Source organism: Camellia sinensis, chromosome 2 (assembly GCF_055761805.1).
Source record: "Camellia sinensis isolate YWXY chromosome 2, ASM5576180v1, whole genome shotgun sequence".
NCBI classification, from domain to species: Eukaryota; Viridiplantae; Streptophyta; class Magnoliopsida; order Ericales; family Theaceae; genus Camellia; species Camellia sinensis.
The window spans coordinates 226,045,856-226,098,842 of NC_138962.1; the positions used below are offsets into that span (position 1 = coordinate 226,045,856).

The 52,987-nt window shown below is 35.3% G+C and overlaps 2 protein-coding genes and 2 long non-coding RNA genes across 5 annotated transcripts in view; 3 read left to right on the forward strand and 1 right to left on the reverse strand.

Moving 5' to 3' along the window:
- LOC114278245 (putative alkaline/neutral invertase F) overlaps positions 1-1,230 on the forward strand; it is a 5,746-nt gene extending 4,516 nt beyond the window's left edge. For both annotated transcript variants that reach the window (XM_028220254.2, XM_082917195.1), the window contains 2 exons: positions 1-503; positions 818-1,230. The exon at positions 1-503 is cut by the window's left edge and continues 56 nt beyond it. In XM_028220254.2, the coding sequence (XP_028076055.1) occupies positions 1-503; positions 818-1,116 (802 nt within the window). In that variant the 3' untranslated portion in view covers positions 1,117-1,230. The remainder of the gene's footprint in view (positions 504-817) is intronic.
- Positions 1,231-32,656: 31,426 nt separating this feature from the next.
- LAC6 (laccase 6) lies at positions 32,657-37,068 on the forward strand. The gene is made up of 6 exons (XM_028220303.2): positions 32,657-32,993; positions 33,416-33,567; positions 33,770-34,014; positions 34,539-34,667; positions 35,345-36,286; positions 36,756-37,068. The coding sequence occupies exons 1-6, from the start codon at positions 32,877-32,879 to the stop codon at positions 36,884-36,886; spliced, it is 1,716 nt and encodes a 571-aa protein (XP_028076104.1). The 5' UTR covers positions 32,657-32,876; the 3' UTR covers positions 36,887-37,068.
- A 1,862-nt stretch (positions 37,069-38,930) lies between these two features.
- On the reverse strand, positions 38,931-44,079 carry LOC114278277 (uncharacterized). The gene is made up of 3 exons (XR_003634853.2): positions 43,888-44,079; positions 43,640-43,683; positions 38,931-39,286 (listed from the first exon to the last, which is right to left on the reverse strand). It is a non-coding gene; the product is annotated as an uncharacterized LOC114278277 (long non-coding RNA).
- Positions 40,636-43,563, forward strand: LOC114278279 (uncharacterized). Its single transcript, XR_003634854.2, has 2 exons — positions 40,636-40,831; positions 41,003-43,563. It is a non-coding gene; the product is annotated as an uncharacterized LOC114278279 (long non-coding RNA).
- Positions 44,080-52,987: the final 8,908 nt, after the last annotated feature.

A 52,987-nucleotide genomic window follows, 5' to 3' on the forward strand; every position in this document is an offset into this window, starting at 1 on the left:
TGCACAACAAATGTTAAAACCAGAGGGTGGTGGCAAGGAATTGATTGAGCGGATTGACAAGAGGATTACAGCCCTGAGCTTCCACATACAAAATTACTACTGGCTCGATTTCACTCAACTGAATAACATCTACCGCTACCGTACTGAGGAGTACTCCCACACTGCTGTCAATAAATTCAATGTCATTCCTGAATCTATACCAGATTGGGTGTTTGATTTCATGCCCTTGCGAGGAGGGTATTTCATTGGCAATGTCAGCCCAGCTCGCATGGACTTCCGTTGGTTCTTAGTTGGGAACTGCATCGCCATCTTGAGCTCTCTAGCCACACCTGCTCAAGCTACAGCTATCATGGATCTAATTGAGGAGCGCTGGGAGGACTTGATTGGGGAAATGCCTCTGAAAATCACTTACCCGGCACTGGAAGGACACCAGTGGAGGATTGTCACTGGTTGTGATCCAAAGAATACTCGCTGGAGTTACCATAATGGTGGAACTTGGCCAGGTGAGAATAAAGTTTGTGCACAATGCTAGATATGTTAAAAACACTTGTATGTCTCATTCATGCTATGGAAGCACATACTTTACTGTTAGCATAAGATGACTCCACTAATTAGCATCTTAGGAATCAGGTCTCAACAGAAACACAGATTAGTTTATAGTTGAAATGGGTTATCTTATAATGTAGAGCTGATATGAGTTCATAGTCAACAAAGAGAAACATAAATGTATTTTTTTGCCTTATCACTGAGAACAAATAAACATTAAGGGTTGTATAGTATCTAATGTTTTGTTGCTGTGGTGCGTTTGTTCTTGTAGTTCTGCTATGGTTGCTGACAGCAGCATGCATCAAGACCGGTAGGCCTCAAATTGCAAAGAGAGCAATAGAGCTGGTGGAGCAGCGGATTTCGAAAGATGGGTGGCCCGAGTATTATGATGGTAAGACAGGTCGTTACGTGGGAAAGCAAGCGAGGAGGTACCAGACATGGAGCATTGCTGGCTATCTGGTTGCAAAAACCATGATAGAGAACCCATCCAATCTTCTCATGATCTCTCTCGAAGAGGACAAAAAGATAGCCAAGCCAAGGCTCACTCGATCTGCGTCGTGGACTTGTTAGATTGTTTACATTCAACTGTGAAAAAAGGCCTGGTATAAACACTTTGCACGCATTGCAATCATTGTAATCATCTGTGAGTATTTTCTTTACATTCATATACTTGGTTTTTGGCTATTGGTTGCTAGAAGAAGCCATTGATATACTTTTGAAAATTACTAGTCATCCTTGAAATTCAGTGAAATTGTCTGTGTGTGGATTCTTCAAGTTTCAGAGTGTTGCTTCAAGTTTTGGCACCATTCAATCCTTCATAAGGTTTGGGCTTAAACATTTATATATATATTTGGCGGCCTAACATGAGCTATCTTCGGCTTGGTTAAGTTTAATCCCAACCTAAACTTAATAATTGAGTTAGTTTAGGCTATTTGAGATAAGAATTTGGGTTGAGCTAAAACTTATTAGGATAGGGAGTTAGAGTTGGGCGTAGAACACTGGGTTTAATATTGACTCTTTTTTGGAACAAATTCAACATTAATAAACATTTTATTTAATAAAAATATATGAAAAAATACATTTTGTGTTTTGTCTAATTATTTTATGTAACATTTATTGAGCTAATTTAGTTCGTTTTGAGATAAGAGTTTGGGTTGACCTAAAACTTATTAGGACAGGGAATTAGAGTTGGGTGTAGATCATTGGGTTTAATGATGATTCTTTCTTGGAACAAATTCAACATTAATAGACATTTTATTTAATAAAAATATGTGAAAAAATAAATGTGTTTTGTCTAATTATTTTATGTAATGTATATTCCAATCTTGCTTCTTATTCTTTGAAATGAGTTTGGCATAACTTTCAATAGACTCCAAATATAATTAGTCAAAAATGATTGATATAAAATTGTTTGAGTTTGGGATTATTGCGCGGTGTAGCTGTAATTGTTGCACACCTTATTATCTTATCGACAATGCTACGTAGTTCAAATTTTGTGGCTCAAAAGTGGCTCAAATGGTCAAAACGACGTCGTTTTGAGTACAGAACAATATAAAAATGGCCAAAACGATGTCGTTTTGGCCATTTGAGCCACTTTTGAGCCACAAAATTTGAGCTACGAGACATTTTCCTTATCTTATTAAGATAATTTTGTAATAAGAAGCACTTGGCTACTTAGCCTCAGCTCCTAAGATTTGGTCATAACACTACAGCAACATGCTTTGAAAAATAAAGAATTTGTTTCTTTCCCCTTATAAATTGAGGGGGCTCTAAATAAGTTATGTTTTTTTTTTTTTGGAAATTTTTTAAATATATTTTTAAAAATTATATTAAATTTTTTATTTTTTTGATTTGCCTTTAAAAGTTATAAAAAAAATTAAAAAATAACAAAAAGGCAAAAAAAGTTAATAATTTTAAACTTACTTTTATTGTTTTAAAAAATTAATTCTTCAATTCATTTAGTTAAGTAGAATTTAAAAACATAAAACTCTTTTAATTTTTTTTTTAAAAAAAACAACACTCAAATAAAAAAAAAAACAGTTTCGGAATAATTCCCAACCGATTATTGTATGTATAATCTTAGCTTACCCTCCTTCGATCCAAAACCGTCCCTACCGAATCTCTCTCTCTCTCTCTCTCGTAATTTCCTCCGAAACCAAAATCACCATCTTCAAACCCATCAACGAAGAAGAAGAAGAAGAAGAAGAAGAAGAAGAAGATGTCTGCGAATCAGTCCGTGGAGAACAATTGCGGATTCATGTCGTGCGAGAAGCTTGATCGGATGGCGAACTGGGTGGGCACGAGCGTGGCTTCAGCGTTCTTCGCCTCTCTCGAGCGATGCGCCTGCATCAACCTCAGCACCTCTCACGACGACGCCGAAGACGACGAAGAGGCCAAGGATCGCCCTCTCATGCTCACCAAGCTCGCCTCTTACGACTCCTCCTCCACCTCCTCTCACCTTCCTCATCCCCACACCGGATAAGCTTCCTCTCTCACTCCTCCTCATTCACACACACATTATCAATCATACTATGATCTACATCAATCTAATAACAACTTTTCGATTGTTATATGCTGAATAAGAGGTGGAAATTGGGTTTTTCTGCTTTGGTTTTTTTTTTTTTTTTGTTTGGTTTGGTTTGGTTTGGATTGGAAGATCTGTATGGTTTTTGTAAAAATTTTGGTGTTCGAATCGGGAATTTAGATATTCTGTGTGTCTTCTGATCTCTCTTGCTCTCTGTGAGGTTTGTTTTTTGGAATTGAGCTTTTTTGTTTTGTTGTTTCATTGTGAGGTTTGTTTTTTTTTTGTTTTTTGTTTTTTTTTGTTTTTGTAATTTGGTTTGGTTTGGTTTTTATTAGAAATTTATGATTAAACTCATCAATGAGACTCCATTTGATTGAATTTTGAAATTTTAGGTGGCGTTTGGTAAGTTTTTACATATTCTGAATTGTGTTTGTTGAAGACTGCGTATTTGATTGGGTTTTTAGAGAAAAGGCAGAAAAGAATTATAGGATTATAGTTTAGGAGAATGCTATCATACACATTTTAATTTTAATTATGATATTATTTTGAGATTTTAGTTATATATTTTTTTTTGTATTTAGTTATAATTTTTTTTTATTTTTTTAATTATAATTTAAAAAATATGAAGTTATAGTTATAAGATCAAAAGTGCTTTAGACCACTAATTAGTGGTGGCTCTAATGATGTGGCAGTGGGTCCCATCCACTGCCACATGTGTTTTGTGCCTTGTTTTTTCCTTTTTTTCTTTTTTTTTCAATTGCCACCTCACTAGTGGTAGGATTAGTGATGATAAATTAGTGGTCTATAGCATTACTCATAAAAAAGAAAAGCGAATAATGTGATAATTTATAATAATTTTTTAACTTTTTAATTAAAATATGTAGTTGTCAAACAAGATCTTAGATGATAAACAAAAGAGAAAGATTATAGTACACATCTTTTATAAAGTATCTACCATATATATCTTATAAGAGTAATGCTATAGACCACTAAATTATCACATTATTCGCTTTTCTTTTTTATATATCTTTTTATAAAAAATTAAAAAATTACTAAAATAATTTATTGTCAAATGATGTCTAAGTAAAAGAAGAAAAAAAAATGATTTTATTATTTATTTGAATGAACCAGAATCAAAAGTCATTTGGCCTATTTTGAAAATAAGATTAAAAGTTAATTTATTCACTTTTTAATTTTTTTTACGTCATATTATTATTATTATTATTATTATTATTATTATTTTCACATTTTTTAAAAACGAAAACAAACCAAAAAAAATTAAAAAATATAACTTTTAATTTACTTCTCAAAATGAAATTTTATTTTATTTACTTTATATTTTAAGATTTTTGTTAATATGTGCTCTAAGATCATATGTTAAGAAAATATTAAATGAGTATATTTATCCCTATTTATATAAAAAATAACACAATATTAAAAGTTAGGGTGCTGTTATGGTGTGCAACCCCTTAAGGTTGCACACCATATGCAACCAACACAAAAGGTGTAAGTGGAAGGTGTAAACATAAAACAGGACAGTAAACAGAAAGGCGTAAGTGTAAGGGGTAAGTTGCACACTTAAGAAAAGTCCTAAAAGTTATCTTAATTAAAGATTTTTTTAAATCTATAATGAGATCAAAATACTCTTTTTGCTTTTCACCATTCTCTTTATTTTTGATCGAATTTGTTAGAGTTATTTATGTTGATAATTTATTTAATTATGTTTTAATTTATTTGAAAGAGAAAAATAGAATTCAAAATTTATTTTGATGATTTATTTAATTATATTTTAATCAAAATTTATTTTGATGATTTATTTGATAGAGTAAAATATAATTAAAATTTATTTTGTCCCATTATTTTCCACCTAAACCTTTATCCTAAATATTGTTAGAATGTATTTAATATTTGATTAAATCGGGAGTTCAAACAGTCCAAAACAAATGTTCAAACAGCCTAGCACAACAGCAGTTCAAAAGGTTCAAGTAGAAGATATTCAAATTAGTAAGGATGGAGTACAACAGATATAAACAAATATAAGGGTTCAAAAGGTCAAAATGTTCAAAATATTCAAGTGGAAGATATTCAAATTAGTAATGATGGAATACAACGGTTATAAACGGCTATAAATTCAAATGACTACAACGGTTATAAACGGATATAAATTCAAATGAATACAACGGCTATAAACGGTTATAATTTTCATTATATATACCAAAATTTCTAATGTAAATAAGTTACAAAAAACCTGAAAATATTCTTTAATCTATAATTACTCACATCTATTCTAAAAAATTATACACTGAGCCTTATAGCATTAAGCCCATCTTTCCTATGTGAGATTTACAGAAAAATCAAAATTTCATTTTATATATCTATCTTTAAGAGATATTTATTATAAGTTTTCTTTGAAAGCAAAAATACCATTTCATCTTGTAAAAGTGTTCTAAACACTGTGTTCTTGAAATCTTGAGAGTGATTGTGAATCACCTAAGATTTGCAAATCTTTAAGAGATATTTATTATAAGTTTTTTTTGAAAGCAAAAATACCATTTCATCTTGTAAAAGTGTTCCAAACACTGTGTTCTTGAAATCTTGAGAGTGATTGTGAATCACCTAAGATTTGCAAGGGTTTGAACTTGTGAAGTCTGTGTAAAATTCGTGGAGGATTGTTCCATTTGTAAAGAGGTTGTTAGCACTCCTATGAAGATAGAAGATAGTGGAAAATTTCAAGTGAAGTTTGAGGAGTGGACGTAGGCCGAGTTGAAACCGAACTACTATAATTTTGTTTGCCTCTCTCTCCCTTATCTCTTTATTTTATTTTAAATTGCCATAATTATATTTCACATTTTTACTGTGCTAAAATCATTAACTAACATAATTGTTAAGACACTTGTTTTAATTATTTTTATTTCATTAATTATATTTATCTATTGTGCTAGTCATAATTTTTATTAGGATATTATTAATTTTAATTATAAAAACTTAATTCACCCCCCTCTTAGGTTGTCTTTTGGGTAACAATTGGTATCAAAGTCTAGACTCTTGTTTTAGATTTAACCATCTAGGAGTTTCGATCCATGGTAACCCAGCTGAAGGACAATCCACAAATAGGCCACCATTATTTGACGGAAATAACTATAGTCATTGGAAAGATAAGATGACCTTATACTTACAAGTCACTGATTATGCTATGTGGATTATTGCCACCAAAGGTGCAAAAATTCTTACCAAATTAGTAGACAATATTAGTGTACCTAAAACTGAAGATGAATGTGATGAGAGGGATCACAAATTATTGCAAGCCAATACTAAAGCCAAACTCACATTTGTTTGTGGATTAGACTCTAAAGAGTATAATAGAATTTCAAGTTGTTATTCGGCAAAAGAAATTTGGGACAAATTTGAAGTAACTTATGAAGGTACAAACCAAGTAAAGGAATCTCGCATTGATATGTTTGCTCATAGTTATGAATTGTTTAAAATGAATTCTGATAAATCTATTTCAAGTATGTTTATTAGATTTACTGAAATTGTAAACTCTTTGAAATCTCTTGGCAAAATTTATACTAACGGTGAGTTGGTAAGAAAAATTTTTAGGTGTCTACCAAAGAATTGGGACGCAAAGGTCACCGTCATTATAGAAGCCAAAGATCTCTCCACACTTGGATTGGATGAGCTTATGGATTCCCTTATGACTCATGAGATCACCATGAAAGGACACGAGGATGTTGAAAACAAAAAGAAAAGTGGAATTGCATTCAAAGTCTCATCAAATGAAGAAGAACATAAAAACTCCAGTGAGGATGAAAGCTATGCCATGTTTAGTAGAAATCTCAAAAAGCACTTCAAGAACGGCTATAAACTATTTAGTAGAAGATATTCAAATTTGTAATGATGGAGTGGAAGTTATTCAAATTAGTAATGATGAAGTACAACGGTTATAAACGGCTATAAATTCAAATGACTACAACAGTTATGAATGGCTATAAATTCAAATTTTTACAACGGCTATAAACGGCTATAATTTCATTATATATACCAAAGCTTCTAATGGAAATAAGTTACAAAAAATCTGAAAATATTCTTTAATCTATAATCACTCACATCTATTCTAAAAAATTATACACTGAACCTTATAGCATTAAGCTTATCTTTCCTGTGTGAGATTTACAGAAAAATCAAAATTTCATTTTATATATCTATCTTTAAGAGATATTCATTGTAAGCTTTCTTTGAAAGCAAAAATACCATTTCATCTTGTAAAAGTGTTGTAAATATTGTGTTCTTGAAATCTTGAGAGTGATTGTGAATCACTTAAGATTTGCAAGGGTTTGAACTTGTGAAGTCTGTGTAAAATCCGTGGAGGATTGCTCCATTTGTAAAGAGGTTGTTAGTACCCTTGTGAAGCTAGAAGATAGTGAAAAATCTCAAGTGAAGTTTGAAGAGTAGACGTAGGCCGAGTTCAAGCCGAACCACTATAAATTTGTTTGCCTCTCTCTGCCTTATCTCTTTATTTTATTTTAAATTGCCATAACTATATTTCACATTTTTACTGTGTTAAAATCATTAACTAACATAGTTGTTAAGACACTTGTTTTAATTATTTTTATTTCATTAATTATATTTATCTATTGTGCTAGCCATAATTTTTATTAGGGTATTATTAATTTTAATTATAAAAACCTAATTCACCCCCCTCTTAAGTTGTCTTTTAAGTAACAGAATTTTTTTAATATGTTTTTTTATAAAAATTTTAAAATTTAGTTTGGTGAAAATAAAACTTTTAAAAATCAAACACTTATTTTCATATGATTTTTTTTGGAACATAAAATAATATTTAAAAATTCAAATATATATATATATTTATATTTATTTTTTTCAAAAAAATTTATAATTTTCTAAAACTAACTTTTAAATTCAAATTTTAAAAATTCAATCAAATAAAAATATTTTACAACTAAAATTTTTTTAACAGTACATTCATAAATGTTGCCTGAGTTCTGACCATATTAGAACTATTCAATTTTTTTTTAAAAAAAATATAGAATATTTTTTTTTTAATTACATGTACATAGTAGTTAAAGAATTTTTGTCTTACAAAAACAAAGGGTAGTTATGTCCATATGAATAGAAAATTAACTCTTCAAGAACATCATAATTAATTTTTATTGTATCTTTATATTTCTTATGCAAGTGCAAGAAGTTGAAATTCATTTATTGCGTTTTAACATGTGTGTTTAGGATACATGTTAACAAGACCTTTTAAATAAATAGTTTTGATATTATGAAAATTTTATATTTAAGAATAAGTGATTGTCGGATAATAAGCAAGGGGTATTTGTCTTTATGATAATACTTGAGTTTTCTCAATAACTATACAGTGTAAGATGTCTGAATTTAGTTGCACAATTTTCATATTCTCAACCCTTTACACAGTAAGTTCTCATCAAATAAAAATGGGTTATCAATCACTAAAGAAAAGGGCTGTTAATGGATTATCAATCACCAGTCATCAAATTAAACCAAGAACTCTTCATTTCATTTAGAGATTATTTATGAGATCATATACGTGGATTAGATAGCTTATGTCATAGGAAAGTGATTTGTAAATAAAAAATTCATAAAAAATTTTATAAGAATAATACAATAACATTTTAAAAATTAAAAATCACTTTAATGAGTTTTTTGATTTGAAATGAATAGAAACAAATCTATCATGCCATTCTAATTGATTTTTTTGTTTGTATAACATCTATGCGATATTGGAGGTTATATATATATATATATATTTTTTTTTTCTTTAGATATTGAGAAGTTCTATTATGCACACTTAAAAAAAGTGGACATAACCCAAGGGGTTGTAGTATTGTGGTAAGGCTTTGGGGTTTAAGCCCCAAGGTTACAAGTTCAATTCTCCCCTTGGGCCAATCTCCTGGGCGAAACACTGTTGTGGTTAGGAGGTTGGAGCTCAAGTTGTCTAGTCAGCATTTGGTGTGGGTTCAATGCTCCCCCGTTGTGCGAGTCCTGACTTAAGCGGAGCTTGTCTTAGGAGGTCGGGGCAAGTTCCCAGGTTATAGTCTCCTCGCTCGGAACGGCTAACAGGACACCTAGCGGAGCTTGTCTTGGGAGGTCGGGGCAAGTTCCCAGGTTATAGTCTCATCGCTCGGAACGGCTAATAGGACACCTTGGTGATCTCTGTAAGGGGCGCTGCCTTGGCCCTGCGGAAGGGTAGGGAGGATTTTCTTGTAACCAAAAAAAAAAAAAGAAAAAAAAGTGGGCATTGTATCTTTACTTTTAGTGGTTCAATTTAAAAAAAAAAAAATCAAATATGAGTTGATAATAGTTACATTGAGATGTAATTAACATAATTTTAAAATGAAAAATATTAGGTTTTCTTGGAATAATGTTTAACTCAATTTATTAATTGATATTTTTATATTAAATTCTAAAGGATAAATTACACATGAGTTTAGAAAAAAATACATTAAACTCGAAGTTTGACAAAATTACAATAACTTTTCTTTTGTAAAATAAAGCAAATGGAACTATGCAAATTTGTGTACATATAGGGATAAACAATGTAAAATTTACATTTTAGTGTAAAAGAGATGAAAATATCATTTTTCTAGCTAAACAACTAATAAATTATTGATAAAAGTAGCAAAGAAAGAAGAGCAAGGTGTAATGTAATTATGTTAAATTTGTGTGGAGGTATTTTTTTTACATGTCACGTGATCAATAATATTTGGAGTATCACGTAAACTTTTTATTATTGAAATTGAAAATCACTTTGACTATAACTAGAATTACTACAATGAATTATAATACTATTTTGACATAACCAACAATTAATTTTGATTTGATAATTTATAACCCCACCACCAAAATGATCAATAACTCACACCACAGTAATTCAAAATTAACACTAGCTTAAATTATAACTTACATATAGTATATAGTATGCACCCAAAATGGGGTGGACCTCGGCCTCACATGGTATGGCCCCTCGTGCTCAAATGAAAGATATGAGGTATGACCCATTATTATCAACCTCAAGCATCTTTTTCTTCCCTTCTTCTTATTGTGGGTTGGGTGGCTTGTTGAAGAGAGACAAGTGAACTTTATTTGTTTGGACCCTAATATGGGCCAGCCCAAGCAATTCTTTCTGTAGACTGTTAACCAACTTGCGGGCCTAAGAGAAGCCCATGTAACTCCCCCACACTATCGAAATTCTCTCCTTTAATGGGCATTATGCATTAAAATGATAAGTCCTAATACAACCATAACATTCTACATAAATTAATTAGGCCTAATTTATTTAGCCATCATAATTCTTCCAAGGCTTAATCTCAAGAGGGAAGCACTTGGTGCTTAGCAAATATGGGGAGACTAACTCTCATAAGTGTTAATCTAACAAGTAACAATTGATTTTCGTTGATAAAAAGAAAAAAAGAGAAAAAAAAAACATTCTACATAGAAATTATATATATATATATATATATATATTCGGTATTGTTAATGCTAAGAACTACTAAAACACAAAATGGGTTACAAAGAGTGTAATGATAAGTTAAGATTTATTTTGAAAGTGGATATCTCTGTAATTGAAATTTAATCCTAGCCTGCCATTACATTTTCTGGGATCCATTATGTGTTCCTAGCATTGTTTTTGTTTAATTATTATTGGCATGTTAGATTAAATGGTAAGGTACCTAAGAGGATAATTTGCACCATGCAAATGGGTCGAGCTAAGCTAGCATGGGTCATGGATTTGGGCTGTGCAATCGAGCCGGACTAAGGTTGCGTGCAAAGAAGCCGAGCAAAATCTACATGGGCTTTTTGTTGAGCTGTGCAGCGGGCTGAGCTTTGCTAGTAAGGACGTGGCGTTAGGGTCGAGCTAAGCTAGAATTACTTAGGGACCAGACAACGGTTGGCAACCGTGCTGGGTCTTGTGTCAGGGTTGTATGAGGTAACTTGTTGCTCGCAGTCTTCCATTATGGTTGCTCGGTTCTTGATCAGCCAGAATGGCTTCCTTAGCTTGTTGACCGAGCTAGGAGTTGTGTTATTTCTCCTACACTCTAGAGATAATGGTGTTAAAAGATAGGCACTATCCTTTAAGAGATGATCTCCTAATAGAACTCTACGAAGAGAAATTAGAGTCCCATTAGGAGTCTACCTTGCAGAATACATAAAAGTTCAAAAATAGACTTGGGAAAGTGTAATGCATTTTTACTCACTAGAACTCTTGAGAGTTTTCCCATATTGATCTTAAGAATTGACTTAAGTATCGGAAGGTTTTCCGGCACACACCCACCGGGTTGTTCACTTGAGTTGTTTTGCAGATTACAAGACACCGTTCAAGGAGATATAAGCTTGATTACGAGGAGTACATGTGTGACTAATATTTCGTGCCCGCACAATACCTTTTTTGGACTTGGTAGATATATGATTACTTAGGCAATCAAAATTAATTAAACATATATAAGAGCACTCCCAAACACACACCTAACTCTCAAGGCTATACATTGAGGAGAACAAGTCAAAAATGATATAAATTCTTAATCATATGAGATATTATATAAATTTTAAGTTAGCCGGCTGGGCAAGACCTTCCCCAATTATCTAAAGGGCAAATTACATATACCTCCCTCGAGGTTTAGCTAAATTACAGATACCCCCCTGAGGTTTCAAAAATTACATCCCGCCCCTTGAGGTTTGTATTTTCATAACAATTTGCCCCCTGAGGTTTATATTTCATAACAAATTACCCCATAATTTCTTATGCAAATATAGCATTCAGGGGGGAATTCGTAATTTCTCAAACCTCAGGGGGGTATCTGTAATTTAGCCAAACCTCGAGGGGGTATATGTAATTTGCCCTTATCTAAATGATCATATAATTGTGATTTCCTCTCCTAATATAGAATCAAACTTTTACCATTAAAAGTGGATATTAAGAAATATCATTAAAAAGTGGATATTTTTTAATGATATCCTCTCCTAATATATAATTTATAATTTATGGGTTTTGTTACTTCATTTAATTTAATTTATTTTTTAGGTAGAAGTGGTACTAAGAAATATCATTAAAAAGTGGATATTTCACCCCTTTGAGTATATGGTCCTAATCACTATTTAAAATAGTATTTTACCGTCGCAAAAAAATTAGGACAAATTATACAAATAGTCCCTATAGTTTGGGAATTGTGTCACTTTGGTTCCTGACTTTTCAATTGTGACACATTTGACCTTGAATTTTGAATTTTGTTCCAAATAAAAACAATTGAATATATAATTAGATTTTTCAAGGGTAAAATTGTCAATTTAATAAAATATAAACTAATTTGACAAAAATAAATTTCAAACAAATATTTTTGAATTTTTAAAAATTATTTCTATCTACTAAAAATAAAATTATGTAAAATTGATAAATCTTTTAGATATTTTTTTTTACCAAATTAATTTTTATTATGTGTTGGGATGACGATCATGTAAAATTAATTTTAAAAAATTAATCATGTAATTTTTATTAATTTTACATAATTTTATCATTGGTGGATAAAAATAATTTTAAAAAAATTAAAAATATTTTTTTGACATTTATTTTTGTCAAATTAGTTTATATTTTATCAAATTGACGATTTTACCCTTGAAAAATTTAATGATATTTTCAATTGTCCTTATTTGGAATAAGATTCAAAATTCAGGATCAAATGTATCACAATTAAAAAGTCAAAGACTAAAGTGACACAAGTCTCAAACTATAAAAACTATTAGTGTGATTAACCAAAAAAATTATTATTAATGACAATGTGAGTAATGCTAGAACACGTTTTAGCAATAGCCGTTACCACTATTTGCAATGACATTTCTTATTAATAGTACGTATGTCGGTCATGGCTAAACCAATTGCCAACTTTCTTTTGATTATGGGTTTGAATTTAAAGATAATCACTATGTGCAACATAATGCCAAATGTTAAATTTGTACTTAATTTACTATTCTGGCCACCATCTAATGAGAACTAAATTTATTACTTGTTCATCAATTCTTCCTGGTCCAATGTTTGTTATATTCACTATGTGGAACATTATTGAATTCCATCCATTGGGACCTATACTCCTCCCTTTCGAATTATTTTTCTTCTACCGAACAGTCAAAAATAATCCATCAAATCTTATTTATCCAACATTAATAAAATAATCCCATAATATATACTTCTATCCAACAATCCCATGATACTAAAAACAAACAAAAACTTGTAAGATCCGTGATATTACTTATCCCTGGCCTCTCCCAACTAACACAGTTCTTAAAGGTAGGCTAATCTTTTAGATGTGTGTTAGGGGCCATTTACAAAAAATTCAAAAGTTAATTTTTAACCTAATTTGAATTACATAATCTCTCACATAAAAAGTGAAAAAAGCTAAAAAATCAACTTAACTATCTTTTCAAAATACCCCTTAATAAATTTTCTCCTACTGATATAATTATAATATTTTAATTTATTTGTACTTGTACTTTTAATTTTAATTTTTTGTGCTTGAATTTTTAATTTCAAGCATGAGAAATATATTGGCCTTGTTTGGAAAGTTAGAGCATCTCCAATGAGAGTTGAGTTGTTATTGCCATAATTTGGCAGCAGATGCTATAAACCTTGTTCCAATGGCAAGTTTATGGCAGCTGTCAAATTTGACAAATGCAAAAGGTTTTGTCAAATTTGACACAAGTTTTGGCAGTTGTCATATGTGGTAGATCATCAAGAAAAACCTCCCTCTTTCCCTCTTTCCCTCCCGCCCCCCCTCCGCCCGCTCGCCTGCTATTTTTGCAGAAAAACACAGAAATTGGTCTTTTTGGACGACAGGTTGGTCATTCGAAAACACAAGTTTTTTTGCCAAAATGGCAAAAATAGTAGCTGAACCATTGGATCACCATTTCTATTTTTATCAATTTTCTACTATTCATTGCCATAAGTTGGCAATAGCAATGCTATTAGTCCGAAAATACAAGTTTTTGTGCCAACATGGCAAAAATAGCAGCTGAACCATTGGAGCACCATTGCTATTTTTCATCCATTTTCTACTATTCATTGCCATAATTTGGCAATAGCAATGCCATTAGTCTGAAAACACCAATTTTTGTGTCAAAATGACAAAATTAGCAGCTGAACCATTGGAGCACCATTGCTATTTTTCATCTATTTTCTATTATTCGTTGTCATAATTTGGCAATGGCAATGCTATTATAGCATTTACATTGGAGAAGCTCTTAACTATTTTAGTTGGTTATTTGATTTTTTGATTATTTTAATCTGACTAAAATAATTGTGTTTAGGAAGTTGGTTGCCTTTTTTTTTTGTAATTGATTAAATGATTGTGAGAGAAAAAATAAAATGACGTTTTCGTAAACTATTTTAGCTTAATCCTCTTTCCAAAAGCAAGACTAAATTTTTACACAAAAATCAAATCAGTATCTATTGATGTTATTTTTTATATCTCAAATTTGTTATGCTGTGGCACTCAAAATTAATTTAAATATATATATAATGGTCAACACTTTGGAACTAAACGTTTGTCTGGATTTGTAGGCAAGTATAACAAGCCTCCTTCAATTATCACTTTGAAAATTATAAACAATATGGTACAACTTTCACATATTTCATGCAACTATATACTAATATATATAGGGTAAATTACACTAACATCCCCTGATGTTTGTAAAAAACACATTGAACCTCACAAGTTTGACACAATTACAATGAACTTCTTTAAAATTTTAATTTATATAACATTTTCTCTCATTTTCATAAATAATTAGTAATTATATGGATGAAAAAAACTATATTATTTTTATATTTTTAAAATTGAAATATATATTTTATGTTGTTTATTCATGTTTCTTCTAGCCATACATTAGTTCTCGCCACTTTAGGAAAATCAATGTAATTATGTCGAAATTATGGGATTGATTGTAATTTCATGAACCTCAGGGATGGTTAGTGAATTCAGCAGCTAGCTAGCTAGCGCATGCATGTTGTTGTGGAATCTAAGATTTTTGATTAAGATAAATATAACTACTCTCTGGACAAATAAACAAAAAGGTCATAGGTACAGTTAGAATCTTAAGTTTTTTTAATTGATTATTTGGTATTTTGAGAAATAAAATAACTAAAATTAGTTATGGATGTCTAATTTTTTGATCAGTAAAGAAGAAAGTATTATTAGTGAAAAGAGAAGAAATGATACAAATGACTGAGTAAAAAGCTGTATCATTGTCAATATACGACATCTTAACAATGTTGGTACCTGAAGCAAAACTAATTATATGCAAATCCAAGCCAAACAAGAGTTGGAGAGTGAGAGGGTGATTTATGATCTGGAATTGGGCCGAGGCAACGGCCGAGCAGGAAGAGAGCCCAACCGTGCATGGGGCCGAGATGATCGACTATCCGCCCGGAGTTGGGTTGCTAGAACTTGGCCCGGGTGGGAATTGGGCCAAGTGTGAGCCGCCTCGGACCGAAAAGAAGCTCGGCAAGGCAGTGCTCGGTTGGACCGAGCTGCTTGATCAGGGGATGGTTGAAGCCAGACAAGCTGAGTGACCGGCGCCCGGAAAGGCGTGGTCAACCGAGAAGACCGTTTGATCGGCAGGGAGGCCGACCACAGGAGGTGCCCGGGCTAGGCTCTGCCGAGATGCCGCCTAGCCCGGTCCTCCTTGGGTTTATCCAGTGAGGTGCTTGGGTATGAAGCATAGCACGGCCGTGGATAGAGCAGCCCGGCTGCCGAGCTCCTGCTGAGTAGGCAGGCAGTTGAGATTAGGTGATGATCGACAAGGTTTATGCTGGTAGATGGGATAGCGGAGCCACGTGTCAAGAGATGACTGGGAGTGGATATGGGGCGCAGAGGGTATATAAGCATGTCTGCGCCCCCCATACGCGACAGATGGACACTTGGTAAGGAATTTCTTACATTCAAACACCTCTCTCTCTCTCTCTCTATCCTAAGGTGTGTGCTAACTTGATCGTCGGAGGGTTTTTCCGGCCACACACCGCCGGGTAGCTCACCATTGTTTGCGCGCAGGTGGTCGGACATAAACGGAGCTCGGAAGAAAGGAGTACGGGCTTGCCGGAATATTTGCTCCCCGTACAATTGGCGCCGTCTGTGGGAATCTTGACAGACAAAACCTTATCTTCCAAGTTCATCTGATCGCCGTCTATGGCGAACAATGATGAGTTTCCGTTGTCCGCCATAGATGGAGCTACCCCGGAGTTCACCCGAAGGAGAGAGGGCCCTCCCGCAATCCATCCAATGGCGGACTTGGGGACGCCCACCGGAGGCCAGTCAGGAGACGCGCGGGATAAGCGTGGAAGAAGTCATGGACATTCGCGGAGTCCAGACGGTCACCGGCAGAGGAGAGACTCACACGCCAGGCGTCTGGAAAATAAGTTGAGGGATCAAGACGCTGTCATCCGGCGAATGGCGACGGAGATGGAGGATCTGAAGCGGCATGTCAAAGGAAAGGGAGTAGCTGGAGTGGGAGACTACAGTGAGCGCACCCCATCCCGTCGTTCAGGCGGCCAGAGTCAGCGACGTACTCAGTCCATATCTATTACCAGAAGTTACCAGGTTGGTGATTCCGACGCGCATGCAGAAAAGTCTAGCGCCCAAGACAGCACCTACAAACCTTCTCGTCCGGCGACGACGTCAAGGTACTCTTACTTCGCTCAGTCAGAGGATCTACGGGCGGTCTTAAAGGAGCGGGCTCGTCGGCGTGAAGCCCAGAGAATACCTGCTTTCCAGCGGCTATCCTACGGGGTTCGCACCAGCGAGGAGGTCGGAATGCCTCCACCCCGCCAAGTAGTGCCACTTTTTGAAGATACGGACTTGGCTAGGCTGAGTGCCACCCCTTTTTTCCTGGAAATAGAAACAACACCACTTCCGACAGGCTTCCACCAGCCTAAGTTCACACTTTACGACGGGAAAACCGATCCATATATGCATGTGAGCCATTTCCGATAGGTTATGGCCGGACATAGGCGCAATGACGGACTTATGTGCCTAATCTTCCCGTCAAGTTTGGGCGAGCTGGGCTTAAAGTGGTTCGAGAGGTTGCCGGAAGGAAGCATACAAAGGTGGCATCAGCTAGCCGAGGCGTTTGTTACACGCTTCAAAACCAACACAAAGACACCAAAGGAAGTTGATCATTTGTTGAGTGTCAAGATGGAACCGAACGACACACTGAAGGTATACAACTCAAGGTACTGGGAAACCTTCAACGAGATCTTGGACTGCTCGGTCAACCTTGCAATCACGCAATACAAGCGTGGTCTCCCGGTCGGACATAAACTGCGGGACTCGCTTACCATACACCAACCGACCTCCATGGGCCAGCTTATGCAGCGCATCAATGAGCACATCCGAGTTGAGGATGACGCGTCAGCTTCTACCGTGAAGGCCACTCCGGTAGCAATAGACAAGAAGACAGCAGGCAAAGTGCACGCAGTTGGGCAAGAGTCCAGCCGCACAAGTGACCGAGCAGAGGAATCGGACCGTGGTTCGACTCGTAAAAATCGGGGAAGGGGACGTCGGAATGACCGGGATGACTACCCCCGAGATGACGTAGCAGACGCAAACAGAAGGATGAAGGCCAGGACTGGCATAACCACGGTCTTCAAGATTCCAATCTATCGCATACTTAGTGAAATCCGAGACGAGGAGTATGTCCGGTTTCCTGCTAAGTTGGGCGATGGACAAAAGGGCTACAATCCGCAGTATCGTTGCACATTCCACCGGGAGAGAGGCCACCGAACTGAGGATTGTCTGCCTTTGAGGCAACACTTAGAAGAGCTGGTTGCGGCCGGGCATCTAGATCTTTACATTGATGGCGGCGTGAAGCCGAATCAGGCTCCGGTTGATCCCAGGGGACAGGATAACCGAGACGCACCACCACAGGGAGTTATTAATGTCATCCACAACATCGTGGAACCGGAGCGTGTTTGTGAACTCCGGGGCATGATAAAAAAGGCAGAGCATATGAGGGAAGTTTTGTCGGTACAACCTGCCATCAAAAGGGGCAAGACTGAAGAAAAAGACGTGATTAGTTTCACCTCAAGGGATCTAGAGCGTATCCAAACGCCGCACAACGATGCCCTAGTAGTAACACTACGCGTCAAAGAATTCGATGTTAGATGGATCTTGATCGATCTGGGAAGCTCGGTCGAAATCATGTATTATGATGCGTTCAAGCAGCTCAAACTCCGGGAAACAGACTTGGCTCCGGCGACTTCGCCCCTGGTTGGATTTAACTCACAACCAGAGTGGCCCTTGGGAAAGATTATCCTGCCGGTCAAAGCGGGATCCGTGGTCAAGCAAGTGGAGTTTTGGGTGCTACAAGTGCCTTCGACGTACAACCTGATCCTTGGAAGAGGATGGCTTCGCGCTATGCAAGCCGTAGCGTCGACCTACCACCAGGTGATGAGATTCCCCTCGGCTATGGGGGCAATCGAGGAGATTTGGGGCGATCAGGTCATGTCCAAGCAGTGCTTCGTGGCGGTCAACGGGAGCCGGGCTGCCAAAGGATTCGTTCAAATGATTGAGGGACCGGAGGGCCAGGGTGTCTTGGACGACGTGGGTACCAAGGTCGAAGACAAGGCAGTTGAGGAATTGGTTGAGGTGCGAATTGATACAGAACAGCCGGACAAGTTCTTCTTGCTCGGTTCAAGTCTCACGGCCGTAGAGAGGACCGAGATGGTTGAGTTTCTGATGGCCAACATCGAGGTCTTCGCGTGGTCGCCTTACGACATGCTCGGCCTCGACCCAAGTTTTATGTGCCATCACCTCAATGTCTTCCCTGGAGCAAAGCCAGTCATCCAGCGAACAAGGAGATTGGCACTGCACCACGCCGAGGTAGTTGCAGAGGAGATGAAAAACCTGCTTGAGGCACGAGCAATTCAGGAGGTGCACTACTCTCGGTGGATTTCCAACACGGTAGTGGTGTTGAAGAAGAATGGAAAGTGGCGAGTTTGTGTCGACTATAAGACAGTCAACCGAGCTTGTCCCAAAGACAGCTTCCCTTTGCCGCGCATTGACCAGCTAGTGGACTTGACGGCTGGACACAATAGGCTCAGTTTCTTGGATGCCTACCGCGGCTACCATCAGATTGCCATGCACGGGCCTGACCGGGAGATCACCTCTTTCACGACTCCAAGGGGACTCTTCTGCTACCGAGTCATGCCTTTTGGTTTGAAGAACGCCGGGGCAACCTTTCAGAGGATGGTAACCAAAATGTTTGCTCCTCTGCTCGGCCGGACAATGGAGGCTTACATCGATGATATGGTGGTAAAGAGCCGGCATGAAGCAAACCATTTGTCTGACTTAGCCAAGATGTTTGCCATTCTAAAGAAGCACAAGCTGCGCTTGAATGCGTCCAAGTGTGCCTTTGGCGTGGGATCCGGAAAATTTTTGGGATTCTTAGTCACGAACCGAGGCATCGAAGCAGACCCTACTCAGATCAGAGCCGTGCAAGAATTGAAGCAGCCCAGCTCGGCTAAGGACGTGCAGCATCTGGCCGGGATGGCCGCCGCGCTTAATTGGTTTATAAGCCGATCATCAGATCGCTGCCGCCCTTTCTTTTAAGCATTGAAGTTAAAGTTCTCGTGGGACGCAGAGTGTGACCGAGCTTTGGCCGAGCTTAAGGAATATCTGTCTACTCCGCCACTGTTGGTTACACCAAAGCCGGGAGAGGAACTTTACCTTTACCTTGCCGTCTCCCAGCACGCGGTCAGTGCGGTGCTAGTCCGCGCTGAAGGAATCAAGCACTTCCCAATTTTTTATGTCAGCAAGACCTTGCTGCTGGCTGAGACGAGATATTTGTCACTGGAAAAGCTTGCGTTGGCATTGATGATGGCTTCAAGGAAGTTGGCGCATTATTTTCACGCCCATACCGTCATCGTCTTGACCGAGTTCCCCCTCAAAGCTTTATTCGAACGGGCAGACTTCTCCGGTCGGATTCTTAAGTGGGCGGTCGAGTTGGGCCAGTTTGATGTAAAGTTCCAGCCGCGCATTGCAATCAAAGCTCAGACTTTGGCCGACTTCGTCGCCGAGTTCTCACATGGCACTCATCCGGTGTGCCCAGTCGATATTACCGTGGCAGATGATGAGGTGCACGCAAGACCATCCGAGATACAACGAGTTGGTGGGAGTAACGACGCGGAGTTTGCGCGCACCAGTGAAGCACCCTCAGTTTGCACGGTTATACCACCCGGTGATGCGATGACGGAGTTGAGTATCACCGACCCATCCACTCTGTCCGGTCCCGCATCATCAAGGGGGGAAGAAATTGAACCACACAGTTCAGAACCTGCGGCCGGCTTAACACCGCCACCTGATGATTCGCCCACGGACTTTAGCATTATAGAACTTGCTGAGTCCGCTGCCGAATCACCAAGGGGGACTGAATTGGAACCGGTCAACACAGACCTTGAAACCGCACAGCCGAGCAGTGGTGATCCCACTGCCCTTCGCAACTCTCAGGACCCATCAGACTGCTGGAAGCTTTTTGTGGGGGAAATGTGGAAGCTTTTTGTTGATGGGGCGTCCAACCGTCATGGTGCCAGCCTAGGTATCGTTCTTATCTCCCCGGATGGCCTAACCATTGAACACTCTATCACGCTTGGCTTCCCAGCATCTAACAACGAGGCTGAGTACGAGGCACTTCTCGCCGGGCTCACGAGCGCAATTCAAATGAAGGCTGCCGAGCTCCTGGTGTACAGTGATTCCCAGCTTGTGGTTAACCAAGTCTCTAGGATTTATGAAGCAAAGGACGACAGGATAGCGAAGTACCAAGCTCTGGTCAGGGAACATATCAAGCAGTTTGAGGCGATCAGAGTCCAACAGATTGACCGGGAAGAAAACAGCCGCACTGATGAACTGGCCGGTCTCACTTCCATGGTAGATAGTACGTCTCCAAACCCCCTGTTAATTGACTTTCTTCCGCGGCCAAGCATAGAAGACACCGGACAGACGGATGTACTCTGCGTCGCGCTCGGTCCTTTCTGGATGGACCCCTTGATCTTGTTCCTCAGAGACCGGACTCTTCCAACTGACAAGAAAGAAGCACACAAAATCCGGGTCAAGTCAGAGCGGTTTTGGCTCTCTCCATCTGGCGCGTTGTATAAGAAGTCCTTCACTGGTCCTTATCTTAAGTGCGTGCACCCGAATAGTGTGGAGGCCTTCTTGTATGAAATTCACAAAGGCATTTGTGGCAGTCACATAGGGGGCAGGTCCTTGGCTTATCGAGCTATCTCGCAGGGATACTGGTGGCCATGCATGTAGGCAGACGCACAAAAGTACGTCCGCAGGTGCGAAAAATGCCAGAAATTCGCCCATCAGATCCATCAGCCCGCTAGGGAACTTCTTCCCCTCACCAGTCCTTGGCCCTTCGCCATGTGGGGGCTAGATATAGTGGGACCACTGCCAACAGCACCGGGCAACCGGAAATTCTTCATCGCGGCCACAGATTACTTCACAAAATGGGTTGAAGCTGAGCCCTTGGCAACCATCAAAGAGAAAGACGTGAAGCAATTTGTCTGGCAGAACGTGGTCACGCGGTTTGGCATCCCCAAGATCTTGATCTCTGACAACAGCACCCAGTTTGACGGTCGCCTATTCAGAGGATTTTGCGAAGATTTGAAGATAGAATTCCACAACTCCACCCCGGCTTACCCGCAGTCCAATGGTCAAGCCGAGGCATCAAACAAGACTATACTAGATGGGTTGAAGAAACGACTGGAGAAGGCAAAGGGAAAATGGGCTGAGGAATTACCCAGCGTCCTTTGGGCATACCGAACAACCCCGCGACGATCTACCGGGGAAACTCCATATGCTTTGGCTTATGGCATGGAGGCGGTCATACCCCTGGAAGTTGGCATGCCCACCCTAAGAAGCGAGAGTTTCGAGCCCGAACTGAATGCCGAGGCTATTGCCTTGGAGTTGGACCTAGTGGACGAGCGTCGGGAGAAGGCCCTCATCCATGTGGCCGCCTACCAGCAAGAGCTCTCCAAGAAATACAACAAGACGGTGCACCCCAGACCATTCAAGGTTGGTTATTGGGTTTTGAGGAAGATTATGGGCAACACCCTGGTGCCAGGAGAAGGCAAACTAGGGGCAAATTAGGAAGGACCCTACAAGATCACCGGTCTGGCGGGCAAGGGGGCTTACCACTTGGAGGATTTAGAGGGAAGAACAATACCCCGGCCATGGAATGCGGCCAACTTAAAACTGTATTATTTTTAAGCTTTTGCTTTCTTTTCTTGTGCAAAGAAATTTTTTGGCTTGCACTACAGCATGTAATTCTTTTTGTCAATTTATAGAAGTAATTTTGCTTGCACTACAGCATGTAATTCTTTTTTGGCTTGGACTGTTGTTTTAATGTTAAGGACCGAGATGATTTACTCCGGTTGGAAGAGTTGGTGTTTTGTCCAACTTCGGATTCCCAACCGAGATGATGTACTCCGGTTGGAAGAGTTGGTGTTTTGTCCAACTTCGGATTCCCAACCGAGATGATGTACTCCGGTTGGAAGAGTTGGTGTTTTGTCCAACTTCGGATTCCCAACCGAGATGTTGTACTCCGGTTGGAAGAGTTGGTGTTTTGTCCAACTTCAGATTCCCAACCGAGATGATGTGTTCCGGTTGGAAGAGTTGGTGTTTCGACCAACTCCGGATTCCCAACCGAGATGATCTAATCCGGTTGGAAGTGTTGATGATTTGTTCAACCTTGTTATTACCAACCGAGATGGTTATTTCGGTTTATAAATTTGTTGTTTTGTTCTGCTTAAGTACTTCAACCGAGTTATGAATTCCGGTTGACGAGGTGTTTTGTTCAAACAATGATTTATACCGAGATATTTTGCTGAAGATGGAATTGATGACTACCGTGCAAACACTATTCAAAATTTGAATTTTTCATTGACAAGAAAATCAATACAAAAGGTGGGGACAGAGCCCGGTTACATCAGAAGCGTTGAAAGCAAAAACACAAAAAAGAAAAGAAAACTAAACTAAGGGGGAGAGATTGGTAAACTCGTCCTCGCCGACATCAAGATTGACGGTTGGACTAATGTCTTGGGCACCGGGCTCGCCATTGCCGGGCTGCTCTTGCACCTCGGCCTCTTCTGCCTCAGAATCTGTCTCACCGCCTCCCTCTTCAAGTCCTTCCTCGGCCTCAGCTTGCAAAGCTCTGAAGACGTCGTTTGCATAAGGCACGAGGTAGACCGGTAGCAAAGCTGGAGGAGGGTTGGCAAATACGTCGGTGTCAGAGCCCTGGCCGAGGTGTTCGCAGGCAGACTTCCAGTCATCCTTGAAGTAGATGTCTTGTGTTGCAAAGACTTGCTTCTTATAGCTCTGCTCGGCTTCGTTAAAGCCGGCGTTATTAGCAGCCCGGCAAGCTTTCTTCTTCGACTTTTTGAGCTCGTCTACCTCGGTCTGGAGCTCATCCCGTTTTTTCTCAGCCGCATCCAGCTGACCGAGCAGTCTGTTGTTATCGGAATTGGCCATCTCAAGCGAAGCCTTAGCCCGGCCGAGCTCGGCTTGGAGGCTCTCGACCTGGCTGGCTGTGTCATTGGCCTTTTGCCGAAGTCTGTGGATGCGCTCCAAAACCAGGTGCTATTTTTGAATGGCCTGCAAAAAGCAAAGTTGATCAGAAAAGGAACCGGGCAAACACTTGTGAAATTTTCAGAGGAACATTGACTTACCCTAGCCATAGACTTCACTGATGATTTGACCAATCGAGTGTCAGGGACGTGGTCGCTGCCGACCACGTCGCTCGGTAGTAGAAGAGCTTTGGACAGATCGAAGGCGAGCAGATGCTCTTTGTCAGCCTTGATCGAAGCCGTTGCCAGGATGTCTTGACCCCGGTGCTTCAACTGTGGACGCCAGGCCGGCACTGGGACAGGGGCGTCAGATGGATGCTCGGTAGTGAGCTCGGCGACTAGCTCGGCGGATGGGTCTGCCCGAGCTCTCTTACTGGCACGTCGTGCAGAGGGTTCTCGGCTGGATTGCCCGGTCGCTTGAGAGGCAAGGGCGACCACAGCGCCACTGGATTGACCGGCGGCTGGCGAGCGAGTTACAACGCTCGGCAGCTCGGCGGATGTGGCGGTGAGCAGGTTCTTAATTCTGCTGCGCTTGGCCATTTCTTGTTCTTCTGTCAGGCGAATGAGGGGAACGTCTGGCAGAGTTGGATTTGGTGGAGGCGTTGGAGCTCGGAGGAAATCAGTAACTTTACTCCGGCGGGGAGCGGAGTATCTGTATGTGGGACTGTAGCCGAGTAATTGGTTGCAATCTCGGTCGCGGTAGCGAAGCGCGGTCCTGATTGCCTCTACGTTGGGGAAGTTATAGTTGGCTTGCAAGGCTTGGATGGCTGCAAAAGAAACAAGGAAGAGAATGATCAAGGTACAGAAACATTAAGAAAGTGTATTAACCGAGGTAATTTGCGCGACTTACATGTGCTGCCAAAGTTTTTGCTAATCATCCAGCCCGGTACCTCGGCTGTCTCATAATTGCCAGACACCCAGAAGAAATCATCGTCGTGAAGATCCTTGTCTAGTGTGCCGGTCACGATTTTCTCTCTGCCCGGTCTAATCTTGAGATAATAGGCAAGACCGTCGCCGGTGTGGCCTAGAGTGTACTGGCGCAGGATCTCGGCTAAACCTAGGCTAATGCCTAACCGGTTGTTTAGCTCGTGCACGCCATTTATTATCCGGTAAGTGTTGGTAGACACTTGGGTGGGTGCTAGCCCGGTTCGGCGTAGGAATTCGGTGATGAGTGGGTTCAGAGGAAAGCGGAGCCCTCCTTCGACGACCGACAGCACGGTGAAAGGGCATTGTTCTGTTCTACCCCAAGGTGTGGTCTCTTCTTCTGCGAGCTCCAGGTGGACATCGGCCGGGACGCCGTACTCCTCCCTGAACGCAGCCAGCGCGGCCGGAGTATCCACTAGGAAGCGGAATTTCCCCATTTGTGGCCGGCTTGGTACAGCCCGGCTGAGGGGTTTGGCACTGTGGTAATTGGTTGCTGCTCGGTCCTGAGAGCCTCAGGAATGACAGTGGTCCCCTTAGACTCTGCAGGAAAAGGATGGCAAGTGTAAGTGTGAGCGCGGTCGCGCAAAAGGAGCTGGACTTTAGCTCGGTCATTAAGAGTGCCAAACCACCTCGGTTGTCTATTCTAACTAAGGAGCCCGGTCGCCCAAGCAGACCAAATGTTAGCCCGGTTGAGCGACCAAGCCCCTTTTATTATCTCGGTTTTTGCTGGGGTTGAGACGAACTTGTTATTTGCTCGGTTAGACTGGTTTTTTGGATCAAAAGAGGACCAGGAGCCCAGTTCGCCCCAGTTCTTCAGTGTTCTTCATGAAGATGAAGAACACCAAGAATAGTGGAAGGTTTGGGACGGATTCTATGGCCTATGCCCTAAGAGCTACGTTTTTGTGCCCTAATGTGTGTAATATAAAAGAGAATAGCAACAAAATAGGGGTAGAAGAACTCACCAGTGAAGGGCAGGATCTATTCCCTCGAACACGAAGAATGCCAGACGAGGCCAAGGCAAGGATGCAAGAGCTCTGAGGTCGTATAACAGAATAGCAGTAGGGGGAGGTGAAGTTTGGGAGGTCCTGTATGTATAGACGAGAGAGGCCGCCCAAATTCAAAATTCTGGCAAAAACGGCAGGTTGGCTGCTCGATGACCAATGGCAGCCCGCCATGTGTCCCCATTTATGGTGATGTCAGGACTGAAGCGACGGGTTGAAGAGTCGAAGAGCCAACCGAGCTACTTTCGAGGAAAATGATGTTAGCCGAGGAATATAACCGGGCAAGTTTGTAGACAGTTATGTTAACTAGCCTGGTCGAGCTTTGGCATCTTGAAGACCGGAGAAATGTTATCTCAGTCGAAGTGAGTAATCCCAGTCACGCTTTCGCGGAGGGAATTAAGGGGCAATTGAGAGGGTGATTTATGATCTGGAATTGAGCCGAGGCAACGGCCGAGCAGGAAGAGAGCCCAACCGTGCATGGGGCCGAGATGATCGACTATCCGCCCAGAGTTGGGCTGCCAGAACTTGGCCCGGGTGGGAATTGGGCCAAGTGTGAGCCGCCCCGGACCGAAAAGAAACTCGGCAAGGCAGTGCTCGGTTGGACCGAGCTGCTTGATCAGGGGATGGCTGAAGCCAGACAAGCTGAGTGACCGGCGCCCGGAAAGGCGTGGTCAACCGAGAAGACTGTTTGATCGGCAGGGAGGCCGACCACAGGAGGTGCCCGGGCTAGGCTCTGCCGAGATGCCGCCTAGCCCGGTCCTCCTTGGGTTTATCCAGTGAGGTGCTTGGGTATGAAGCATAGCATGGCCGTGGATAGAGCAGCCCGGCTGCCGAGCTCCTGCTGAGTAGGCAGGCAGTTGAGATTAGGTGATGATCGGCAAGGTTTATGCTGGCAGATGGGATAGCGGAGCCACGTGTCAGGAGATGACTGGGAGTGGATATGGGGCGCAGAGGGTATATAAGCATGTCTGCGCCCCCCATACGCGACAGATGAACACTTAGTAAGGAATTTCTTACATTCAAACACCTCTCTCTCTCTCTCTATCCTAAGGTGTGTGCTAACTTGATCGTCGGAGGGTTTTTCCGGCCACACACCGCCAGGTAGCTCACCATTGTTTGCGCGCAGGTGGTCGGACATAAACAGAGCTTGGAAGAAAGGAGTACGGGCTTGCCGGAATATTTGCTCCCCGTACAGAGAGGATTCAACTCAAAAAGCAACAGTCAAATGAAGTTACAAAACAAACACTCTATCTCACATTGAGATGATTCCCTAAGGCAAGAGCAGACATGCCTAAAATTGAACATGCACTGAATAAGGGATATCATTGGAAGAGTTATTCACCCAAAGGGCAATCCTGGTCTTGATGATATCACACAAGTCTTCAACTCTTGGTTGAGCACCATTAAAGATACAGTTGTTCCTCAAATTCCCAATGGACCATAGGACCACGAATGGTGTGGCATTCCAGATTTTTAATAACCTTTTGTTGCATGTGTAGCCAGCCCACCAGTGCATGTGTAGACATCCACAGAGTTGGATGTCTAATATTAATTATTTCCATTTTCGTGGAATTTTTTTTGTAGGCCAACTGCTCCAATGAAATAACCTTTTTTTTTTTTTTTTTGAAACTATGTATATTGTAATGTCCATTGTTTGAAGAGAACATTCAAAAGGGAAAAAAAAGAAGAAAATTTAGGTATATGATCAACAAGGAGAATACTATGCTTGATTATGTGCTCACTTAATAACGGAGAGCATGTGACCATTTTAAGAAAAATTAAGAACATCGTGACCTCATTTATGTCTATTATGGAATAGGCACACGATTATACTGAAATTTCAAACTTTCCTGATAATTTATTTGTGATCAACAAAAAAGGGCAAGTGACCTTGTCTTTTTGTGTATGTCATTGTGGTGAATTTCTGAAACACTATGCGTGACTATGTGCTTATCTAATAATAGAGAGTATATGGCTATTTTAAGAAAAATTAAGAACATTTTGCTTGCTACATAACACGGACACGATCATGCTGAAATTCCCTACTTCCTTGATAATTTTTGGTGATCAACAAAAAAAGGTAGATGTTCTTGTATATCTGTGTGTGTATATATACATGGTGGGTTCTAAGAACTCTATACGTAACTATGTACACACCTAATAATAGAAGGCATGTGACAGAAAAATTAAGAACAAATCATGTGCTATAGAACAGACACACAATCATGCTGAAATTTCCAACCTATTTGATAATTTTTATGATCAACAAAAAAGGGTAATTGTCCTTGTGTTTTTATGTATATACATGTTATGGGTTCTTAGAACAACACACCTCATAACAAACAAAGTATGTGACAAATAAAAAAAAAGAAAAAAGAAGACCTTGTGACTGCATTCTATGAAACAAACACACGATTATACTGAAATTCCCCGAGTTTCATAAGTTTGAAGTGTCTAGTTTTTATTCCTTTTTTAAAATTTAAAATTTTTATTTTTATAAAAATTTTATGGAAGTCCTGAACATCATTAAATTTGCAGGCCAGCAGGATGATACATGATAAAGGCACAAATATCATTGTCGTTGGAACAACATCATCAGCATGTTCACACACCTACTATTTTCAGCATTAGACTTTAAAAATTTTAAATTCAAACTCATCTTAAATTGGCAATGCTACACAGCTCATAAGCATGGCTTAATCTCCAGGAATTGTAACATAAACATTAGTTATATTTGTTCTACTCTTTCACAAAAAAAAAAAAAAAAAAACTCCATTGAATTTGGATGTCTATGTTTACTAATATAATGAGCTCATTCACTTATTTCTTAATCCCACTACTTTACTTAATTAATTATTTTTTTGGCATTTTACTTAGGAATAGGATTGTCTCCCATCCGGTCCCCCTAGCTGGCTAGTGTTATTGGGTCTCAAGGGGCCCACCACAAGAGCCATTTTGATGATTCTGATAATTCATCTTGTAAGGATTTTCGAATAGATTATTCATACAAAACCAATTAATAAACAATCTATTTTCAAAACCATATTTTCAGTTTATTTTTTAAAAGATAAATATGATATGGTCATGCAGATATGACTATCCGATTAACTAGATTGTTTTCTCCCATGAATGATATGCTCGAAGGTTTTTATAAAATAAACAATTTAAATCATCGAAATGAGTCTGGTGATGAACCCACCAAAACCCAACAACATAGTAGAGATGAAATATCTAACCGAAGATAAGCCTGTTCTATTTATTTACAATTACATCAGACAATGTGTGGTAAAAATACATGTGCCAATTCCAAACAAGCAAATAATCACAATTGCATTAAGTTAAATTAGCTAATCATTCAATTGAATTGATTTAAAGACTCAATAGCTAATTATAAGCTTAATCTTCCCATTATGTTGACATTATTTCACTAATGTCAAAACGCAAGTTAAGCATCTCATGACAAGTAAGTTGTTGCAATTATCACTATTCATCATAACAAAAATTAAAAATATGTAGAAACCACCAAACAGCCAATGCAACTACTAAAATAACATAATTTACATGCCACCTTTAATTTTATATTGAGACTCCAAACACATTGAAGAGCTTTGTCCCCAGTAGTGCCCTTGATATATAGCAGTTGTTTGGTACAATTTATACATTAGCTTATAAATATATATTTTTTTGTTTTTAAAAAATTTGTCAAAGTATTTAGCATAAATTTTGTTTAGAATTTATGAGGCAGAAACAGGTTAAATAAATTATTAAAAAATTGATTATTGAGAAGTAGGGCATAGATACCTTTGGTTTTTGATTATTAGTTTTTAATTTGTTAGAAGATATAACAAACAAGCTCATAGTCCTCTATTTCATACGTATCAAAATAATTATCGGACGAAATTCAAACTCATGACTTGCACTTCTAAATTTGCTTATCACATCAATCACATTTATTTTAGTATCTTGTTTTTTTTTTTTTTTTGGTTTTTCTCAATGACCAAGTGTTTGGGTCAACTTGAAAGGAATACACTCCTAGGCTTCAAGTTACACCCATTAGACCAACTCCTTAAAGTTAATTAGAACTCGTTTATGAATTGTTTATTTTAGTTGACTTTTTAATTTTTTATGAAAACACGTATAAAAAAAAAAGATTATGACTCTGTTTGGAATGATTTTCAAACTATATTTCTATCCCCATATTCCAACATGATGTTTGGATACCACACTCAAATCACATTTCCATAACATTTACAAAACTCTGCACAAAACTATGTCTGAGGCGCGATTTTCAATTTTTTTTTTTTTTTTTTTTTTTTCAAATTTGGCCTAACCGGTCGTCCTACCGGCTGACCGGAATGGCGCAAAATTTTTTTTTTGCAATTGACATATGTTAATTTTTATATATTCAGAAAAAATATTTTCTGAATTTTTAATTTTTTTTTATGTCCTTTAATAGAATTTTGAGTTGTATGTTTGGTTATGAATTGTAAGTTTTTGTATCAAATATCATATGTCACATCAAAAATTCTCCACTCAATTCAAAACTCTTTCACCAAACAAAATTTTCACACTCAAATCATAATTTCAAAACTCACAAACTCAAAATACAACTCATACTCTCAAATCATATTTACAAAATTCTACCAAATGTAACTGTGATAACTTGGTTTGGCTTTGGCTTGTTTTGCAAAGCTAAGTTTTTAGCCAAAAAGTTAAAAAATCACTTTACATCATTCTTTTTATTTTTTTTTATAAATCTTTTCGTAAAAAAAGTCAAAAAAAACTAAGTAAAATAACTAATTCCGAAACGAGCATAAAAGAACCACTCCCCAAACAACCCCTTAGTCTTATTACACACACGAAAAAAACAAAAATAATGAAAACTTACAAGACATTTTCACTAATTCATAACAGTTTTTATTGAATTAATTTTTTTTTTTTAATCATTTTTAAAAAAATTTTTTACACAAATTTAAATATTTAACACTATTTTAGATTCACCTTTTTAATAATAATACTAAAAAAAAAGTTTGGAAGTTTCATGTTCAGAGGTTTGTTCCCCACAAAGGGGGGGGGGGGGGGGGGGGGGGGGGGGGGGTAAGGAAGGAAGGAAGGAAGGCGTGCAAAAACTGCTTTTTGATCTTCTTCTCAACTGAAGACTGTCCAATTAAAAAGCAAACCAAACACAGCCACCAACCAATAACACTTTTCTTCTTTAGTTACCCTTTTTGTTTTGGGCTCCCTCACGTTTTTTGCAGACTTTGTAAAAGTCACTCTCACAGTTTAACATTACACTTTAACTCGGAAGGGTAAGGTCATGAGTTCGAATTATTTTAAAGAGTGGTTAGAGATTTGTCTAATTGTTAAATTTAGAATTCTGAGATTAATCAAGTACAAGTTAATTTGGATACACTGTTATCAAAAAAAATTTAACATTACAATTTTCTCTCACCTATGTATGTATATTGACAAATGTTAACAAAATATTTTGCGAAATTGTTATCAACATCGGAGTAAAAATAAATGAAAAAACTTAAAAAATATTTTGATTTCTGTGACAAATAGTTGCTATTTTTTTTTTCCCCTCTACAGCACAATTGACTTTTTTTTTCATTTAACCCTCCATGAGCTAGTAGGCAATTTTTTACAACTACGATTTATTGTTAAATGAAAGTGTCCAAATTAAAACAAGACTCACTTCAATGATATGACAAGTGCCACATAAGTAAGTACTCTTTGGCCATGTTTATTTGGACGGACTGGATTAGTATTCCCATGACTAATAGTCCTAGGACTACCAATCCGTTGGATTATGTATCCTATCTTAACTAATAGTCAAGTTTAAAATAATTAATCCGTGCTTCAATTGTTTAACCAAATATTAGATTAATAATTTTAGGTCATGTTTGTTTGGGCGGACTGGATTAGCATTCCCATGACTAATAGTTCTAGGACTACGAATCCGTTGGATTATGTATCCTATCTTAACTAATAGTCAAGTTTAAAATAATTAATCCCTACTTCAATTGTTTAATACGAATCCGTTGGATTATGTATCCTATCTTAACTAATAGTCAAGTTTAAAATAATTAATCCCTACTTCAATTGTTTAACCAAACATCGGATTAATAATTTTATTGGACTATTAGTCCAATCCCAAGCTCATGTCCACCCAAACAAACATGGCCTTATTGGACTATTAATCCAATCCCAAGCTCATGTCCACCCAAACAAACATGGCCTTTAGGTTTTATTAGATGGTTTTTAAACTTATTTTTTTATGAGTTTATTTATTTATTTTTAGTGGTATAAATTTGTTGAACATAGTTATTTTATTTTAAAGATTGTTAAGACCAAAAGGCTATGGGCCCTTTTGGGGAAATGACTTTTAACTTTTAATCTATTTTAGGTTATATTACTTTTTTTAAATTTTTTTATATATTTTTTCAAAAAAATTAAAAAATTAACTTTTAAACAATTTTTTAAAACAATCCTATAAACAGTTAAAAAAAAAATGATTCTTAAAAAAGTCTCCAAATGGCGTTACTCCACGCAACAATTTTAGTACATTTGGACGTTGAGGATCTTCTGTCGGACTTTTTCGTATCTTTCTATCTTAAACTCCATTTCTATCATAAGATTAAAATAAAAAAAGATAAATCATATAATTAAAAAATAATATGAAACAAGAGGGACAAAAAATTTGGGTCTCATTTTGGGGAGTGAGAGTGAAGAAAAATCACTAATTAGTACCTCAAAATAGCAATAAATAATCTCTGGTTGAGGGGGTGGGGTCTACAAAAATGGTGGTTTAGACTTTAGGGCAGGTGTGTGCGTACGTTGTTCGTGGTCAAATTGCATGATTTCATGCAGAAAGAGAAAGTGTTAGATATATAATAATAGTAATTATTATTATGAAACAAAAAATCAAAAGCATGCAAGAGAGAGAGAGAGAGAGAGAGAGATATGAATGAGTGATTGAATTGAATTGATAAATAAAAAGATGCTTCCAACAACTTATTATTGCAATTTACAAGTCCATGTTAGAGGAATCATGAAAGCTGACAAACATAATACATCTCCACATACCCCTTTTCTCTTCTTCTTCTTAATTTTTTTTTTAAAAAAAAAATAATTATTAAAAAAATTAAAAATTGGGTTCTGCACTCCATTAAAAAGCCTCTCATCACCCCTTCTAGACTCCACTCCGCACTCTCTCTCTCTCTCTCTCCAAATGGCCAACTTGTTCACTTCATTCACACTATGGTTGATCATAGTATTGTGTACTCAAACCATGCATGCTATGCCACTTTGGCCTGGTGGAAGATCAACCAGGTTCTATGACTTCAAGGTTCTCTCTCTCTCTCTCCCCCCCAAGTAATGCTATATACTTGGAATTTTTACTATAAAAAAAATAGTATATAATTCAAATTTATTCTAAATATAATCTCTTCCATACAAGAGTGAAATTTGTAAATATTTTTTTGGTAAATTTTTAGACACAAATTTGGAGTACGTAAATTTTAAACGATTGTTACGCTTGTTTCTATAGTTCTATAAATAGAAAATGCTATTCTTTTAGACCTTTTCATAGATTTGCTCACAAGAATGACATAGTAGTATTGTAAATAAACCGCCTATTAATAAGTTTTTGATTTCAAAGTGACAGGCCTACAACTCAATTTCTCATTTATAAATTTTTATTTATTTTTTTATATAAGTTTTTCTGTTTGTATGTCATTGTCCTCTAAATAGTTTGATACTTGGTAATAGTTACAAACCATGAAAATCACTAAGCTCTGCAATACAAGGGACATAGTCACAGTCAATGGAATGTATCCTGGACCTGTTGTTTATGCTCAAGAAGATGATAGAGTGATCATCAGAGTCACCAACCAATCTCCCTACAATGCCACCATCCACTGGTAAAAACCCTAATTTCCGTGCATGATCGTTTTAAATAACAACATTCAGTATCGATGATGTAATCATATATCTGTCGATATTAAATAATATATCATTATTAGAAATCCAAAATCCCGATACGTATTGGTTGTCATTTAAACCCTGGTTCCATCTTAACATATTTTTAGATCATTGTAGGGTAATGTCTTGTTGATTTTTCAGGCACGGTGTCCGACAGAGGTTGTCATGCTGGTCGGATGGTCCTTCCTACATTACCCAGTGCCCAATCCAAACAGGACAGACGTACACGTATGAATTCACAATGCTGCAGCAAAAGGGCACATTTCTTTGGCATGCTCATTTTTCATGGCTAAGAGGGACTGTTTATGGTGCCATTGTTGTCTACCCTAAAACTGGAGTCCCATACCCTTTTAAATTCCCTTATGAAGAGCACATCATCATCCTAGGTAAAATCTCTGTAGTTCTACCAAATTGTCACTATTTATTAAGGTAGCCAAGCTCATTTTTGTAATTAAACTTAATTTGCTAAGTTGCATAATACAAAACTTGAGAATCCTAGAACTCAAAAGAGTAATCCAAAAAGTTGATTAACATCTTGTTTTACAATTAAAAAAAAATTTTAAAAAAAAAAATGAAAGAAAGGAAAAAGTAACAACTTTTTTTTGGGATTCTTTTTCTCCATTTTTGCTAGATTTTTTTCAATTTTGTATTTTATTTATTTATTTATATTTTTAGGGTCTTCTAATAGGACCCAAAAATGATTTTTTCTTTAATTTTTTTTTTAATTTTTAAAATTCACTAAAATAAGGTCCAAAAAAATAAAAATAAAAAACTGTTAAAAAAGTTACTGCTAAACCCATTTTGAAAATAAAGAGCGTAGACTAGATTCATTTCCTGGTCATTTTTTGAATTATTTTCTCGGATTCCTTGCACTTTCCTTTCACTTATTGGTTCGATAGTTGATTAACAGGGGAGTATTGGTTACGAGACCTTGTACAACTTGAGCAAGCAACTCTGGCGAGCGGCGGCGGTCCTCCACCAGCGGATGCTTTTACGATTAATGGACACCCAGGCCCCAAGTACAATTGTTCCAGTAATGGTATATTACACTTCGCACTAAAACTCCAATTTTACTTTCATTCATCCACTTCTCGTCAAAATCTTGTATTTTTGGTTAAATTACAATGTTAAAGCATCCGCCAATAAGTACTGTTAAATTTAACTATTTTACGTTCATCTTTCAAATGAATTTGATTGAGAATTGACACTGAAACTTGATTGGAGGTGTCAAATTTTAACTGTCACAATTAAAGAGGAATGTAAGTCAAAGCATGCGAAAGATTGTACTTTTTAGAGTGTATTTAAAAGCACCCGATAAAGTATGAGGGTGAAAAATGTAAATTACACATTATATGATATCTAAACTCTGATTATGCCTACAATTGTTTTCAGTGACACGGTCTAGGTCAAACAAGAAGTTTCAATCAGCTGTCATCTTTAAAGTATTTTAAAATGCAATGACCACCTACTGAAAATGACTTTAAATTTCTTTTCTCTTTCTAAGATGCCAAACATATTATAGAAAAAGTGAGGGTGCATGACATATTAAGTGCATGCTTAGTAAAATATTGACTCTCTCACATATGATGTTGTCTCATCTAATAATATTCTCACTTTATATTAAAGTGTTATCTTTTTTTTTTTTTTTTCTTTTTTTTTTTTATAGATATATTTTGATTGGTTAATTGATTATGGGTAATTTTATTGTTGTTTCAGATGTGTATACGATCAGTGTCGTCCCCGGAAAGACGTATCTGTTAAGGTTAATCAACGCAGCCTTGAACATGGAGAACTTTTTCGCCATCGCTAATCACAAACTAACAATAGTTGAAGCCGACGCCGAGTACACGAAACCGTTCACCACGGACCGTGTGATGCTAGGACCCGGTCAAACACTCAACGTCCTCGTCACTGCAGACCAGCCAATCGCACAATACTCCATGGGCATGGGACCTTACATGTCAGCAAGAAATGTCCCATTCCAAAATATAACATCCATTGCCTACTTCCAATACCTAGGTGCCACAGCAAACAGCTTAGCTCTACCAGCACCGTTGCCGAGCTTTAATGATAATCTTGCGGTTAAGACCGTCATGGACGGGCTTAAAAGCCTTAATTCCGTTAATGTCCCTAAAGAGATCGACACAAACCTATTCATCACTATTGGGATAAACGTTCAAAAATGTAAATCCAAGATGTCACCGCAGAGCTGCCAAGGCATTAATGGCGGGGTTATGGCCGCATCGATGAATAACATAAGCTTTATTAAACCTAACATTTCACTTCTAGAAGCTTATTACAAAAAGATTAATGGCTACTATACTGAGGATTTCCCTGGGGTACCCCTTAAATTCTATGACTTTGTCAATGGAGCACCTAATAACATCCCTAACGATACAAGTTCCTTGAATGGGACTAGGATCAAGGTCCTTGAGTATGGAACAAGGGTGCAGCTAATCTTGCAGGACACTGGGACAGTTACCACCGAGAACCACCCAATTCATCTCCACGGTTACAGCTTCTATGTCGTAGGGTTTGGTACCGGGAACTATAACCCACAAACCGCCAATTTGAACTTGGTTGATCCACCTTACATGAACACAATTGGAGTTCCGGTGGGTGGATGGGCCGCAATCCGATTTGTTGCCGACAATCCAGGTAATATATACACATACCATGTTTGATTTGCAGATAAAGAGCAGGATAGGACTATTCTATCACAGTATGAAATTATCCCACATTAGGATAATTTATCACGATGAATCTTTTTTTCTACATATTCATATATTTTGTCTCAAGGCAGGTGGGAGAGGAGTTTCATCACAAAATAACAAAAATACCCTTGATAAGACCATCTTATCCTAGGATAAAATTATCCCACTACATTAGGATAATTTATTTATCCCGCATATTCATGATTATTTTGTCGAGGTGGGATAATACTTTTGTTGCAAAAATGATGAAAATACCCTAATTCAGGAATAACTTATCTCGCCTAATTCTATGTACAAATCAAACATGAATATGCATGCATATATGTGTGTCTGTGAGTAGATTCATGTTGCTAGGTTATTAAGGTAATGGATTGTTAATCTTGGTTGCTGATGATTTGAGTGTATTGTTGAAGGGGTTTGGTTCATGCACTGTCACTTGGAGATCCATTTGTCATGGGGCTTATCGGTGGCGTTTATTGTGAAGAATGGGGTGGGAGAGCTAGAGACACTTCCTCACCCTCCGGCAGACCTGCCCCGGTGCTAGAGAGTTGTTGGATTGTTGTTAATAACTACAAGATTTGACGGTTGTGAGCTTTCCAATATGAAGGATTCTTTGACACGAAGTGTGTATCACAGTGTTTTCCATTTTCTTTCAGATTATGAGAAATTGTGTTGTAGAGGAAGTTAAAGTCTGGATGAAATAAAACTGCAAAATTGTTTTTTCCATCTGTTTCATTTTGTTTCTTTTCCATCGAAACAGCCAAAATGCCTGTTTCTGAGAACCGATATGAAACATTATTGAAATGTCAGAAATTCATATGTTTCCAATGAAGCATACCGGAACTCAAAGGAAAATGGGTTGTTACGACACCTATTAAGAATATTTAACAATGATAATTTCTGTATGCATCCTTGTCAAAAGAAATTTTGAGAATCAAGGACAGTAACAAATTTTATTAAACAATTTGAGTTACCATATAAGAGAGATTGCGAGAAGAAGATGACACAAGCATGATCAAGTCATATAATTTATGAAGCATAGGTACGGATACGGGTGCGAATACTTGTATTTGTACTAGTATTGGTACTAATATGGGTACGTTAATATAGTAAATCCAAAAAACGTAAGGTCCAGATACGGCTTGGTATGTTTGTAAAAAAATACTTATTTTTAATTTGAAATAATGCAAAAATTGATTAAACGGTTTAATTTGTTACCATTAACATTTAATGCCAAAAGTACAAGCATAAACTAAAATTACACGTAAATATATTAAATAACTTACAATTAAAATCATGCTGCGTATAAAACTAAAAATAAAAAAAAAATCTAGTGAAATGAGTTTTATCTCTATAGTAGAAGAAAATATTGTTTTAACTAAGATACAGTACGACTTAGATAATATACTAGGTATGTTTAGATACATCAAAAATTAAAAAGAAAAAATTTAGATATGTATTTCATGTACACAGTACGTATGCAGAAGTACCATACGAAATACCATATGCTGGTAAATAGGTACGTCTGTGAGAATATTAGTGTATCTCCATATAGTATTCTCACAACGGCATGTTTGTTGAAGTACCCATGCTTCATAGCATATAATATATCTTTTAGATTTAGATCATCTCCATCACAAGGCATAAGATTATGAAGTCTTTAAAAATTTAACTGTATATTATATTGATTTTATGCTTCATAGCATAAGATTATTATGCTTCTCCATCACAATGCATGAGATTATTATGCTTCATAGCATAAAATCAACCGTATATTATATTGAATTTTAAAATCTTCGTTAGCTATTTTTTAATTTGAAATACAAATATGTTGATGGGAATCTTTCACAACCATTGATAATGTAATGGAGATCATAATGGTGATGATCCACATCATCTTTCATCCCTACTACTACTGCAATTTAACTTTTTTCTTATATTTTTTTCTTATAGTGATAAACCTCTTCCCCAACTAAGCCTTTATACCTTCTTTAATTTATTTTTATGAGTTTCCAATATTTATTGATGTCAACATAATCAACTATTTAATTATTGTGAATGTATTAATATTTATATAGGTTTTAGTTTTTGTTTCCAAATATTTTCAATTTATTTTTTCCCATTTTCCTCAAGGTTCCAATTCCAAGCCAACCAAATAACATACCAAATCAAAAATTTGATCAATCATGATAAGATATACATATACAAGTATGGTATCTTTCTGTGTTAGGTGATAATAGACCTGCCCTAGATGGAGATGACTAGACTTGGACAAAACTAAATCATATACAACTCTTTGGATTATTTATATGGAAGTCAACTCTCTCTCTCACCAAATAAATAAACAACAATAATTCCAGCTATTGTATTGAAGACCTATGTTTAGGTGTTACAATACTAATCATAAAACTACAAATATTCAAATTGTGATAAATAGAGTCAGATCAGAACATGCTTATCAATGATTTTTTAGTGTTTTCTAGGGCATCCCAATACCATTGCATTACGACAGTAATGCAATGCCATGATTTAATCCATGGTATGAATATATGCATGATTGACATTCAAGAGATTGAAGTAAGAGCAAATTATTGAAATCCTACTCCTATTTAATCAAATCTTCAACAAATTACGGAGAACAGAACACTGTAACCAACTATGCAACTACCTGTAAGATTAGTTTGACAAGTCAGGAAAGAAATGCAGAAAGTCATATGGAATCCAATAAAATGGGATCTTTGAAAGGTGGGTAGCTCCTAGCAAAGCTGGAAGTCAGATGGTATCACAATAAATTTTTTGGGTAAGAAGAATATGGAACCCAAATTAAGAAGAAAAATGGACATGGAGATTAAGGAGTACTCAGTAAATGAATTGCGGTGTCCGTTGGATGCAATTGAATGCTTTGAACTGTGCATAGTCAGATCAGATTGTCAACTTCCATAACCTGCATCAATGCACAATGACATTACAAAAAATGAAAGCATCAATCAGGGATATTAGTCAATTAGGTTGTGTTTCAATTTTCTGTTTTACATTTTCATTTTTTGGAAAACACGTATCTGTTATCTGCACAAACAAAAACCAAACTTATTATGATCCAATGAACCATGGGATTAGATAGTTTTCATAGTATCTTCAGAGACATGAGAGTGCAAGAAAAGAGAAATTAACCATATAAATAGGATTTTCAACAAACCCATTTTATTAAACCCATTATTTTCCTCCAAAGCATGGGTAGTACTAATTTTAAGGGTAGTACTAACCTTAAGTGTAGTACAAACAATGAACTCAACGAAGTACAACCATTATCTAAATTACTTAGTTTAATGCATTGGAGTAAAGTTGCAATCCATGAAGCACAAGCACAAACACGTGTTGGGCATGCAATTGCCATCTTAGCTTCCAATAAGCCATGCCATGCCTTGCAAATTTCGAAAATTTATGGGTTCGTTTGGTTTGTATTTCTGAAAAAATTTTGGGAAATTTTTTCTACAAATAAGTTTTTAAAAGTAATCAAACCAAACAAATTTTCCCAAAAAAATTTCTCAAAACTTGTAAACCAAACAAGTTTTCCAAACAAATCTTTCTCTCACACACATCAAATCAATCACTTTTTCCAAAATTCTCTCTCAAAATAATTTTTCAAAACATCTTTTGAAAAAAAGCAAACCAAACAACTTTTCGTACTTTTTATCTTTAAAACACATCTCTCAAACACAAACCAAACATCTGCATATCTGTGTTTTGTCATGTGTCCATACTTCTTAGCTTGTGACAAATTGTGGAAATATTCATTCTCCTAGACTAAGGTCAAGTTTGGCATATTGCAAAAAAGCCAAAAAGCCAAAAAATTACTCAAAAAGTTAAAAAGTTAACACTATTCACAAAAGTCAACAATTATGGCTGCACAACTCCCAATCCGAATTTTTCCCTACAAACCAATTTTTACAATTTTTTATTATATATTTTTTCATAAAAAGTCAAAAAGTTAACCCAAACATCTATATTTTCTTCCTCAATTTTTTTGTTCAAAAAGACAAAAAGTGCACTTATTTAGGATACCCCAAACAACCCCTTAAATGTGTTCAACTAACAAGCCAGAATACTTAATCACATAATGAAAAGAATAACAGACTACATCTAACAGCCCAAGAGTCCTTAAAGCAAGGCTGGTACAACCAACTCTCATGGTAACATATAGTCTTTGGTAGCTATAGACACACAAGCAAATAGATATTTTTAAATCCGCAGCCCTTCTACTTTCCCAGCAGAGAAAAGAAAAGAACTGTTCAATTCCTCTCCTGGCAAGGCCTCTTGCTCAAATGAGTATTCCACAAATTCATCTGGGAAAGCCGCAAATTTCCTTTCTGAAGTTATTGGATTGGTTCTTCCAATGTTGCTTGAAATACTCATCTGGGCAAGATGCTTTGCATGGGAGGCTTGCATACATCCACTGCATCATCTTGAAGGGTCTTCTATAGACATAGAGGTACGTGAAGCCATTGCTACTTTTAGTACAATAACATTCTAAATAGTCCTATTGGTGCCCAATCCATAACATCATTAGATAGCACATTCATGCACACACAAATATTCATCATCTGGTCACAAAAATACATTTTCTTACAGAGTTTTTTCTTTTTTTTTGGACAATCGGTAGGAGGGAACAGGGGAAAGTTACATAGCGCAACGGTAAGACTTAACCCAGACATCATGCCTAATAAGTGAGTATTGCATCCACTACGCCAATCCCTTGGTCTTTCGTACAGCTCAATAGTAGAAAATATTAGTAAATTGCATTACAATAAACCATCATTTATTCAGTGAATAATGGCAAGCAATTTCCATATTAAAATCTTATTTATTTATTTATTTGATCGGAAAACCTAAGAATCTTAATATCCAGGACAAAAGATTATGGATTGGTTCTTTCTGAGGTCCAAAACTTCTTTCCATTGGTCCTCTATCTGGATTTAAAGGTTAGCTTCTCATTAATCTTTAAATTCAAGTAATCAACCCGTACATGATTGTAAATTTTAGGGTGTAAAGAAATCAGCAGGGAACAAATACAAGAGCAGAGAAGAACTTGGAACTGGTCAGAGACTAGAAATAGCAAACAAAATGCATACGTAGAGACAAGTCCTCAGATGGTTGTTCACGTAGAGACGGAAGACAATGCCAAAAAAATCATAAGTAGTCTTACAAGGTCAAAAATCATAAGTTTTAGGTAGCCTTATAAGTTCAAAATAATAAAGTAAAAGCAAGTAAACGGGCAGTGTCAGTGCAAGAGGTTCCCACCACTGCTGGGTGGTCATGTGCTGATGTTAAAGAATACTGTCCCCGATGCTCACACATTCTTGCCAGAGTCAATAACCATTTGATGTTTTAGGTCAAAGCAGCGTTGTTATGTGTCAATGATATACTTCTCCCATAATTCTTCTTCTTTGGTGAAGAAGGAAAGACGGAGGAAGAGCATAGGTAAAGAATCAATTCAGTGTCAACACTGGATGTAAATTTATATATTATATATATTGACACCAACAATTCCTGTTTCCAAACATGACGAATGGTGGGTCACTACTGACTAGTGATAAGACAGTTTGATTTTCGAGTCTTCAACACAGTCAGCAGAGCTATTTGTGGCAAGTAAAAATAGTTTTGGGAGAGCTTACAGTTCATTGTACAAACCCCCCCCCCCCCCCCCCCCAAAAAAAAAAAAAAAGATGGGAGAAACAAAAAAAGAAAAGAAAACAGATCTTACAGAACCCGAGTGTTAAACTAACAGAAATTCCAACCAATTATTTACTTTAGGCACTAGGCCAGCAGCTGGAAGTGAAAGTTTGGTGAAATATATAAATATCAAAAATAAAATGTACTACATCAATCCAGGAAATGAGCTTGATAGATAGCTTTAAAATTTTGGAACTCGTATGTCTCCGATAAAACATTATTTTACGCTCTACTTCAGCAGCAAGGGGTGAAAGCGTTATATATAACAAATATAACAAAGAACAAAACTGTACTGCATCAACAAAAGACTCCTGAGCTTGACAGACAAGCTTCCAAAGTTGTTCTACATATCTACAGAAACAGACTCCTTTTTTTGACAGCATAAATACAACTGAGCTACAGGTTTTGTAGATTTATTTAATTTATTTTGACTTGGCATCTGATCCAATTTTTAGGATTATCTTTATTCTTGAGAAGTCTCTTCCAAAATTAGGACTCTAGGACAATATGAAATCAAACATTGCTTCAAGGAAATAGTATTAGGGACTCAGAAGGCTAGCAGATTGAGCATTTTGTTTAATAATTTCATTCGTCAAATTTCTGTCAACATCTCACAATTAAGCGGGTTCCAATTTATTTATTTAGTTTAAGGTTCACAAGAATTGGCTATGAAAAAACTTGGTTATCATCAGTTTCTTCAGCTGAAAAGGATGGTTGTGCTTGAGATAAAACCCGAGTTTATTCATACAAACCTGCTTTTGGAGTCTCCCCTCAATTCTTTCGTAGTCTATGGACTATGCTTGTGTCCGACAATATGAATTAGTGAAGCACCCAAAAAAAGAAAAAGAAAAAAATGATCAGCCGCCCGATGTTGGTTACAGTTTTCACTAACCTCTGCAATTTCTATCTTATCATAGGGGGGTGTGCTCATTCCCAATTTTATTCCTCTTAGCAATGACAAGAAATAATTTAGATACTCATTTTGGCTGTTCTCACTTAGTGATAACCTTCACTGTTATGCAATTATATTTACTTTATATTGAAAAAACAAATTGATTGTGTTGAATTATCAATGTGATAATTCAAATTAACAATGAATTTGAGCAGCAGCATTACAAAAATATGGCAGGTTTGGATGCTTTTATATGTACGTCACACAGAAGTGTAAATGCACAAACTTATATCAATCAAAAAAGGCTCTGGGTAATTAACTCAAACATACATTCTTCAACAATCAAAAAGAAAATCATAACCCCCCCCCCCCCCCCCCCCCCCCCCCCCCCCCCTCAAAAAAAAAAAAGGGGGTATATGCAGTGTTCTTGAAAAAGCCTCAGAGGGACACAACCCATCAACGAAATCAACTATTCCGATGATTAATCCGGAATTTTTCCCAAATAGTCAGCAAAATACCAACATAGCTAAATCATAAAAAACATTAAATTTAAAATAAATTTGAAGCAAATTAAGTTTTTTATTTATTTTTTTTTTAATGAGTCTTCACTGATGAGAGAAGATTAATCACAATAAATATATATAAGCAGCAAACCCCAGTAAAGATTTATATTACCTCTGCAAATGGGCAATGCTTGATAGTTAGTTGAGATCATCAATCTGCAATTTTTAAGTTGAAAATATGACTCCAAGTATAAAAACCCATCTCATAATTTAATCACAAGTTAAATTTACTCAATATTGTATTAATCAAACAATGTTTTCACATATATATATATATATACACACACACACTAAAACTATTACATTAATTGATCAATACAAATTAAAACCCAAAACAAATAGAGCATAAAGAGAAAGAACCTTGCGAGTTTGGCAGTCAGTGCCGTGTGAGAAATTTCAATACTTTCAAACACACAAACACAGACTCGATCGTCGATAAACGATTCGTAACACGCCGTTTGGATTGAAGGGTGAGAAAAATAAAAGAAATGGCCCTTTTTTTTTTACTATGAATGAGAGAAAAAGCAAAGCATCGATTTGTGTTTTCATTAAATTAATTTTTATTTTTTAAAAAATCAAATATGGTAATAATTTTGATATTATTATTAAACGAATTTATTAAATTAAGAAATTTAAAATTTAAAATATTTAATATATTAAATATATCAATTATATATTAAAATCTTAACAATTACCAATTATATAATAATCATCTAAATATATAATAAAAATTAATTTGATAAAAAATAAGGATATTTACACGCAAGTTCTAATTTATTAACTTATACTCCATTAATCCCATTAAATTTTTAATAATCATAATTATTTTTAAGTAATGATTATTCATCATTTCTGATTATCTATAAAGGAATATGATGATTTGACATTTATTTTGATTTCAAAACTTTAAAACATCAACTTTCAAATTGAAAAAAAAAAAAAAAAAATTATGTGCAAAAAAAAAAATTAAAGTTTTTTTTGAAAAAAATTGAAAATACTAAATTATTTTTTTGTACAAAATTGAAAATTTTGTATCTATAAAGGAGCATGATAATGAAACATTAATGTGTAAAATTGAAAAAATAAATATATTCTCAGTTTTAAAATTATAAAAAAAAAATTGATTATTTGCTCGGTTTTATTGGATAGTTGAATCAAATCAATAAGTAAAAAGGTCAAAATATTTAATCTCATGTTTTTTTTTTATCAGTTAGTGAAACATTTATCTGAAACATTATTATACAAATTTGATAATATTCTTAATTTTAAAAATTAAGAAAAACTGATAATATTATCAGTTTTACTAAATAGGACTTATTGGTTCAAAAAATTTTAGATAAGACCTAAGCTACCATGACATTTGTAAATAGGAATTTTAGATAATTAACTCAAAAAATTATCAGTTTTACATAATTTTATTTTTGGTGGGTAAAAATAATTTTTAAAAATTTAAAAATATTTTTTGATATTTATTTTTATCAAATTAGTTTATATTTTATCAAATTAACAATTTTGTCCTTCGAATTAAGTAATGATATTTTTAATTATCCTTATTTGGAACAAAATTCAAAATTCAAGATCAAATGTGTCATAATTGAAAAGTTAGAGACCAAAGTAACATGAGTCCCAAACTATAAGGACCGTTAGTGTAATTTGCCTTTTAAAATAAGTTTTTAATTTTGAATTATATTTAAAAAATAAAATTTTTAAATAAATTTTGGAAAAGACAAATTTTGTTTAGTTATAAGTTTTAAAAAAAGTTTTGAAACTAATTTTTTTATTTAATATTTTTATAAAAATATTTATTCATTTATTTTTAATTTTCAAACAAAATAATTTTTTTTATTTTTTAAAATTACTTAAAAAAATTTCCACAAAAGTTATTTTAAAAACAAATAAATATTTTTTTTTATTTTTTAAAAATATTTTAAATATTTAGTAATTTAAAAAATTAAAATATTTTCATTCATAATAATATTATTTAATTTATTTTTTTTATTTTAAATATTTCCAAATATTGTTTTAAATTTATTTAATATATTTTTATTTTTTTAAATATTTAATTTCTTTTTTTATTTTAATTTTAAAAAAATTGGACCGCTCATATACATCTAAATCATAACAAATTATTTAATCAATATTTAAAAAAATAATAAAATATTTTTTTCAAAAAAATAATTTTTTTTACAAAAATAAAAAAAAATGTTTTTTTTGAAAAACAATTAAAAAAATAAAAAATATTTTAAAAGAACAAAATAATTTTTTTATTTTTAAATATAATTTTGAAAACTTGTTTGGGTATAAGTTTTTTTAAATATGTTTTTGAAAAAGAATTTTAAAATTTTGTTTGATTATGAATTTTAAAAAGGATTTAAATTTTTTTTTTAAAAAATTTCCACAAAAGTTATTTTAAAAACAAATAAATATTTTTTTTATTTTTTAAAAATATTTTAAATATTTAGTAATTTAAAAAATTAAAATATTTTCATTCATAATAATATTATTTAATTTATTTTTTTTATTTTAAATATTTCCAAATATTGTTTTAAATTTATTTAATATATTTTTATTTTTTTAAATATTTAATTTCTTTTTTTATTTTAATTTTAAAAAAATTGGACCGCTCATATACATCTAAATCATAACAAATTATTTAATCAATATTTAAAAAAATAATAAAATATTTTTTTCAAAAAAATAATTTTTTTTACAAAAATAAAAAAAATGTTTTTTTTGAAAAACAATTAAAAAAATAAAAAATATTTTAAAAGAACAAAATAATTTTTTTATTTTTAAATATAATTTTGAAAACTTGTTTGGGTATAAGTTTTTTTAAATATGTTTTTGAAAAAGAATTTTAAAATTTTGTTTGATTATGAATTTTAAAAAGGATTTAAATTTTTTTTTGTTCCAAATCATGTTTTGAAAAGAGAACCAAACACTACCAAACCTTATTGGGAGGGAGATTTGTGCGTGGATATGATTTACACGAAATGGGCTATTCAATGGTAGAGACGGATATAATTGAGATTTTTTTATCTTCTTTTATATTCTAAGCTGCAATTTTGATATTATAAATATTTTATAACTATTCAATTTTTTTCACAAAATCTTACCATTTTTTGTGGGAATTTAAATAAGCTTAGTAAGAGAATTATTTTCTCACAATTTCTCATTCAATTTTTTTTGATGAATGGTGTTTGAGCTAGTTTATACACATCTCGAGTAATTTCGGAAGTTATGCAAAGCATCTACTCCATGTGGATCATGTAAATCTCAAGTAGAATTCGCAGGCGTAGCCTCAAAAAGTTAATAGGATTGGATGTGATGTTTGTGATCTCGGGAAAATAGTTGGATTTTTTTGTGGTTGAATGTGATGTTTGTGAGAGAAAAAGTAAAATGATTATAGAATTGGATGTGATATTTTGTTTGGATGTGTTTTTTTTGATTTTGCAAAAAGTTTGTCTTTTTGTGAAAAAAAAAGAAAAAACCCAAATTCAAGACTTCGCAAACACCATTATTTCTCACTCAACTTATAGACCAAACATGAGAAAAGAGTTTACTTCCTCATCATTTCTTATTATTTTTCACCAAATCATCCCATCCAGACGAAAGAGTGGATAGGTTCAGATGGTGTGAAAATATAAAAATAAATAATATAATATATATATATATATATTTTTGTGTAAAAAATATAGCAATATTATTTTTTCATCCATATAACTAATAAATTATTAATAAAAAAACTAAATAATATCTAAATTAAAATCTCAACAAATTCAATATAATTATATTAAAATTATGAACTTGCTGTATTTTCTATAAACCTTGAGTGAGGTTAATGGAATTTATCCTGTTTATTTTTATTTTAGCTGTAGAGGGCTTCAATGAAATAAATTGGAAAGTGGGTTTATTTCAATATTGGGCCAGCTAGACATTATTTACAGTGGGCCAATTTTTGTTCACTATTACACAGCACAGCCCATTTCATGTACACCATCTTGAACCAAAACAGTGGCTTTTGTTTAATACAAGGCAATCCTACTGTATATACATTAGATGTGCTACTTGGACGGCCCAACCCAAGCCTAATCCAAAAATTTTTTTAATGCTTAAATAATATAATTTTAAATTTAGGAAGAACCGACTAAAAAGTCTTGTTAGAAAGATTGTTGCACACCAACAAGTTTCTTGATTTTTTGATACATCAAAAAAATCCTGTTCACTTCTAATTGTTATCACGAATTTCTATTTTTATTTTTTTTATCATTTTAGCAGCGTTTTTATAAAAAGTGTCACTAATTATTAATTTTTAGCGACAGTTTGAAAAATTCGTCATAAAAAAACATTACTAATTGTCATTTTTTAGTGATAGATTTAGAAAATCATCACTAATTGTAAGTTTAGCGAAAGATTCATAAAATTGTCACAAAAAGTTTTTAAGTCCAACTAGTAAGATTTTTTAATATATACAAACACTTGTGGGACTTAATGGTGTATAGGTTCTTATAACATGACCTGTGAGTAATTAATCCTAAATTTAGTTGAGATTTAGGCTAAAATAAAATAAAATTTAAATGTATTGAATGAGCCCATTATTGGCCCAATGATTTGTAATACTCTTTGTGGTGTGAGATCTCAGATTCAACTCCTATGGAAAGGAGTTTGATACTCTTTGTAAAAGTTGTTTATTTCTCTCCATTGTGGAGGTTGTTGTGATAGTTTATTTTGCCGGTAGGGCTTGGTATATTGGTTGTGTTAAGCTTTGTTGACTTTTTAATTATTATGGGTTAGTAGTCTATTTATGCTGTGTTTGGTTGGAGGATTTGAAAAGGGATTTGGAAAGGGAAATGGAAAAGGTAGGTGAAATGTGAATAAAACATGCCTATATTTCACCTAGTTTTATACATCTTTTCCCTTTCCCTTTTCAAATCCCTATCCAAATTTCCCAACCAAACACAGCATTAATGATATAAATATTTTTCTTACTTGTAATTACTCTCGCATCGATTGATGAAAAAAAAAGGAAAGAAAAAAAAGAGAGAAGAAGAAGAATAATGAGCCCATTATTGAACTTTACCAATTTTCATTTTTTTTGAGTTGATTATTATGAATTTATAAATATTATGAAAATTATACTAAATTAGATATTCAATTATGGTCTCTTTTGACCAAGGCTTATAAGTAGCTTATTTAGATTTTTTTTTTTTAATCCAATAAGTTATAAAGTTGTTTTGTCATTTGTCGTAAAAAGATGACTTATTTTTTGGCTTACTTTAATATAATTTTTTAAAATTTGTAATATATTTTTTTTAATTTTAAAGTCGTCAATGTAGATTGGCTCAAAAATTAAAATAAATTACTAGGAACGAAAATAGGCAAAAAAAAATCCAAAAAAAAAAAAACTTCTAAAAAAATGTTAACAAAAAACTAAAAATATAAAATAAATAAAAATTGAAAAGTTAGAATATAACATGACTTATTTCAACATCGACTTATTTGTTAGTGAGTTATTTTGTACTTATAAGTTGTAACTAAATGAGGTTTTTTTTTTTTTTTTTTTTTTATTTATATTAGTTATAGCATCTTTGATGATGCATCAATTTTTTTATCAAATTTGAGCAAACATTTGAATAAAAGTTTTCATTTGATATCAAATACTCCAACGGATGGTTTTGAAGTTTCATCAAACTACTGGTCGACCGGGCAACAACTGGGTAATGTAATTTTTTCACAATTTTTTGCCTTCAGGTGGTCATTTAGGAGGATGACCAGGAGGACATTCGAGGGGACATCTGGCAATGACAATGAACAGTGATTTGATAAAAGGAACATTGGTCCTTAGTTTGATGAAAGAAAAGTAAAATTCTCAATTTGATACATATTTGATGAAACTATTGAAGTAGAAAAAATAAGTCATTTTTTTTCAAATTCAAACTTGATGAAATATTTGAGTAACCATTGATGATCTTAACTAAATGCATCTCATGCAAGAAAGTAACAACACCTAATTATAGCTATACAACAAGGTCAACAATCACAAAATTAATCTCGTGAAAAAGTTCATGAGGTTATTTTTTAATATAGCAAAAAATTAAAAAATTTCATTAATATGAAATTATTTTCCTTAAATTCAATTGAAATGATATTTTTTCTAAATACATTGAAATAAGAAAAACATCAATAATTAAAATAGTAATCATTCAATTGATACAACTTATTTATGTGGGTCATGGCTAGGATCGTCAAAGATTTGGCAATGTATTTTAGTTCAATTGAGTGACCGCCTAGGCATTGATATTAATGTTGATGTGCAACTTTTCATGGCTACTAGTGGCAAGTGAAACAATCAAAGGCCCTATTCGGTAAGATTTATTTTCAATTTATTTCAGTTTTTAACTTAATTTAAGTTATTTTGATGTGTTTAGTTCAGCTTAATAATACAGTTCATAGCTTTTTGTAAGTCAAAAATCAACTTATTCTTTGAGTAGGGGAGGAGAAGCTTAATTTATAAGTCAAAAATCAGCTTATGTTCACAGTTATAAGCTATAAGCTGTTAGGCTATAAGTTATAATCACTTTCCCACAGTTCTACCAAACTAGGCCAAAATTTTTATTCTAGAAGATTTTTATTTTTATTTTTAAATTTTTAATAAAAAAAAGATTTTTAACTAATAAACTGGCTTATTATTTTTATTATTATTATTTTTTAATCATAACTATACGAAACAAAAGAAATTTTGTCAAACATGCTTGGTACTTTGATAAAGTGAATAAGTGTCTTGCGCATATTTTATAGGTGCATTTGTTGAATACTAGTACAACGTTAAGAAATTGATATAATCTTGCAAATACTCCAACCGCACATTTGAGAAGAAAGATGATTTTGATAGTCTACAAGAAGAAAACAATAGAGTTGCGTAATTGTGGACTTAATAGGGATAGGATTGTTGTGTTCACATGGTTGACAATCACTACAACAAAATGCATGTTTGGCGACTAAAATTGGCGACCAAACCAATTTTAGTCGCCAAAAATACCACATTCATCGACCAAATATCGGCTTCGGTCGGCATTCATTGAAATCTTTTGCCGACTAACGTATTTTCGTCGCCATATAGTATCATTGGCGACCAACTTTCCATTTAGTCGCTGTTGTTACCCACTTAGGCTACCAATATTTTATTTTGTCGCCGTATGGTTTAATTTGGCGACTAAGCATTTTTGTCGCCAAAAAAAGGGTATTTTTGTTATCACTTTTTGACGACCAAATCTGTATTAGTCGTTGTATATTCAGTATTGGCGACGAATATTTGAATTTAGTAGCCAAAAAGTAATCTTTAGCCGACCAATTTCTTGTCGCCAAACATGCATTTTGGCGACAAATTGTCGTTTAGTCGCTAAAAGTTCGAATTTTTTTTTTAGAGGGAAAATAAATAATTTTCGCGCCCAGTACATATATATTGCACACAGTGTTTTGTTCTCTTTTGTCTCCCTCTCACACACCGACATCAACATACCAAACCCGTCCCTACCAAACCCGTCGCTCACCACCTGCGAGCATCACCATCGCAGGCCACCGGCGCTCGCCACCAGCACCACTGCAAATCGGCGATCATCACCATCGCAGGTATGTTTCTGTCGTCTCTCTCCCTCTCTGTCGAGCTGGTTCTATCTGGTTGTCGATGTCTCTCCCATCCCCTTCTCTGACGATTACTTTTAGGGTTTGACATGTTTTTGTCCTTTCATTTTCCATTTATTTCGTACACAAATTTTTAGGGCTTTTCTGACTTCGTGAATGGGTGTGGTTGACATTGCAGATTGTCCATTTTGATTTTGGATTTGGATTCTTTTTGTATTGTTTAAATGTGCCTCCGTTTTGGAGAAATGTTCCAAATCGGTTCGAAATGTGCCTCTGTTTTTTTAACACACTTGTTGATTTTGGATGCTTTTCCTGATTTACTCTTATCATTATAACTGTGCCTCTGTTTTTTGTATCGAAAATGTTCGAAATGTGCCTCTTTTTTTTGTATCGAAAATGTTCGAAATGTGCCTCTTTTTTTTGTATCGAAAATGTTCGAAATGTGCATCTGTTTTTTGAACACTTGTTGATTTTGGATGCTTTTCCTGAGTTAGTCTTATCATTATAAATGTGCCTCTGTTTTTTGTATCAAACATGTTTCAAACGTTCCGATGGTGTGACTCAAATTCGAATTAAGTAAAAGAAATTGTTTTTTTTTTAAAAACCACAAATCGGTTCGATTCAATCCTAATTATTGACAGTTAGGTCCATGACTTTATAGTTATGATTTTTATTTGAATTTTAGTTCCATTTATGTAAATATATTTATAGAAATCGTAGTTCCAAATTACAGAATTTAATCTCATTTTCATAGTTTGGTTGAAAACTTTCAATATTTTCAAGATTCAGTTTCATTCCAAATTTCATAAAACCATAGCTAATTATTCGATGTTAGTTTACTTCAAAACCAAACCAAATTCAACCTTGCTCTCCCCTAACTCGAATCGTAACCACCAAATCAGTTGAGAATAAGCCTGATGATCATAGTATGAGATCATCTATCCCAATTCCTATCCACCAAAACACTTCAGAATAAGCCCCTGACCACTTTATTCAACAGACGAAAGACAAGTGATATACTCCAGCTCCGCATCTCAATGGGTTAGGTAGTTGTTATTTGGAACACCTCAATTCGATATATATTTCTTGGACCTTAAAGAATTGCAAGTTTAACATTATAAACTATTTGCATTCTCCTCTTCAAACAATTAGACACATCCACATTCGTTTGTTTTTGTAGTCTATACTCTTCATGACCCTTAGATTATTGTCTGACTTAAAACTCAGATATTTCAGTACTTCTCTCTACACATTTCAAGAAGAGTAAGACAAAGATAGTTCAAAAAATATGGAACTACCTTTGATGACCGCAACGGAGAAACATATACATTATGAACACATACCCCATCACGGCGTGTTGATGACCAATCAAGAAACACACTACGAAAAACTTGAGGTTTACACTGTCGTCCATTTCTATAGTTGAAAATTATTTCTTTAAAAGTCAATTTTAGTTTAGAAATATGTGGCCGTCACATAAGATATTAGGATTACAAAGTGTGATTACTCAATATCCTAATTACTCTCACATTTTTGCACTGCAAACCTTTGGAACTCCATAGAAACAATCGACGATAATCTGGTCAATATGACGATTACAGAACATGGTCGTCCTTTCACTCATAATTTGTTGAAAACAGATGACAAAAAATCTCTCGGATCTCCCGAGATATCTGTACCCTTTCAACCATACCGTTGATTCTGGAAGCACCTAACTTCACAATCTAAGTTGCACAAGAAGTTGCACTATCTTACTATAGAATGGGAACAATAATAGAATGGCAATGGCCAATGTAAGGCACCAAACCATATTCTAACT

What these genes read in the sequence shown, in the direction of transcription:
- LAC6 (XM_028220303.2), top strand. Translation starts at nt 32,877, where the DNA reads ATGGCCAACTTGTTCACTTCATTCACACTATGGTTGATCATAGTATTG. An exon ending in CCAGGTTCTATGACTTCAAG is followed by an intron (nt 32,994 to 33,415) that starts GTTCTCTCTCTC and finishes ACTTGGTAATAG; the next exon opens with TTACAAACCATGAAAATCAC. An exon ending in GTACAATTGTTCCAGTAATG is followed by an intron (nt 34,668 to 35,344) that starts GTATATTACACT and finishes TTGTTGTTTCAG; the next exon opens with ATGTGTATACGATCAGTGTC.